General features: G+C 47.5%; 3 protein-coding genes and 1 long non-coding RNA gene across 4 annotated transcripts; 3 read left to right on the top strand and 1 right to left on the bottom strand.

Moving 5' to 3' along the window:
• Nucleotides 1-506: 506 nt before the first annotated feature.
• LOC120697477 (E3 ubiquitin-protein ligase RFI2-like) lies at nt 507-6,085 on the top strand. Its single transcript, XM_039980728.1, has 6 exons — nt 507-951; nt 1,835-2,004; nt 2,478-2,536; nt 4,517-4,545; nt 4,621-5,014; nt 5,404-6,085. The coding sequence occupies exons 1-6, from the start codon at nt 762-764 to the stop codon at nt 5,864-5,866; spliced, it is 1,305 nt and encodes a 434-aa protein (XP_039836662.1). The 5' UTR covers nt 507-761; the 3' UTR covers nt 5,867-6,085.
• Nucleotides 6,086-6,718: 633 nt separating this feature from the next.
• LOC120697476 (gamma-tubulin complex component 4-like) lies at nt 6,719-12,324 on the top strand. The gene is made up of 16 exons (XM_039980726.1): nt 6,719-7,024; nt 7,501-7,792; nt 7,945-8,081; nt 8,286-8,384; nt 8,820-8,940; nt 9,038-9,310; nt 9,475-9,555; nt 9,633-9,716; nt 9,828-9,914; nt 10,103-10,158; nt 10,257-10,442; nt 10,633-10,858; nt 11,068-11,156; nt 11,508-11,661; nt 11,751-11,873; nt 11,964-12,324. Exons 1-16 carry the CDS (start codon nt 6,843-6,845, stop codon nt 12,027-12,029), a joined length of 2,256 nt encoding a protein of 751 aa, XP_039836660.1. The 5' UTR covers nt 6,719-6,842; the 3' UTR covers nt 12,030-12,324.
• A 2,648-nt stretch (nt 12,325-14,972) lies between these two features.
• Nucleotides 14,973-16,148, top strand: LOC120701216. Its single transcript, XR_005686001.1, has 3 exons — nt 14,973-15,323; nt 15,613-15,659; nt 15,800-16,148. It is a non-coding gene; the product is annotated as an uncharacterized LOC120701216 (long non-coding RNA).
• A 34,563-nt stretch (nt 16,149-50,711) lies between these two features.
• LOC120700590 (transcription factor MTB1-like) lies at nt 50,712-53,601 on the bottom strand. Its single transcript, XM_039984840.1, has 3 exons — nt 53,045-53,601; nt 52,456-53,013; nt 50,712-51,028 (listed from the first exon to the last, which is right to left on the bottom strand). Exons 1-3 carry the CDS (start codon nt 53,580-53,582, stop codon nt 50,712-50,714), a joined length of 1,413 nt encoding a protein of 470 aa, XP_039840774.1. The 5' UTR covers nt 53,583-53,601.
• Between the last annotated feature and the right edge of the window lie 7,347 nt (nt 53,602-60,948).

The raw sequence follows: 60,948 nt of genomic DNA, 5'->3' as shown, positions 1-60,948 counted from the left end.
CTACCGGGTAATAGGGGTGCACTTATTGCTTACTTACTACTTTTTCACCCCATTGCTGGTGCCCTAAGATGTCTATTAGCAATAAGCTAGCTTAATTGACCATGTGGTTGCAAATATGCTTTTATAAATAGATAAAGTATGCTAGCAACTTCGTGATAATTTTAAAATAATTCTTAATCCATCGGTGGTAGCGATGAGAGTAATACTTTTTTCTTGTTAAAAGTCATTCTAATTGATCTAACGATACAAATTCTTATTTAATCAACTAAAAATGATATGCAATTCTTCAAGGTGCGTGCTATCTGATAAAATTCACTGCAAACAAAATCATGATAGCCAGCTCTTGTACACGAGATGTGAAGCTGTCCTTAGTCCCAACCCAAGGCGGAGTCAGGTAAATTCAGTTAAAACAGTTAAGGGGTTTTGGAATACCAAATTCTACGAGGCCTTTGCCGCAAAACGTCCGTCTTATTCCCCTCCCCCTGTTTTGTTATTCCCCTCTCTAATTTCTCGTGGAGGCGAGCAGATAGAGAGGAGAGAGAACGGGAGAGAGAGAGGTGCTCGGCGGAGGCTCTCCTCGCGATTGGACAAGGCGCGAGCACCCCGAGGGCGCGCGATCCCCGAGGCACGGGGCGCGGCCTCGCCGTCACCGGGGCGGCCGCTTCGAGCCCCGTTTCCCTCCGGCCCGGCTCGGATTTTGCGGGATCCGGCCAAGAAATCCCGCGGTTGGTGAGGGGGAGGATAGAGAGGGGGGAGGGGATATGGGCGTCGGTGCGGAGCCCAAGGAGGACGCGGCGGCTGCCGGGTCTGCGGCGGCGGCGGAGGAGGGGGCGGGCGGCAAGGAGGAGAAGGCGGCCGAGGTGTCCTGCTCGATCTGCCTCGACGCGGTGCTCGCCGCCGCCGGGGAGAGGTCCACCGCCAGGCTGCAGTGCGGCCACGAGTTCCACCTAGGTGAGTGCCCATGAACGCTGGATCTGCCGGTGGGTTCTTGGCTGCGAATTTTGTGGTCCAAATTGGCTGGAGGACCTGCAAATGTGACCAGGATCGTTAGAATTAGGTTCGATTTGGCGTAATTAGGGTCAATTTCACAATTTTATAGTTCCGGCGGTGCTGAATTTGGGTTTAAAGGCATGAAAGCCGTTTTTTTTTTGGGGGGGGGGGGGTTACCATATGCAATTTTCTTTGCGTGGTTAGTTTCGTGGCGTGGGTGAATTTCTGTTAATTGTGTTTGGCTCGGTAGTTATGTAGGTGCTGTTTGTGGGCAAGATTTGATGTCCGAAGAATTATTCGGGAGTGTGTACAGACAGTGCCTAATTATTTGTTAAAGTTCTTGAGCCATGTAGTAACAGAGAGAACTTTGTGCTCCAATTTCTGGGGAACAATTTGACGTCAGGGGATGATTTGGCGATTTTGGTTTATGTTTTTCCATCATCTTTCATAATTCGAGGTATAACTGCTTTGGATTTGTTTATTGTAGAAGTTGAGCCTGTCTGTAATTAGCATGAATTTGAGGTGAGACATGTGGGATTTTGTAAGAAACTTTAGTCTGTTGATCTAGTTTATTAAACTTAGCATAAAGTTGGATGTTTGAGTTTGCCAGTGCTTCTAAGGGATTGAAACATGTTCGTTCAAGTGCCAATATTGAAACTTGGCGTGTTACTAGCTTACTGTAGTTTTCCTAAATATTTTAGTGAGTTGTGCTAGTTTACTTTGTGCAGATTTTCTATTATGGCGTGTTAGCTTACTGTAGTGTACACTAAACAGTATCAAATCACTACTCTGATTTTTTTTTGCTTGGTAATCTTTGGTATGCTAAGTATCAGTTATTTTTTAGACTGCATTGGATCAGCATTTAATGCCAAAGGGGTTATGCAATGCCCCAATTGCCGCAAAATTGAGAAAGGGAATTGGCTTTATGCAAATGGTTCCCGAGCTGCACATGATGTCAACATGGATGAGTGGGCTCATGATGAAGACCTTTATGACGTTAGCTACACAGATGTGGTACATGACCTTGTCAACCTTACTCTTAAATTATTCGTGCTTGTTAAAAATCTTGATTCTTCCTTTTTTATGTTGGCAATATGCCTTTTCCCACTCAATTTTCCTGTGTTTCAGTATTGTTCTCTTTGAGTATGCCTGACTCTCAATGTGATTCCTTGTACTTCTACACAGTACTATGCACACGCAAATGATGGCACTTGACCATGCTCAGTTATTTGAACTTTTCTTTTGGATGTACTTTTTTGCTACATGAATAATCCTGGGACAAAATTTTCCCTTTTTAAATATTTAGAATTAATGCCTGTGGTTCCTTGTTGCCTGTCTCAAAACATTTATGCAGTTGTTACGAAAATCGTAGTTTGTTTTACTCTAATAAGCCATCCTAGTTTAGGTTACTCCTATTTGCTGTCATTTTTTTACCAGTTCCTCTGCATGACTATCCTGACAATTTTTTTTATTTCTGTGTTGTGCAGCCATTTCGCTTCCATTGGTGCCCATTCGGTCGCTTAGCACAACTCCCATCTTTATTTGAGTATGTTCTGCTTTAGATTATTACGTTTTGTTAGTTTTGTTTGACATTCTCTTCAAGGATTCAAAACATGCTGTTTCATGTAATAAATAATAAGCCAGTAGCTTTAACATAGAAGTAACATTATCTATCTACCTTGTTTTATAGATTCCAATGCACGATTAGTATCTCTTGTAGCCCAAAACACCCATTTGGACTTTGTGGGTGGCAAAAATAAGGGGGCTGTGCCCACGTGGGGTTAAGGTACATAAAAGAAAACAAGCGAGCAGATCCTGTTTTCTTTGCATGTAAGAAAAATTGATTTAAGGGATGCAACTATGCAAGAAAAATTAATTTAAGGTATGCAACTATGTATGGAAAATTGATGGAGGGCGACTCAGTTATTTGCATTTTTACTAGGAAACTTAATTATTTGCCTTGTGATGCAATCCTGAACAATTTGATATAAATTATTTGTCTTGTGATGCAATCCTGAACAATTTGATATAGTGCATGAATTTGTTGACATTTGACGACACCCGTAGTGGCATTCTTGCCATGATAGAGTATACATGGGTCGTTTTTCTGAGGAGCATGGTTGACAATTCATATGTAACTAGTTGAATACCCCGCGCGTTGCTGCGGGATTTCAGAGCAAAAATGTTGAAGTTGAGGGTGTTGAAAAGATGAAGTTATGAAGTTGCAGCCAATTTTAGCATTGGACATATATGGTATGATTGTATATAAGAAATGCTTAAATACTAAAGTCAACGTAGATATAAGAAGTTCTAGTTGCCGATAAAAAGATGAACTATAATAGTTATGATAAGGACATTTTAATTTTATTCTAGGACAGTAACACAGGTTGCATTCAACTGAAAAAACAAACAGCGTACGAAAGCCAGATGGTGCGAGGATGACCTGTGAATACGATGTGCAAGGAGGAAGGTCGGCAATTTCGGCAGGTCCAAAAGTGGGCAGGTCTTGCCATGGCGGAGGACCAGACAGAAGATGACCCGGCAACACGTGAAGCTGGCACCGACAAAGAAAAGGGAAGACGCGAAATTAGTACAAATGGTAACGAAACGGTCTGAGGAAACAAAGCAGACTTGTAAGGAAGACGAACCTGATGAAGGCCGGGGGTGAGGCCCAAGTAGCGACAGCCGCTCCCACGGAGAGAGTGGCAGGAATACCAGGAACTGTGGATGCGACAGGTGACCTCGAGCATTCAAGCAGTCTCTTGGGTGCGCGGAGACCACTACCCCGGCGCAATAATGAAAGCAAGTATTCGATGATAATATGTGAGTGGGCGGTGGAAGCGGTCGGCCGCGACGCCCGGTGACGGTGCCAGCTGCTGGGGCGTTGGCGGCGAGTGGGCGGTGAGAAAAAAATCAAAGAAATTAAAATAGAGGAAGAATAATAAGCTCTTAGCACAACACACTGTAGATGAATGAGAAATTGGGAGACTGCCGCTACCAGGGTAAAAAGCAGGGGAAGCGGAAGGATCAAGATGCACTGGGGAAGAGAAACAGAGTAACAAAATGAAACGGCCATATAAATGAATAATGATTTCGCATGAACAAACTCTTGGGCTTCTGGTAGTTTCTTGCGGCAATGGAGATTAGAAGATGAATGGTCTTGTGTGAGTGAGTGAGATGGTGGATGTTTGATCATCAGACGTATAGAAAAACGGAGAGGATGGAATCAACGGTTTAGATTTAAGTGATGATGTGGCTTCATGTGGTTGTAAGAAAATCACAATTAATGATGTTTAGTGGGTTGTGTCTATATAGGATATATAGATTTTCAATGAAGTACTGATCAAATCAACAGGCATGGAATGTGTACATAAATGATACATTTATTCCATTATCTCCTAAGATCATACCCAACTAATTAACAAACCAGTCTTTATCTATCTATTGCCGAGATTCCCACACTTTTCCTTTTACCTGTATTGGAAAAATGAGTGGTTTTCACTTACTCTTTCCCTTTTTCTATCAGGGAAGGAGAATCATCACCTCCAGTTACTTGTAAGTTCTAATTTGAATTGAACAATTTGTAAAATTGAGATCATATTGAATATGTTTAGTATTGGTCATGTGCAGTTCATGACTTCATGGGACAGCATGTGTTTACGGAGCAAGTAGCTGTATCTGCTGCACCAGGGACAACTCATCCTTGCCCATATGTGGCATACTTGCATCCTCTTCCACCACTGACATCATCGTCAAGCTCCCATGTCCCTGAGAGAACAATGGATCGTCCTGCATACCATGATCATTGGAACCCCCTGGCTGGGCCATCAGATGCTAGGCCCATGCAAACAGTGCAACCTGCTGATTTCCATCATAACCATTGGGCACATATGCCCCATTCCTATGCTCAGCCCAACAGCAATAATGAGCAGCCAGGAATCCCTTTTGGGACAAGGGCTGCACGGGCTGATGGTGATAGCCAGCGTCGAGCATCTGTTGTTTCTCCATCTTACTTCAGTAACGGGTAATTTCGAGTCCATCTCATCTCTTATAACTTCCCTATGAAAATACAAAAATTCCATATTCTTGCATCGTACTCGATTCATCGTTTCAGTAAAATGATCTGAAATAACAATGGAAATCTCTGCTAGCATATATGACACGTTTGCCATAAGTTTTCCGTCTAGATTTCTTGCGGTTACATTACTGCCTTTGCGGTGTCTGCTTTATTCAAATTTCCTCTGGGTGTTTGAACCTTTAGTTAGTCCTTTAATATCCTTTAATAATATAAGACTCTGGAGAATAAATTTAGAATAAATGCTATATTGATTGTTACAACATAAACTATCATACATTTAGCATCTGATTCATCTATGCCAATTGAGTTATTAATTATTCTTTTTGTGTATACAGGTCTGGTTCTAGATCTAGAGCCCCCAATGTTCCTCCACTGATGCCGCAATTCATGAGGGCTCATGGCAGCATCAGCGAACAGTACCAGCAGAATTCATCATCTAGCCTATTTGCTGGGGCTCATAGGTCAGGAGGCATGCGACCTGCCCCAGCACCTCTACCAGAGAACCCCACATTTTCCTTGTTCCCACCGGGTTCGTCTGGCCATAATTCAATGGAGACTGATGATGTGGGAGGAAGCCGGTTCTATGCCTGGGAGCGCGACCGATTCGCCCCCTACCCATTGATGCCGGTGGACTGCGAGACGAGCTGGTGGACCTCACAGCAGTCGCATAGCACATCAGAGCCTGCATCTGCACCAAGGAGGCTATTTGGGCAATGGCTTGGTGTCGGCAGGTCATCCCCTGAAAACATATCGCCCGAGGGCTCTTTATATCGGCAATTGCACTCACCTCGGATGTAGACCCTGCTGCAAGAATCCAAGTTAATTTGGAATCCGAGTTGCTTGTAAGAAACGATGGGAACACCCATTGTATTAAATTAAGCCGGGCTGCGCCATAAACTGTGACTATTTGAGGGGCCAGAAACAGGAAATGACCCGGCTGAGAGGATTTGATTTGGTTTATGTGAATTCCATCTCGTACATATTTGAAATCAATTTGGGATATTTGGAGCTTCAACATGTGGCATAATTTCTTGTTCTGCAGTTCTGTTGGTTGATGGATGCTAGTGCGGCAGTCCTATTGCCCTATTGGCCTATTGCATTTCCCTTGCACGTTAGTTGTTGAACTGAAGATGGTTGTTTCCATATGATCACCGTCACATGTCAAGCAACCTTTCATGCTGTTAGCAATAAAACAAAATCTAGTTGAATGCTCTTACAATTGACTTGGTTGTATAACCGTTTTAGTATAGTTAAATGTCGAAATGTTGCAAGATACAGATGTTCTTAATTACTACACAACCTCACCAAGATACAGATTGCTACGGTCATGCAGAAGCCTGTTGTTTTTACCGTCAAAGTTAGAAGAAAAAAAACCCAATTTTGCGAGGTCATGAAGTTCTACGACAAAATTGTTGAATTCAAATATTTTTAGTAAACTTTGAGCTAAATAATGTGTCATGTTTTTATGAGAAAAGACGTCGCTACTGAAAGGGCTGGAAATGTGCAGTTTTATTAACGTTGCAGTCGTGTCAAGTGAGGTAAAATTTTGCTATTTACAATTTCTTAATGTATGCCAATGTCCTTATGTTTGGATTTTTTTTGCCTATAGATTATAACAGCAAAAGTAGTGTACCACACGACCATATTTTTTCAAAATCCAAGGAAAGCCAACTAGTTCCGGCGTCCCCGCCCTTTTCCTTCTCCGACTCTTCTCCTCGCCATCTCGTGGAAACCCTAGTGAAACCCCCCGCCTTGGCGTGGCCAAGCCGCCGCGATGCTGCACGAGCTCCTCCTCGCGCTGCTCGGCTTCACCGGCGACTTCGTCCTCGACGCCTCCCCCGCGCACCGCCGCGCCGCGACCCAGGATGCCGCGGCCGGCGGCGGGGATGGAGACGGCGAGGTGGGCCCCGCCTTCAGCCTCGCGCCGGACCTCACCTTCCTCCAGCCCTCCGAGAGGTAAGGCTGCACCTGCACCTGCACCTGCACCCGCCGTCGGACGCGAATCTGTGGCCGTGATGTAGTGTTGTGGCGCCCGTGATCTGCGTGGGAAATGGGATCTGTGTGTGCGGGTGTGGTGGGTAACTGAGTTTGGTGTGGCTCCAGTGCCACCAAATTCCGGAGAAATGGGAGAATTTTGCGTTTGGTGGTGGTTCTTTGCTTTCCTAAGCACAGTTGCCTCGTTTGATATTTAATTAGTTATGGAACTTTCACAGTAGCCGTCCTAATTTTATTCAGTCTGCACCTCTGGGGACAGTGAAAATTGATACTTGTATTCCCCAGAATTCACCTTCTCAGACTAAAGTTCACTCTTCCCAGATGTCTTACTGACCATACTGGTGCATTTAGCATTGTAACGACTATAACAAGATGTGCAGAATCGGAATCCAACACATGTAGAATTTGGTATGCTAAATGGCTCGTATTGTTTGCAGGAGTGCTATTGAAAGGCTCATATCTTTGGGATTTTACTACAAAGAGCTGAACCGCTTTGCAACTGAGTCTCGTGATCTGAGCTGGATCCAGTCTTCTATAGATGTTTCATCACCTCATGCCAATAAAACTCAGAATGGAAAAGTGAGAAAAGGGAGTGTGTATAGGAGGGCAATTGCCAATGGTATTACGGAGATTCTGTCAGTCTACAGATCAGCTGTCCTACAGGTTGAGCAAAACCTGTTGTCAGATCCATTGCCTATCCTCGCGACGGTTACTCACGGTCTGAATAAGGTATGCCCATTAACATCTTGCATTAACATTTTCTGTTTGCAAATAACATCTTATAATTGACAAATCTATGTTGTCTTGTGTTCTTTAATGCGTTGATGTTTTGGTTATCACTTATTGGCATTTACCATATTTGTTGCTGCACTAAATTGTAGTTCGAGGTTCTTCTCCCTCCACTTTACGAGCTTATTATGGAAATAGAGCAGAAAGATATCAGGGGTGGACAACTACTTAACCTTTTGCATAAACGATGCCATTGTGGGGTTCCAGAACTGCAAAGCTGCATTCAGAGGTATTACCTCAACTACTTTTGTACATGTGACAATTTGAGAAAACAGAAATGCCATAAATTCTAATTCCATTTGTATTTCTCATGGAAACCTTTGTGCTTTCATCTTCGTCACAGTTACTTTGCAGTGTATTCTCTTCCATATGTCCCCTAACGGTGGAGTTTTGTCCATTTATTTTCTTTCTGTTGATTGAAAAAAAAGGATAGGCTACTTTGGCACGGGCACCAGGTCATGTTCAACCAGCTGACATCTTGGATGGTTTATGGGATTCTTCAAGATCAGTACAGTGAATTTTTCATTAGAAGGTCAGCATCTTTTACAGTGCTTTTGTTAAGTTATCTTGCTCACATTAACCCCTTCCAGCTTCTGATATCTCATTTCCATATTTTGATTGTCTGTTGTAACCTGGTAAATGGAATGGGAATGCTCCAACTGAACTGGAGGCGTCCAATTTCACATGGCTTTTGAACTTCTATTGCAACATGACAGATTCCCTTTTTGATTACATTTCTGTTATATTCTTTTTAATTTTCCCTACATACCATTTTGTTGGTATTTTAAATCCAGATCATATGCAGCCTAATGTGGTTGATCTGCGGGATACAATAAATTGGGTTGCTACGTATTGTTTTATGTTAAAGTTCACTAAGTATTCCTCTCACATGACAAGTAATCTTAACTGTTGACCTATGGTATCACTCCTGACATATAAAGCTTGAGCTTCTCATCTCAATTTTCAGACAAGATGACAGGGATGGGGATAATGATTCATCTCAGCGAGATTTTTCTGATAAGTTTATGCATAAATTAGCTAAAGACACATCCCTGGCTAGTTGGCATACAAGATTTCTTGTATCATTGGTATGCTTGTAGTCTTTAACTTGAAGTGCATGCATATTATGTAGTAAATGTTTGCATGCATAGTTATATCCTTTGTTTTTGCCCCTGCACTTTACAGGACATGCTGCCTGAGTATATCCACATGCGAGTTGCAGAGTCCATTCTCTTCGCTGGCAAAGCAATAAGGGTTCTTCGAAATCCAAGTCCTGGTGCTACATTGCAGGAACATGTCAGCCAAGGCCAGAACCCTAAAGGATCTCATAGAATGCAAAGCTTTACCGGAGGTTCTGGTGCTCCAAAAGACCTGCCAAACTTCTCTAACATCAGCGCAGAAGAACTGTTGCCACTAGCTGAAGCTGATAAAATTGATGCTATGCTTAAGGATCTAAAGGTTAGTTACCAGCCAGGAAACTACTGCCAGCAGTGTTTATTCCACCACCATATTTTATTGCACGCTTTTCATTGTTTTGCATTTACGCAAGCACATTTTTTTTATCCTGTTCTTTCTAAAAAGGCTATACTGATGTGGGCATATGGCTGCTTTTATTTCTGCAGCATTCTTCTGAGTTCCACAAACGGCTTTTTGAGTCTGCTGTCGGGTCAATACGTACAATTGCTGCTAATCATCTCTGGCAGGTACTAACGTTTTCAAGTCTGTATTCTATCAAATTTGATTGCAGAGGAACATCACCTACTGTTGTCTTTGTTAAAAGCTAGTGGTGGTACGTGCTGATCTGAATGGACATTTGAAGGCATTGAAAGATTATTTTCTTTTAGCAAAAGGTGACTTTTTCCAGGTGAGCATGCAATTCTTTACCCATGAAATATCTTTGCTATTCCTTCCTTTTACTTGTATATGATCTTTCTTTGGGATTGTTTTCTGACACGTGAGCATGCTTCTGAACTAGTGTTTTCTAGAGGAAAGCCGCCAATTAATGCGTCTACCACCGCGTCAATCTACAGCTGAAGCAGATCTCATGATCCCATTTCAGCTGGTAAGTAATATGTCTCCGTTTTTTTAGAAGTCTTGATATGCAATCTTATTTTCCTTTAAACTGGTGTTATTTTCAGAAACTTATCAGATAGCTGCTGTAGTTCTCTTATGTGCTGTGGTATCTCATTTCAGCAAAATAGATTTGATATTTTGTGGCAGAGGTAAATTTTCTGTTCATAATTCTCACAGGCTGCACTGAAGACTATAGGTGAGGAAGACAAGTATTTCACCAGAGTCTCATTAAGGTCAACATTTCTAATAGCCTCACAGTAATTAATTTCAGGCCCTGCCTAGTGGATGTCAGCTCTGCGATTGTCAACTGATTTTATTTCTATTTTTGTAGGATGTTATCATATGGTATGAAAAGTAGTACATCACAGAAAGATCTCCAAAAGCCTAATGCATCGGAGCTTCCTTCACAAGGAAAAGCTGCATCAGAATTGGCACTTGATGGGTGGGATAATATTGCTTTGGAATATTCTGTTGACTGGCCACTGCAGCTCTTCTTCACTCCTGATGTTCTGTCAAAGTATGAATCATACTACATAAACAATTCTAAGCTACACTCCTTTGTCCTTTTGAGTTCCACAGCTATTTTCCTTGAGTGTTCGCTTATGTCTTGAAAATGTATACAAAAAGACAGCTTGTTGGACTTGAAGTCTGGATAGTTCTTGCAGTATTTTCTTTACTTCTCTTTAATATACACAAATCTTATCCAGGTATCGCAAGGTTTTCCAGTATCTCATCCGATTGAAGAGGACACAAATGGAACTGGAGAAATCCTGGGCAGCAGTAATGCATAAAGATCATGCTGATTTTTCTGATTATTGCAAGGATCGAAAAAATGGATCTGCAACACAACTGCGTCGGCAACGCTCTAAGCCTTTGTGGCGAGTAAGGGAGCACATGGCTTTCTTGATCAGAAACCTGCAGTTTTACATCCAGGTAAAAATAAGTTACTACCTTCTATCACTTTTTTATATTCTTTTCCATGTATTTGGTTTCATGATTTTAGTGATTAAATGTATCACATTGAAATTGGATTATTTTCTACATGATATCAATTCTGGGGTTTTCTTTTGTTCTATGTTTCTTTCACTTTTGCTATTCAAATGAAAATAACCTTGTTGTTTTTCATTGAATTTGCTTTTCAGGTTGATGTAATAGAGTCCCAGTGGAATGTTTTGCAATCTCACGTGCAAGATTCACATGATTTCACAGAGCTAGTGAGCTTTCATCAAGAGTAAGGAACCTTTTTTTTTCTTTCTCGAACACGGAAAATTTTTCAATTTATTATGTACAGACATAAAGTGATAAAACTTGTCTTTTGCTAGTACGAGTATGCATGGCTTTTTTAAACTGAGTCAGTTTGATTGGAGTTTTTCCTTTGAGGAAGTTACTTGTGTTCACTGATCTATATAACACGCATTCATCTTATCTTTTCAATAAACCCTGGCATTTTATTTCTACTATTACAGAATTCTATATCACTGAGTTACATGGAGATATCCCACTGTTTTTTTTTAATTTTACTTGCATGGCTAAATTAATTTTTTTGTGGTGTCTTGGTTAACAGTTACCTCTTGCACTGCAGGTACTTGTCAGCACTGGTTTCACAATCATTCTTGGATATTGGATCAGTCTCTAGAATACTCGACAGCATAATGAAGCTATGCTTGCAGTTTTGCTGGAGTATTGAGCAATATGAAACCCGCCCAAACATATCTGAGATTGATCACATAACCGAGGTATAGCTTGCTAAAAAGTCTCTATGCGTTCACTTGATTTTTTAGTAAGCATACTTCATTCTTGCTGTTATTTGATTGATGATAACCAGGAATTCAACAAGAAATCAAATTCACTGTACACTATCTTGAGGAGCAGCCGCCTCGCGGGTAGCCAAAGAGCACCTTTCCTGAGGCAATTCCTGATGAGACTAAATTTCAACTCATTCTTCGAGGTACCTCCAGCAACTAGGGCACTTTGAATTTGACGGTGCAAATGCTTCTTTTTACTAGCTTAATCTGATGGCTCTTCTTTCCAATGTTAGACCACTGCAAGAGGCGTGATGAACTCTGGTAGGCTGCGCCCAAGCACTGCAGGCGCCCAGCTGTAACGATGACTATTGACGTGCGACTTCATCCCTTGAGGTTTACACGGGGATGCTGGCACGGTGCTACCGCTGGCTGACATGGCGCCTGTGTAAAGCATGAGCAGAGTTTGTAGTTTGTGTAGATCATGATAGCGTGAAGGTTATGTCCTGGAAAGTGGAGTATAGGCGAATTTATGCTTGTCGTGATGTTGTGTTGTGCGCATCTTACCTTGTGTATATTTTACATGTTGCCATTTGATGATGCTATCCGGTTCTTGGGGCCTTAATTGTCTGGCTGCAACCCTCAGGCTTGTTCACATTCTTGATATTCATCTAAGTGCCATCAAACTCAAACGCTTTGTCTCGAATGTCCTGCTATCTCGTGTGGTAGCACGTCCATCCAGAAGACTAGAACACTCTGGGGTCTTCTAGGAGATTCTGGATCATTGTGACAAGCAGTTGGAGCTGTTGCTGATGCGAACTCATAGCACCGCGGGAAGAAGACCATTGTCGAATGGCATCAGCTGATCTTGGAAGGCTTAACCGGCGCCGGTCTCTGTGTACTTCATGAACCAAAAAGAGCCGGACATAGGCTCGGTGGTCCGTCACCATCTGCACCATCGATGACCTAAGAGTGTCACCTAGCACCCTCGCCGCCTTCTTTTCTCCGCTTCTTGTTTGCTGATGCTTCTCATGCCTAGATGTCCCTCACATTGGCAAATTATGTGGACGCGGAGTTTTGAACGTAAAGCGGGGGGAAAATATGTGTGAATCATGACTCAGTTTGCGCAAGAAGCCCGGGTTTCTGAAAATACACAAGAGCAATGCCTCAATCTTTATAGGCAGCTCAGCAAATCAGTGCAACTCACCCGTTGTACCAACGGTGTGCCTACTGCTGTACTAACTCATCAGTCCATCAACCAAGACGTTAATGACCAAAAGAGCCAAAGTTCAGGGAGATGAATAATGTGGTCAGAAGCACCGACTGCATGCCATTGATAGAGAGACATCCTTTTAACATCCAATGGTATACCTGTGAACAAATTCTACTTCATTGCATAATGCATTATCTCTTTAAGAATACACGTTTAGTTTCATTCACAAATCCTGTGAACACCTGCATTAGCCACCAAGAGCAACACTCATAGGGCGCTAGGCTGACTTAAAAACCCTGATGCCTCTCACATAAGCTGCTGCAGTATCAAGTTGCACGGGAGGTTTAAGCCAATTTTCCTCTCCTCCATCTCTAGATAGTCTACTAGTCTAGGTGCTCTTTTGACTTTCAGTTTGTGTTGGGGCAAGAGACATTTGCAAATGATTTATTGCATCTAACAAGACCACGCAATGCAAGGGGATGAACTCAGGTTCGTTCAGAGTCTCGAGACTTTTCATCTAGATTGAGGACGGACTGAAGTACAAGTACATCTTCTCTCGCATGGCCTGCTGCCAACCCTGAGTTAGTGAGTTGCCATATGTACATGGAACAGTTTGGAAGTTGGAACCGTCTAGGAGACTCTCGATCCTTCCTGTTACAAATTGCATTAGCTGCCGACGAGCTGGCTTTGCTTGCTCGGCTGCAGGCTGCAGCTGCAGCTGTGGCTGTTGCTGCTGAAGCCACTGCAGCTGCTGCTCGGCTGCAGGGCCAAACACCTGCAGCCGCAGTCCAGCAGCTCTCGGCTGGCTGCAGCTGCTGCAGCTGTCGGAGTGGCCGCAGCAGCCGATCACGTCGTACAAGCCTAGCACGAGGGTTCGCCATCGCCATTGCGAGTGCTTGGCCCATCTCCAGCCGCCTTCTCTTCTGCTCATCTTGTTTCCTGATGCTTCCCATGCCCAGATGCCCCTATCGTGACGTATGACAGGCCGCTCACACTCACAAATTGTATGGATCCGATGCTCTGTCTGAACCTAAAACCAGGGGAAAATGTGTGTGACATGCCTCAGTTTTCGTAAGAAGCTGCAGTTTCTGAAACTACAAGGGAGAAGAGCAATGCGGTCTACCTCATCTCTTCATCTTTTTCAGATCAAGATAGCTTGCCATCCAGGGGCCATTTTATAGGCAGCTCAGCAAATCAATGCAGATGGCCGGTCTACCTATCGTGTCCTCTCTGTTGTACTGTTCCATTAATTCACCAATCAAGGCATTATTCCACAAAAAGAAAAAAAAAGAGGCGCCAAAGATCTGTTAGATTAACAATGGCTGATAAGGAGCACCCACATTACATCACATAGAGGCTGATAGTACCTGGACGGCAAACAAGAGTACCGAGAAATCAGTGGGAAAGGGGGTATTTTCTTTTACGAGCACTCTACCTATATCTATCATCATACACAGAGAAAACACCACGTCCGCGTGCAGCCCTTGATCCGTCCTCGTGCAGAGGGAAGTAACTTGATAGTGGTCATCACGCTATGGACGGCAAGGAACGTAACCTCCTCCTTTTCTCTTCATCTTGTTTCCTGATGCTTCACATGCTCAGATAGATGTCCTCACGATTTCAAAGGTTTCGATCTAAACGTGAGAGATGCGTGTCATAGCCTCATAGGCTTCAGTTTGTGTAAGGAGCTGCAGTTTCAGAAGCCACACAAGGGAGAAGGCAGTGCGGGTTACCTCGTCTCTCCGTTCTTTCCACGTCAATGTAGCTACAAGATGTTCTTGTCAATAGCTTGCCATTTTACTGTTTGTGTGTAAACTGCTGAGATCCAGAGGCCATTTTTTATTGGCAGCTCTGCTCATCAAGACCTGCTAACAAAGGTACCGATATACACCTATCATGTGCTTTCAGTAGTACCAATTTATCAGCTATTCAATCCATCAACCGAGACAGTAATATTCCGAAAAGAAATGCAAAAGACAAATGGGGTCAATAATGTATAATAAGCACTAATAGTTGAAAGGGATGTGGGGGTTACTTAGAGCATCTCCAGCCAGACTCCAAAAACAGGGCCCCTACTTTCCCATTTGCGAGCCGGTCTGCACAATATGAGGGCCAAAAATTGAGCCCAATTCCAGCGGGCCCCTCAATTCTCGGCCTGCAAATCAGCAGATCCCACCTGTCAGGCAAACAAACCATTCGATCTCGCCGCCGTTGCATCTCGCGAGTCCGCCGCCCCTGGTCGCCGCTGCCCACGCCCGGCTTCCGTGTGCCAGCCGCGCCATCGACGTGCCTCTCCCCTCCGCCGCCGCCCAGTTTTCTGCTTCGCCCTGCCCCCATCGCCGTGGCTGCCGCCGTCGCCCATCCTTGCTCGTCGTGGCCGCCCGGTTGCCGTCGAGCTCGCCGCCGCCTCGCCGGACCTCCGGTCGATTCCGGCCGCCTAGAGGTGCGCCGAGCCCCGCTCAACCTCCTCCTCCTTTTCCCTTCGCGAGCCGCCGCGTCCTGAGGTTGTAATTTTGCTTAATATGAATTCTAGTTGCATGAAACACACCAAAGAAAGTGCTTTTTTTACTTACATGTAGCTGGGTCAGATCCTAGTCCGTTCAGTACTAGAGTCCTGGACTTGTACTGGACCAACAGATGTGCACTGGACTTGAGTTAAATGGTTAGCTGTTTACTGTGACTTGCAGTACTACAAATCTGAAAATGATGGTTGTTTTCTTTGTTACATTCAGGACATACAGACGTGTTTTCTGAATGAGTTTGACCCTCTCCCGCTCAGGTTGTCTGAACATTGCATTGGCTTCTTTTTTTAAATAATAATTGCAAGATCAGCTAGAAAAAAACAAGTAATTCAGATTGCAGCACCTGTTTTGAGCTGGATACTAACATTGTTTCTGGTTGTCACTTGTTCCAACCCAGGGACCCATTTCGAGGTGAAGCTGAAGTGAAGTGCAATTGGGGCACCACCACATGGTCAGATCTGTATTATGCCAGCAGTTTGGATTCAAGCTGTGCAAGGAGGACATCTTTGCTTTCTATTCTACTTCTACTCTTGTAGCATGTTCACAGATGTTCACAGATTGTGGCCTGAATGTATATGATGGCTTTTTGGAGATTGCTCAAAAATGAATGCACTTGATAATTGTACCAAAAAATTGGCCTAAATGTATTTGGGTTTTATTTCAACGACTCTTGCGTTGTAATGAATAATAATGCTACTGTTTGGATTTGTCAAGGTTTATGGAATTATTACTGTGTTTCACTGCTAGAGAAGGGACTTCAGTCCCAAGTTCAGATTATCTGTCATGTCGATCATGTTGAGATTAAATCTGAATCTGCCATCTGCTCAGCTTCTACTATGTTTGCAAAATTTATATGAAGGGTTCCGGAAATCAGCTAAAATGCTGACTTATTTTTGTACAATATATGAATGCCATGGAGTGGGTTCTTTTGTTTAGTTCTTATCCAGGCAGGGTCAGTTTCTTTAATCTGGCAGGCCGTCCAAGAAAGATCAGTGCCTAGCAAATGTAATTCTCAGCAAAAGTAATGTATCACAAACCATTCAGTTACTAGTTGCATTGCCCTGAGAACTAGTCCAGCGGCTACCCCAACCATTTATGCAGCCATGTATGCTGTAAGCTTGATTACATGGATCATCTGAAATAATGTATTGTGGAAGGTGAAGGTTAGTGCATGGCAGCCATGTATGTTGTAAGCTTGATTACAAGGATCAGCCACCTTTCTAGAGAATGTATTCAGGTAACCTGACAGATAACATTTTTTTTCCCTCCAGTCAACATCAATTGTCTACAATACATCACTTTTCCAGGGCATATGGCACTAGCAGAAATAATAATTGTTTATGAAAGAAAGAAAGAAAACTGGGAACCATTCAGGGTTCCTGATAGCACCTGCACCTTGAACTAAATGAAAGATCAAGGGATGGTTAGTTATATGTACCAATAACAAAGAACTAAATGAAAGAACAAATGTATGAGTAACTACATGTTCTTGATAAGGCACGCCGCTTGGGTGACACCGCTCAACTTCCTCATAGTACGCTTGGAATCTCATGCACTCCTTTATTATGACCCCGCAGCGATGCTCGAGAGAATTAGCAGTCCGATCGGAGTGGAAGCCCCTGTAGTTGTGGAAATGTGCGGTGATCCTCTCCTAGTATGTTTTGCCTGACTGGTCAGTCCCAATGATAGCGTCATTGCTGATACTGATCAAGACTTGCAAAGCTGGATATCTTCTTCTTGACTGTAGTTGCTGCCCCGCTTGGATGCTCCTTTCCCACCACTACTTGGAGTGGTATCTGGCCGCATCGAAAGTTCCAAATCGCCATCCACATCCTGGGTCATCAGATCTGTGTAGTAATGTGAATTTGAGCCCCTTGGATTCTGCAAACCACAAGAGACATGTTATTCAGATATTACTTCATATATCTATTTGCAATAGTAAAAAACAGAAAATACAAAACACAAGAGAAAAGATTTATTTGCAACATTGAAACACAAGAGACAATGCTACCACTACTTGAGAGTGTGCAGGGTGGTTGCAGGCCATTTAATCTATGCAGAGAAAGGAATAAACTGACTTTCCATTTGCCTCTAGTTAAATACTGAATCCAGCATCACCATTTAATCTATGTTAGAAACTTTCACATGTAAAAAGAAAGTAGGGCTTCATTTAATTTCATTGGTAATAAAAAAATGATGTCAATATGCTCCGAGGTGCCGGCGGCACTGTATTCCATCACTGCTGGGGATGATGACGTGCTGCGGGTGTCCCAGCAGGTGGTGACACTGAGTGGTGGTGAAGCAGGTTCTGTGAAGTTCGTTGTGAGAGGGTTGTGTTGAGGAGCACCACCAGGATAGGGCAGTTCTTGGCGGCGAGGCAGGACGGAGTTGGGCACTTCTTGGCGACAAGGAAAGCCGGAGTTGGGCACTTCTTGGCGACGAGGAAGGCCGGAGTTGGAAGGATTGGCAGTAGGGACCGACGCGAAGAAGGTTCGACGACGGGTCTTCGCCGGGGTACCCGCCGTTGGCAGTGGAGGGCGCACGCCGCCAGAGGTGCCTCCATGAGATCCGAAAGGCCTTTGCTCCATGTCAGCAAGATGACGGGGTGGTGGAGGCGGCGCTGGCCGTACCTTCCGTGGACGAGGCGGCGGCTGCTCCATGCTGCGGCGGGGTGGAGGGGCTGCAGGCGGCGGCGCGGGGAGGCAACGGGGCGAGGGCGATGAGGTGGAGCCGTGCAGGGCCGAGGGCTGTGGGGTGGCGGCCGATGCGCCGGCGGGACGGGGCAGGGAGGTGCAGGGCCGAGGGCGGCGGGGTGGAGGCCGGTGCGCCGGCGGGGCGGGGCGAGGAGGTGTCGGGGTGGCGGGCGGCGCGCCGACGAGGCGTGGCGGAGAGGCGTCGGGGTGAGGGTTGCGAGCACTGGGCGGATCGGGTCCTCCTATTCCTAGGGGCCTGCTACTGTAGATTGAGAGCCCATCTAAGATGAGAACCTATTTGGGGGCTCTGCTGGAGTTAAAATTCCTCCTAAACTCCAAAAAAATAGAGTAGGGGCCCAAATAGGAGGTGGGCTGTAGATGCTCTTAGTTCCCTGTTTATGCATGCCATTGAATAGAACACCCTATTATAGAGAAGCAGAAGGTATTCCGACCACAAACAAGAATACTGGTAAATCAGGGGAAACTGATATCTTTTTTGTGTTTTCCTGTGGATTTCAGTGTCTATTGTGTGCTCTAGCTCCATCAGAAAAGATGGTAGTCTAGCAGAGAACCACTAAGCATGCAATCAGTTGCACTGAATACAAAATCCCTGAGAGTGTAAGAAAGATGCATCGATGAAAGTGTCATATTCTATTTTGCAATCAAGTTTTAATTAATTGGAAACATTATCAAGATTCTTTGTGAAGTTTTAGATTCGTACAACAATGGTCATCATATAATCACAGGCTGCAAGCGGACTCTAGCATGGTTGACCAGCTCATTGTAGAGTGGAGCTAGCAGCCACGGTTTGATTCCCCGTGTGCACAGATTTAAGCCATCTCACGTGGCTAGGGTTTAGAACCCTATTTATTAATATCATATAATCACGGGTTGTACAATGTGTCTCATGATCTGATGCTAATGGATACAATTTAGTAGGTTTGCTTGTAAGCTTATCATCCTAACGCCTTCCATTCCTAGCTAATAAACAACCTCTTAGCACCCGCAGGCCTGTAGTAGTATCAGCAGAGTCTCATCTTCGGCTTTCAATGCGTTGAGGACTTGAGGCGTAGGAGCCATCATTTTATACAAGGAGGCGTCTTAAACAATTAATGCATCCTATATGGTGAATATTATCAAGAAAAGTGATGCTTGTTGAGTACAAGAAGTTAAATAGAGTAGTTGTATCTATTTTTCGTCCTTCTACAAAGCATTTTTTCCACATCTCATCAGTTTCTGTATTTGGGAAAAGAGCTTTATTACAATGATTTTAAAGTATCAGAGAGTACTTTCAGATCCTCTTTCCTTGAAATTTTTTTGGCAGTTGATCTATAGAAATTAAATTAAATTAGTATTCGGTCATACTTTAATTGGTACTTGGTCCTATATTTTTGTACCACCAGATTCTTTAGCCTAGGTACTTCTATGTACTTTCTATGTTGACTACCGTACGATTCTATTAGATGGACGCATCTCATTTTTTCAATCATTGTATAAATTCTCCTGGGGAAAATGCAAGTGCCCTTTTTTTACTTGCAGTCTCGCGGCTTAAATTGATGCAACAAAAATATTGGCAGATTTATTTATTTTTCAATTTGCACCTTTTCAAAGAGTCCAAGCTACCTGAAACGAAGCAGCATACTCTACAATAATGATACGTCTGTTTATCTCTGTTCAGGTTCCTCCTCACAGAGTCCAGCATTTACCCTGCTTACTTCTTGCAAACATCCACAGGATCGCCAGGGCGCTAGGCTGATTATAGTCCTGACGCCTCTCATACCCACCAAGACAGCGCATTAGATGCTGCATGTTCTGCTGCAGTATCAACTTGCATGGGAGATTAATATCAATTCGCTTAATTTTGACATCAAATTTGCTGAGAGCTTGAAGACATTACTATACATCGCACCTCACCATTTAACCGAGTTCGACCTCCGTCTTGGGCTCGATCCGTTCTGACATTTCGGACCCAACAACCCCTGCCATGCCCATTAGCTGTCGAGTTAATGTGTCTTCCTACTGAGTGTAGATAGATCAACACTTTTAGGGACCTAGCCACTCACATGAGGCCAATCGGTACGAGAGCAAATATTATGGCAGACCTGTTCTCTTAATTCTGACTCCCTTTATCTACATGATCTTGTAATTATTTTAGAGACGATGAGAATAATTGTAATTGTGCTATCACCTATCGCCCCAAGCCTTTCGCTGAGATGCTGAGGTGGAGGAGAGAGGAAGAGAAAGATTCTCTGAGCGGGCGTTTCGCGAACCGCCGACCAAACGCGGGCGTATACGCAGTTGTGGGGCCGCCACCACTGGCTCCAGTAGAAAAAAACTTTTGACCTCTGATTTCATCTTTGAACTGACAAACGTACTTTGAGCTTAACTGAATTGGAACCTTCACCATAAAAGAAGAATAAGTTTTTGACTTCTTTGCCTCAATATTGACACGAAACTTTATTTCAACTCAAAAGTTTCTAATGTCAAATGAAAAATCTAACTATGTAGCAGCCCGATAATCACTCTATCAAATTGGAACTTAAACAGTAATTATCCTGCTGTTTTAGTCCGAATTATCTCTGTTCACCTTACGGCAACGCCAGCAACGGACCGGTTATCCTCACGGCAATCGCCAAGTCACACCTACCCTGGGCTGGCGACTCGATCGTTTACATTCCTGGCCGGCGAGCTCCTCCGAGGCCCAGCGTTATCTTCCTGTGAGGTGCCTTGCTAACACCGCGCTATCATTAGGGACGGCCGGCGGTAGCATGTCCATCTGACCATCTCGTCCACCAGCTAGCGACGCCGCCTTCTTTAATCTGTTTCCTGATGCTTCGCATGCACAGCGCCTCTAAGTAAGAAGTAGGGATAGACCTACCTCGCATTTGCATACTGATTCCACCCACCCAAACACGGTCAGCTTTTGGATCAGAAAAGTAATAAAGAAAGCTATAGGATTTTTGTTCTCAGTAATGGAAATGGAAATGGGGCAAGCCTCGTGTCGAAAAATAAAGAAAGCCATAGTCAGCCACGCATGGATTGTAACCCTCGGCAAAAATGCAGAGTCTAGTTGTTCTCCTTTTCCTTCCATCTTGTTTCCTGATGCTCCACATGCTCAAATGCTCTCACGATTCAAAGGTTTCGATCTAAACATGAGAGATGCGTGTCATAGCCTCATAGGCATCAGTTGCGATTTTAGAAGCTACACAGACACAGGGAGAAGCCAGGTGCTGGTTACCTCGTCCTTCCTTTCTGTCCACGTCAATTGAAAGACAGTACTATTCCGAAAAAGATGCAAAAGACAAATGGGGTCAATGATGACAGGTCGCTCCTCCTCGCTCACGACAGCGATCGTTGCCCTGCCAGTGCCGTGTACTCGAGCTATTTTGTAAAAATACCCTCCTATTTTTTCAAAATCAACATGTAGTTCTCTCTCGTAAGCACTAATAGTTGAAAGGAATGTAGGGGTTACTAAGGGGACGTTTGGTTGCTAGCCACCCTTTGCCACAACTAAGGTTAGGAATCCAAAGTGTGGCTAGCAATCCAAGTTCGCCTATTTTTGCATGCCACTGAATTTAACATCTTTTTTAACTAGGCAAAATTGGATTGGAAGTAAAGTTTGCAGCTTTTTTAATAGGCATATCGGCTATGTGTCGGGTGAGTTGTCTCTCTAGAAATGATGTTGTTTTTAATAAATGTCAACCAAAAATTTGTTTGCAGGTTTTATTCAGGGGAACACATTGGCTACGCCATTGGGCGCAGTTGCAGCACAGTGAGGAACAAAAGGAGAGATTGATTCAGACATGTCGTTTAATGGAGACGTTGGCTCTTCATTTCTTCGCATCCTATGGATGGCCTTTTAGTTTATGGATTGGCTTTCAATAATAATGTTGTATGCTTTAAACTTATTGTGACAACGTGGTGTGGTTGCTACTGCGTATAAGGTCTGACCCCCCTCGATAAGGAGGGTGAAGCCAGATATTCTTTTCCATTATTAAAAAAACCTGAATTTAACATTAGAAGCATAAGAATTCCGACCACAAATAAGAATACTGGTAAATCAGGGGAGATGGATATCTTTTTGTGTTTCCTGTGGATTTAAATGTGAATTGTGTGCTCTATCTCCGTCAGCAAAGATGGCAGCGAACCACTAGGCACACTCAGTTGCACTGAATACAAAAATCCCTGAAAGTGTAAGAATGATGCATCGATGCAAGTGTCATATTCTACTGGCAGATTTATTTATTTTCCAATTATACCTTTTCAAAGAGTCCAAGCTGCCTAAAACGAAGCATAGTTTACAATAATGGCACCCAGGCACTGACATGCTGAGTTACAGTGTCTTCCTGCTGAGTGTAGATCAACACCTTCAGTTGACATCAGGCTAATTTGTATGAGTTGGGGGTGATAATCGCGGACAGAATATTTGTTCCCATCAGTGACGCCCTCTTCTTTGCCCCCCTTCTTATTTCCTGATGCTTCACATGCCCGGAAGGCCCCCTAGGAGCAGGAAGCATGATCGATGTATCAACCAATAGTTTGATCAAAAGGCGAGTTCCTAAACAAGAGAAAGAGGTGTGTGGCAAGCATTGGTTTTTGTAAGAGGATGCAGATTCTCAAGCCATGCAGGGAGAAGGGCACCAGGTTACCTCATCTTATCTTTCTTTTCACATCAATATATCTACCGTGTACAGGGAGAATGGCACCATGTTACAACTTACCAGATGGTGAGTTAAGCTTTTCGACTATGCATAAACGTGCTAGGACAGCAGAAGCCATTATACAGGAAGCAACACATGGATGCACCTAACACACACTTAATGATACCTATACTGCGGTACACTTGTATGCTACTAGTTCATCAATTCTGCAATTTATCAACCGAGATTATCTGTTGTCCAGAAAAATGTTGCAAGACCAGTGGGGCCAGACGCCAAAGGTGTGACAATATAATACGGCACACATATGTATTGTCTAGCTACGAGGCTAGATTTGTTCCTTTGTGGTCGTAGACATTCGCTTATGAATGTTCAAGACCGGATATTTTCCTTAATCTAAAAAAACATAAGTTTGCCTTTGTTTTTCCTTTTGTTAGCGTATACTTTTGCCTATAATTTGTGATCAGACACTATCAAAATCTATAAATGACTTGCCTAGTTGCCTTTATGGGAACCTCTCTAGTTTTCCGGTAATTTTTTTGGACCTCTTATTTCATCTTTGAACAACCCACTTTAAGCTTAACTAAATTGGAACCTTCATCATAAAAGAAGAATAAGTTTTTGACTTCGAGCCTCAATAGTGACATGAAACTTTCAAAGCAAAAGTTTATGATCTCAACTGAAAAATCTAACAACGTAGTCCAAAATCTGTCCAATAATCACTCTACCAAATATTCAAATTGGAACTTGAACAATAATTTTCCTGCTGTCTTAGTCCGAATTCTCTCTGTTGACCTCACAGCAACGCCAGCAGCGGACCGGTGATCCTCACGGCCATCGCCAAGGTGTCCTCTGCCTCCAGCTGCGTGTTACCAGCAGGGTAGTGGGGGGAGAGGAATTGGAAGAGTAGTGTGGGAACAGTCAGTTGATGAGTTCACACACGAGTTCCTCTCCTGCCCATCGCTCTCTCTTAATACAAGTCCACGCCACACGCACAGCAACTCAATCTCACGCGCGTAACACCCACTCTGAGCCGGCAACTCGATCGTTTACCTTGCCGGCCCGCGAGCTCCTCCGAGACTCCGAGGCTGGCATTGTCTTCGTCAGGACTGCGAGGTGCTGTGCTAACACCGCGCTAGCACCAGGGACGGCCGGCGGTAGCCTGTCCATCTCGTCGCCCACCAGCTAGTGACGCCTTCTTCTTTAATTTGTTTCCTGATGCTTCACACGCACAGCGCCTTTAAGTCAGAAGCAGGGATAGACCTACCTCGCATTCGCATATTGACTCCCCACTCACCCTTTGGTTTCTGCAACCGGCTGCAATTTCTGATCGAAACAGCACAGGGAGAAGAGCACAACTGCAGTTTCTGTAACTACTAGCTACTAGCTAGTAGCTGACTAGTTGTTCTGAGATCAAGAAAAAAAGAAAAGCTATTTTTTATTTATAGGCAGCAGCTCATGGGAGCAGCTAACCTCAATATGGTAAACCCCTAACCGTGTGGTTTGTATATATGACCATCTCATCAATATATCATTCACTGTTGTTTTTTTTTACAGGAGCTGCACATCACATACTAGCTGAGCTGAGATCCAAAGAAGCCACTTAATTTATAGGCCGGAGCGCATGGATGCAGCTATCAGTGACATACCATGTGCTTTCTATTTGACCACTTCACAGTCATAGTTTTCAGGAAAAAGAACACTTGAAAAAAATGTCAATATGACAATAAGGACTTAATTACTGTATGTTTATGGGAGCCATCTAATTTATTATCCAGTGATCTGGAACACGAAGATGATGCGACCAAAAGTACTAATTAAGGACTTAGCAGCTTTCGGCACTCCATTGCACTTCATACAAGCCTCATAGTTTGCTTTGCAAACAAACCGTACTTCACCCACATTTTCCTACAAATATTCTTTGCAAAGTTTAGGTTCATCCATCCACATTGCATATGTCCAGGATAACTAGTCGACCCCTGTTCCCGGTTGTCATTTTCCATCTCTAGCATCTCCTGATGTTCGACTTTCTACTTTTCATTAATGTGTACAGATGAACAGTTTTGGCAAGCTTCTCATCCTGATGACTCTCATTCCTAGCTAGACCGCCTCTTAGCATCCAAATGACTACAAGCTGTTGAGACATCAATCTGCACGAGATTGGACTGCCTGCTCGTCTCAGTGATTTGCCTGACTTTGGATTGCAATGCGTCGAGGCGTACAGGAGCCATTTTATACTAAGGGGGGGGGGGGGGGGGGGGGGGCATTGCACGTTTACTGCACCTGGTACAATGAAATGTTATAGTAAGCAATGTGATCCTCGGAGAGTACAGAAAGTTACAAAGAGTAGCTCGCTATATATTCCAGCCAGGAAGCAATTTTCCATATCTGATCAATTATTTCAATAATCGAGCAAATTTAGGTAATGATCCAATCCCTTGAGAAACAGCCGAGCATCCATACAGAAGATGCTACTTATTCAGCTATATATATATATATATATATATATATATATATATATATATATATATATATAGAAGGAAAAAAAATGCACCTCACATTGTACTCACACTCGATGGAAAGGCATCATACACGCTGTTGTCAATGGCCATGCCATTTTGACTTGTTGCCATGTCTTGTTGTTGGCCCTTAGCAACAATCATCTGGGAGCTTACCGACTCCTTTGGGGGGCAATGGGTAGAACTATGGCGCCCCCTTGTGGTTAGGGCATGATAGAATCTTGAGGGACAGTCAATCGCGATACCCTGATCTTAGAAGGCTTATTTGTCTAGTTTGTACGATCAGGGCCAGGGGTACATCCCCAGCCGCGCCATCAGTGCCTGCAGTTCCTCGCGCAGCAGAGCCACTGCCTTGGTTGCTCCCCATTTTGATTCATGATGCTTCACATGCTCAGATGCTCCTCTCAAGTAGGAACTTGTGATTGACCGGTTCATCAAGCTCACAAGTCACAATCACTGCAGTCTAATTCCTACATCTCTTTTCACATCAATATATATAGCCAGTAGAGGCTACCTACCGTGTTCTTTCTCTTGCACTATTTCATTAGCCTCTGGACCACCTCTTTTAAAACTTTAATTAGAAGGAAAAACTGCTGTGACATCATGCCACTACTTAATTTTCTCAATTTCAGAAATAGCACTCCCATCGCCAACTAAACAGGGCCTCACTTCGTAGGGATCGGATGAACCAGAAGTAAGCATCAAACCACATGGACACCACGATAACATGTTTCCCTAGATGTGACCGTAGGGAAAACAAATGCCATCTCGCCTATTCAGCCACGCGCGCGCCCGTGAAAATTTTGAATTGGAGCCCGCTTGCATCTACGTATATTGTCTTCCCCAAAACGGACGCACTCTTTTTTCCTACTCCAAATCCATCTTCCTTCCTCAAACTTTGCCTCGCTCCCTGCTCAGGTCGCCCTTCCCTTGAATGCGCTGACCCTGCCCACGCATGTAGCAGTTGGCCGGGTGTGATGGCTGCCGGTGAGTTCGTCTGCATCGGCGATGGATGAAGCCACAAGCAGAGCAGAGTCGTCGGACTGGGTGCTACAGCAGCGAGGACGCCGGAAGGATGCGTTGATAATAAGAATAAGAGTACTCTAAGAATAAGTGAAGGTGAGGACGCCAAGCTTTTTGTTTCTTGTCTCTCTTCTAGTCTTCTGCGTGGTGGTTGCTAAAACAACTCCCTTGTTTACTTTTGCTCAGATCTAAGCCTGAAGGCAAATAGCCTTGTACTAGTGGTACTAGTACCCAGATCTGCTAACGTTTAGTAGACTCGCGAGATGTGAAAATGATTCATTGTTACATCTTGCTATTTTCTTCGTACCATGATGTGTCGTTTAGTTGGCACTAACATCAGAATTTCATTTTATCTCGCAGCTAGAAAATATATATAATGGTGCTGTTATAACTCTGCTGCTACCACAACTGCCATTCGGACCTGCATACACTTCGGTAGCGATTGCTGGCGATGCGAACTCTCATGCTGCAACGACATGACTTTGTTGGCGCCAATCTAGGCCAACACACGATTGCGCACGGTCGCGCGGCGCGAGGAGGAGCTCGATGCAGCGCCTCCTGCGTAGGGCGGTTAGACCGGTCAGAGGGACCGGTCAGACCGGTCGCCGGGGTGAAGCGGTGAGATCCAACGAATGCTAGTGCGGGAGGGACCCCGTCAGGGCAGGCGCACGTAGGGCTGTTCTAGTATCGGCAGGCCACCTAGAATGCCTTCAGATGTCGCGGAGACGAAGGAAGAACAAAGGATAATGGGGTTGGAAAAGCTAGGGTTGAGAGATAAAAGTAAATGCAATGAAATAGTAGATTTGTTTTGTATTTTGATCGATTGGATGCCTCAATCGGCCATGGACCTTTATATTTATATAGTGGGTGGACTTGCCCCACAAAAAATCCTATTACAAGATCTAAATCTATGAAAAATTCTAGTTGTACTCGGACTCTGCTTGGATCGGTCAGACCGGTCAGACCGGTTGGTCATGCCAGACCAGCTACATACGCGTCGACCGGTCAGACCGCCTGAACATACCGATCAGACTGGTCCCTACCAATTTTGGTCGTCAACATATACCCCCCTGTTCTTTGGCAAAGCTTGCGTGCCAAAGAACACTCTTTTGGACCAAAATTGTCTAAAGGCGATGATTACTAATGCATCGGCCATTTTTTGTGCTAAGGGTGTCTTGCTTTTCTTCAAGTTGATGAAACAATTTGCTTTGGCCTCCAAACCTTCTTCATGGCTATTGGCTTTGTTGGCTGTGCCTCCACTTGTTGCTCCATCTTCTCTTGATTACGCAAACGTTGCAATCTTCGCTTTTGAGTGTGAGATAAACCGGAGGGACACCACCACGGCTGTAAGTACTTTGAATCTTTCTTCACGTTCTCCTCACCCTCCTTGCTGCAATTAGGGTCTTTTTCGACCAGATTATTGCTAATTGGTCTTGGTGGAATATAATTTAGATTTATAAAAGGATATTGAATATAATATGGTTGCATATACATCCTACTATAATCTAAAGGTGTATAATAACAAGGATATGACCAGAACCATGAAGCAATCGGCTCAGAATGTGACGTAACAACACAACTACCTTGACATAGGCGAGAATCCGATTGTTCATTAGATGTTGATGTTGATTTGGCACCTTTTGGCTCCATCTGATCGTTCCTTCTGCTTCCGAACAGCTCCCTCCTTATCATATTTGGCCAGGAGCTCTTTGAAGCTCGGTCTTGTTCTAGTTCCAACCATGGAGGAATTTTCAGAATTACTGGACGCACCGGTCAGTCCGGTCTGGAAACCGGTCAGACCGCCCTGGGGGCCGGTCAGACCGCTCGAAGTACCGGTCTGACCGGTCAGATTGCTGCCGGTCTTCTTTTCTTTGCGTTGCCCCCCCGAGTGTTGATGTCTTTGTTGCAGCTCGAGGAGTCTTGTTCTGCAGCACTTTTCTCTCTTCTCCAATGATCACATTTTTTCCTTTAGTTGATTCGGCTTGACTCGGCCGAGTTAAAACTTTGGGATTTTTCAATTCAAGCACATGCGTATGCATTGGAAAAAGATTCTGATAAACTTGCATTGCAGATATGACTAATCGTCCTTCATTTACGGCTGATTGTATTTGTCTACGAAAAACATTGCAATCATTGGTAGCATAAGAAAAAATATTATGTAGTTTACAATAAGCACGCCTTTTCAACTCATCTACCGGCGGAATTGTGTGAGAGAACTTAATCTTTCCAAGTCTTGCTAACTCATCAAAAATTCTATCACACTTTGACACATCAAAAGTATACTTAACCTCATCATGCGGATTTTTAGAAATCGGCTTTAAAGAAGCACAAGTACTTGGTTTATCATTGGGCGACCATACAAATTTAGCAGCGTAAACGTCTTTAGACTCATCGTCCGAAGAATCTGAATGATACTCAAGAGCATGAGTATTTGGACGATGATGTCTATGACTTTCTTGCAACTCTTTGCTTCGGCTTTCAGCAGCCAAAGCCTTTTGATGCACTTGATTAACTGCAAAAAAGTCATTGCCCTCTAGTTTTTCTTTAATGTGAGATCTCAAGCCATTAAAAACTAAATCCGCTAGATCTTTTTCAGCAAGATTCACATTAAAGCATCGGTTTTTTTATCGCGGAATCGTCTAATATAATCATTAACGGATTCATCACACATTTGCTTAACTGATGTTAAATGGGACAATTTAAGCTCGTAACTTCCAAAAAAGAAGTGATCGTGAAACTTTTGCTCTAATTTTTCCCATGAAGTAATGGAGTTAGGAGCCAATGAACTAAACCAAGAGAAAGCTGTTCCGGTTAAAGACAAAGAAAATAAATGAACTTTCAATTCATTTATAGAACAAGCTTCTCCTAATTGTGCAAGATATTGGCTAACATGCTCAAAAGTGCTTTTACTATCATCTCCATTAAACTTCACAAATTCAGGCAATCTAAAACCAGCAGGATATGTAACCGTATCGAAAGACATAGGATACAACTTTTGGTAAAATAAAGTTTTGTCTTTAACCTCTACCCCAAGACTTTCTTTGATCATCTTAGCCAAATCATTCTTACATTCAGTAAGAAATTTCTCAAGATTGATAGATGAATTTGGCTGTGAGGAGGTAGACACGATCTGCTGGTTTGATGTCGCATGACCGGGGGAACAGGTCTGACCGGTCAATACGACCGGTCTGACCGGTGGAGGTGAACCAGTCTGACCAGTTTGTTAGATCGGTCCGACCGGTTGCTGCCTATTTTGCCATCACTGCACGTATCGGTCAAACATCTCGTCTGTGATAGGACTGAATTGTGGCATAATACCTCTGGGGGTACTGGTGGCATGTTATAAGTATGAGTAGAATATGGTGGCGTAGAATTTTCTAACTCATACGTTCGGCGGAAGCCAGCTGACCATGAATGCTTGTAAATGGATCAGAATATGTTTGCTGAGCCACCAACGCATTTGTTGGCGTTACTGTTTGACCATTGAAATAATTCATCGGCATTCCATACGACGGTTGACTCGCCGGTAAAGTTATCGATGGTTGAGAGACAGGGATGTCAGTAGATTTAACAGTAGAAACAGGCAATGTGTCATCAATTACTGGCTGTTTACCGGCTAATATCATCATCATCTTTTCAGTAATTAAATCAACTAATCGCACATCTCGCTCAGCGAACAAATTTTTGACTTGCTCCATGGTAACACCAGTAGATGTTTCGCTTACAGGGGGTGTTACCTCAGATGCATCCGCAGAAGTGAAGGTGAAGTCGATCTCCTTGATTTTAGTGACCTTGCCATATCGATCAACCTTGATACTTGCAAGCGCCGCTTTCAGATCTTCTTCATTGCGCTTCTTCTTGCGCTCCTCCAGCAATTGGCAAATATCTTCTGGAAGATGCTCCTCAGTTGTCAGGATGATGTACTCCGTGTGGACGTTGCCAGTTGATCCCGTCTTCTTGAGGTAGATTAGATCAGTTTTTGTTAACCAAGATCTTTCATCCCAGCGGAGTCGCCAAAATATGTTGGTGCCAATCTAGGGCCAACACACGATTGCGCACGGTCGCATGGTGCGAGGTGGAGCTCGATGCAGCGCCTCCTGCGTAGGGTAGTTAGATCAGTCAGAGGGACCGGTCAGACCGGTCGCCGTGGTGAAGCGGCGAGATCCAACGAACACTAGCCCGGGAGGGACCCCGTTAGGGCAGGCGCACGTAGGGGTGTTCTAGGATCGGCATGCCACCTAGAACACCTTCAGACGTCGTGGAGACGAAGAAAGAACATAGGATAATGGGGTTGGAAAAGCTAGGGTTGAGAGATAAAAGTAAAGGCAATAAAATAGTAGATTTGTTTTGTATTTTGATCGATTGGATGCCTCAATCGGCCGTGACCCTTTATATTTATAGGGTGGGTGGTCTTGCCCTGCAAGAAATCCTATTATAAGATCTAAATTTATGAAAAATTTTAGTTGTACTCGGACTCTACTTGGACCGGTCAGACCCACCGGTCAGACCGGTTGGTCGTGCTAGACCAACCACATACGCGTCGACCGGTAAGACCGCCTGAATATACCGGTCAGACCGGTCCCTACCAATTTTGGTTGTCAACAGACTTGACTTGTCTTGTCATACTCCTTTGAAATCTGAATCCTTATAACGGACTTTGCAATGGAACTCGGCTGGTAGTAAAAGCGTTTGAGGACAATACAATTGTTATCAAATTGTAAATGGACAGCCTGCTGGAATGCATGTTTTTATACCAAGGATATCCTTATCTCCATCGGAGGATATTTCACTACCTTTCAAGTTCAAGAGGAAACAATTTCCAGTAAGTCTTAGTTTTGCAATGACTATAAACAAAGCTCAGGGTCAAACTATCCCGAATGTTGAGATTTATCTTCCAGAATGAGTTTTCTCCCACGGACATCTATATGTTGCCTTATCCAGAGGTGTTTCGCGTTCTACTATATGGATGTTGTCCAAACCTAACAAAGACGCCCACTGGCAGAAGAACCAAAAAATATTAATTTTAGGGATATTTTACAGACTTAAATATATTTCCATTCATACTTTAATGCAGGTATCTCACTTGATTTATACTATTTAATTTGAGTGTCAATGTTGTTGGTTTTCCCTGAGGTGCTATAATTTCAAAGGAACAATCTCTTTTTTTCTTCATGCTGCAGTGATAGTTTTTGTCACACCCGATTTTAAGGACAAAACCGAATGTATAACTATATGTATGCCAGTGTCAAAGTTTCATACATATAGTGACTTTATAGGTGAATAATTAGTAATAGTATCACGAAAAAGAGAAATACAACAATTAAAAGTCTATCAGAGTTATACAGCTTATCCTGGAACCAAAGACTCCAAACTTCACAGGCAATCGACCGGAGGTTGCGTACCCCTAGAACTCATCTACATCTTCAATAAACTTCATCATATACCTTCTTCGTCTAAGCAGCAGTAAGCAAGGGTGAGTACACTTATAGTTGGTACTCAGCAACGCCACAAGAAATAATCAGAATATGATTTAAATCCATCTTTAAATTTATTAATCATGTGAGGGTCCAAGCTGCTCTTAACCGTAAGCACGGCTAATATATTAGTTTTACACTTTGCAGATATTGTACACTTTACTCACAATTCGCGTAGAAGTTCAAAGAACTTTAAACCCAACCATGCAAGTGCGGGCCAGGCACCATATCACACTTCCTTAGGTATGACTGCATAGGGACGCTACAAGGCCTTTACAAAGATTCCCTAACCTATGACAATCCGCTAAGGTTTCATGCCAAAGTGGTCATAACACTTTCTAATGAGGTGGTACCTTAGCAAAGGACCATAAACAAAATCATTGCACCAAGAGGACCGAGCTATACCCCATCGATGCATCCCCTCTTGCCCTTTCGGTAAGATTGTCACAAGCTAGAGTCTCTAATTAATCAACCAAGACCAGAGCCATGTAGTATTGTGGTTGTACTGTTTTCTTGGGTGGTTCTCCATGTTCTAATTAATTTATAATATTATCATAAATAAGCATAGATAGAAGAATGGTTAGGGTCACTTGCCTTTCTCCAATGAAAAGCTACTCTTACTACTCTTCAGCTCTTGCTCACTTGGGAAACTTGATCTTTAAGCTTTGAACAGCGGTCCTTCTACTCGAAGTGATCATTGGGCAACATACAAAGCAAACAAGAAAATACAACTAAGAACAATACACCAAAAAAAGAAAAGCTTTAAAAGAGCGTACTAACGGATAAGGCTCGCTGCTATGGTTAACAGAGTGCAAAAAAAACACGAAAAACAGAGCTAGGACGTGGAAACTATGGGATAAACGGTGAGTTAGGGATTTAGTCGCGATTAACAAAAGGGTTAAGGACTAACATAACAGATTTGTAAGACACAACAATATGTGCTCACAGAGTATAACAAAGTGATAAGGCTATTGTACACATTGCAAGGATCATGTGAGCGCAAGAATTGATGAAAACGGAGCTAAAACGAAAAAGTTATGGCTAAAACATGGTTCCAGGGGCTTATTTGTAAAAGTTTTGAAAGAACAGGGGCTCTGGGTGAAGAAAACGAGGACTAAAACATAATTAAACCCTAAATTCGGGGGCTAGTGTGCAAAACTCCAGCTCCTGGACGGCGGGTTCTATTTTAGAATAGTCCAGGGGTCAAAACATAAAATAAAGGGCTCTTTTGTAATTATTTTTGAACTGGAGTGGATCGCGGGTTGATTACGATAAAACTTAGTTGCTCTTCTGCAAAACTACCTAGGGTTGACCGGTAAGAGGCTGAGTTGACACGGGTCAGACCCGATCTAGATCGTCGAATCCAGATCCGACGGCTTTGAGCGGATCGGTGGTGCGGCGGCGACGCTGGCGACAGCAGGCGGCGGCGCACGGTGGCGAGAGGCGGTGGGGTCGCCGGCGTTAGCCGAAATCGACCGTCAGGGCACGGATTCGAGCATGGGTTGGCCTGGGAGCACGAGGGGATCGCGGCAAAAGCGATTGTGGGCTCGGTCCGGGGTCATGGCGAGAGGAACATGGCATTTCTTACCCTGCGGCAGAGCTCCGGGGACGGCTGGTCTATGCGAGGGAGCGACGGAGCGGCGGGTTGGCGGCGGCACTAAGCTCCAATGGCGGCGCGGGCTAGGGTTTGGGGCAAAAGGCGGCGGCACGGGTTGGTGAGGGGTTCCAGGGGGCGGTGTGAAGCGTCCCCTCATAAGAGAAGACTTAAATGTGATACAAAACACCAGTCCCAGGAGGCTGATGCCACATTTATTGCATCAGATGGTTCAAAACCGTACAAACCTTGGAGGACACTCGATACAGATGATGATAATAATTAACCATGCTACTACATAACACCAGACCGCAAACCACATAGGGTCTACCACAGGTTCAGAGTATTGCGACAGCGGAGGCATCTCAACAGGGCTGGTTCCATAGGCAAGGTTGGGTGTAGAGCGATAACCCTACTCGGTGTCGTCTGGTACGAAGTCTGGGTCTTCTTCTGTAAAAAGTAAGAGAGGGGTGAGTACAAACGTACTCAGCAAGTCCAACCACACCCACGGAGGGGGGGGGGGTGTTATAACAGAATAATATGCATAGGTAAATCAAGGATAAGGTTACGGTTCAATTTGCAGAAAAACGATATTATATGCAGGGGTCTATTTGACAGAAAACCTTTTTGAAAATAGTTTTTGCAGTAACACGGAGTTCAAGTTTTAAACTGCTACCGGACTCCCCGTCCGTCGTAGCACACGGCATAACTGCCGGACATAATTCCAAAACAACTCACACCAGCCCATCCCAATAAAACACTAGTTATGTGACCACACCGTAACTCGCCCAATACCGTGGGCACGGACTATTCGAATAGATTCTTAACTCTGCAGAGGTGTGCAACTTTACCCACAAGTAGGATACCACAACTCGAACACCGTCGTGTCGGTGTAGATCCAACATAGCCATTACCCACCTTAGCTAAGCCTGACTAGCCATCACGGGATTCACCAAGGGGTCATCGACCGTTCATTTAGGTATAACCGGGCATAAGTCACTCGGGGCTTATCCCTTTTCCTTAGTCACCCGTTGCTCTCAGCTCTCCTGATGGCTATCACACCAACTAGTGGGATTCATGCTACGCCGTTGCCCATTCAACGGTCGAGTGGTTTGCACGATAATGGAGTTAGGTGAGATGACACACCAACTCGGTCCTTAGATACGACAAGATGAATATCTCCCTCCTTTGCCCTGCCATAATGGCACGAGCGCACCAAAAGGCAAATCCGTAGAAATGCCCTCCATCCTGTCTACACTTTCTTTACAAAGACACCACATTTGTCCCAACCCATACGCACACATTTTCTTTATAAAACAAATCATATCTTGAGTAAAGTCCTAAGCGTTTTAATATCGATTAACGTCCAAGAGAAAACAGACATTAATCTAGGTAGTCAAGGAATGGTTATAACAAATCAAGGGGTGGCTATCCAACCGTGTTTTCATGCAAGTAAAACATATGCAATTTTATAAAACAGGCCATTGGGTCGTGTTTATAAAAACTAGGGCAGAAACATGCATCAAAGGATGGGATTGAACTTACCGTCTTCGTAGCCTTCGGGGAAGTCTTGTCCTTCGGGCTCGGGGTCGTGGAACTGATCCTCGTTCACCTGCTCACAGTACTGCTCGTTGATGGGCTCTCCTTCGTTCACTCCGTGGTCTACAGCACACACAAACCAACGTCCAATCAAAACAAAGATTTATCGTTGAGCTCGAATCGGAAACACATAAAATATGGAGATAGAAGTGACATCTTTGAGTGATTTGGTAACAGCGTGGCCCGAAATTATAATAGAAGTGACATGGTAAAGTTTGGGGTCAATCGGAGTTGTTTCGGCGCATGAAATAATAGGTTTTGTAAGGGTTCAGGGGCTAGATCAGGAAGCGGGGACCTACTTGTAATTATTCCTTGAGAAGGGAGGGGTCTGTTTGTAATTTCTAGAAATATTTGGACTAAACTGGAAGGGTCAAGGGTATACTTTAGAATTATGTTTTTTAAGTGGAAAGGTTTACTTGAAATTAGAACAAAGGGCAGGGTTGTTTTTGGATAAAAGCCATAAGTGGGCGGGGGGGGGGGGGGGGTTCTTTATGGAATAGAGGGAAGGGGAAGGACCTTATGCCAAAACTGCCATCTCCTTCCTCCCACTCACGCTGGGAAACAGGGGAGGCGTCCCCGTGCGTCGGCGGCGGCCGATTTGGCCGCCCTGGACCACGGCGGCGGCCGGGGGTGAGGGGAAAAGGGGCTAGGGGCACGTGGGGTTCGATTCCCCGGCTCACCTCGGCCTGGGGCGCGGCGAGGGAGCGGGGCGATGCGAGCCGGCGGCGGCGGCGTTGATGGAGTGTGGCAGCGGCGCTGCGGGACCGGGGGAGAAGCTGGGAGCGGCGGTGGGGTTGGCTGCAGAGCCCGAGGCCCTTTTATAGCCGATGTAGGTCGGTTGGGGGGGGGGGGGGGCGTGGTCGGTGGCCGCGGCGTGGTCACCCGGCGAGCTCCGCGGACTCCATTAATGGCGGTTGGTGGCTTGATTCGCGGCGCACAGTGGCGACAAGACCGCTCGGCAGCGGCGGGAGGCGCGCCGGCCACTGTGGCACGTGGGGTGGGCTGGGCACCTGTGCGCGTCGCCAAGCGGCCTGGCGGTGGCGCAAGCGGCGAGCGGCGCGGCGGTTGGCCCGGCCGCGTGGAGCACGTGTGGTACGGGCGTGCGCGTGAACGGAGGGCAGCCGAGTGGGGCACGTCACGGTGCGTGCACGGCCGGCGAGCGTCGCGGCGTGGCTCAGCACGCGGAGCGTCGGGCGGCGCGGCGGTGATGGCGGGGCGCAGCGAGCGCGCGGGGCGAGCACGTGGGCCGCAGGCCCGTGGAGTCGGCCGGGCGCGGGCAAGCGGCTTGGTGCGGCGCGGCTGTCGCGGCTCGGCACGCCGAGCGCCGCGTGCGCGTGCACGGGCGCACGGGCAAGCCCGGGGCGACGCGCGGGAGAGCGTGAGCCGCAGGCCGGGAGCGGGGCGCTGCGTGCACGGGTGGGGAACGTGGCCGAGCGGAGCAGGAGGCGGCCGGAGCTGGGAGGCGGCCGGGCGCGGGGGAGGGAGCCGGCCTGGCGGGGCTCGGGGCGAGCGGAGGAGCGAGGCAGAGGAGGGAGAAAGAAAGAAGGGAGGGAGAGAAAAGAAAAAGGAAAAAAAGAAAAGGGGAAAAAGAAATGGGAAAAAGGAAAAAGAAATAGAGAAAAAGAAAATGGGAGGGGGGGGGGGGGGAAAGAAAAGAAGGAGGGGGGAGAGGTGGTGCGCGCCAGCGGCGACCGTGGCTACGGTCGGCCACGCGGTCGGGGGAAAAGAAAAGGGGGCGGGATTCGCGGCGGCCGGTCACGACGCGTCGCGTTGGATGGGAAAGAGATGGGACGCGAATTGAATTCGGCGTCGGGTTGTTCGGGAGAAAATTCTGGGACTTGGGGTTCAGGGTTTGAGGGGAGTCGAGCTCAACGACGAAAAACATCTTTAGCGCACGATTTATTTTAGTAGATTTTCGGGATGTTACAAACCTACCCCACTTAAAATGAATCTCGTCCCCGAGATTCGGCTAGTTCCTGAAGAGATGGGGAAATTCCTTCTTCAGAGCGTCTTCGCGTTCCCACGTCGCTTCTTCTACTCTGTGTCTGCTCCACTGGACTCTGCATATTCGTACTTCAGAGTTTCTAGTCCTCCTGGTGACGGTGTCGAGAATCTTGACCGGTACTTCTTGATATCGTAGGTCTGGCTGTAGATCTATCATTTCCACTAGCACATGCTCTGCCTCGGGTACCCTCAAACATTTTCTTAGCTGTGAGACATGGAATACTGGGTGTATATCTGACATTTCTTCTGGTAATTCCAATCGGTATGCTACCGCTCCAACTTTCTTCAGAACTCGGTATGGTCCAATATACTGAGGGGCCAATTTTCCTTGCTCCTGAAATCTTCGGGTCCCTCGAATAGGTGACACCTTGAGATACGCGAAATCCCCCGGGTTGAAGCAAATTTCCCGTCTTTTCTTGTCCGCGTAGCTCTTCTGTCGGGACTGGGCTGCTTTCAGTTTCTCTCTAATCTCGGCTACTCTTTCTTCTGCTTCTTTTATGAGTGCGGGCCCGACTAGGGCACGTTCTCCAACTTCTGACCACATCAGAGGGGTTCTGCATTTCCTTCCGTAGAGGGCTTCGAACGGTGACATGCCCAAGCTTGCTTGATACCCATTATTGTATGAGAACTCAGCATAGGGTAAACTCTGTTCCCAATCTTTGCCGTAGGTGAGAACACATGACCTCAACATATCTTCCATAATCTGATTCACCCTTTCTGTCTGACCATCTATCTGTGGGTGATAAGCGGAGCTAAAGTCTAGCTTGGTGCCCATGGCTTTATGCAAACTCTTCCAAAATCTAGAGGTGAACTGGGTCCCTCTGTCTGAAACAATTCGACTGGGCACACCATGCAACTTCACTATATTTTCCACATAGAGCTTGGCTAGCTTCTCTCCGCCGTAGTTAGTCCGTACGGGTATGAAGTGAGCCGCTTTAGTGAGTCGGTCCACTATTACCCATATGGAATCATGTCCCTTCTGGGTTCTGGGCAACCCTACCACAAAATCCATCCCTATTTCATCCCATTTCCAAACCGGGATGGGTAGAGGTTGTAGTAATCCTGCCGGCTTCTGGTGCTCAGCTTTGATTCTTTGGCAAGTATCACAACGGGCGACGAACCGTGCAATATCTGCCTTCATCCCATTCCACCAATATTTCTGTCTTAAATCCATATACATCTTGGTGGATCCTGGGTGAATGGAGTAGGCCGAGTTGTGGGCCTCATCCATGATTATTTGCCTGAAATCTCCTTTCTGGGGCACACAAATTCTATCTTTATACCACAGCGTTCCCCTATTATCCACTCTAAAGTCCAGTGCCTTATTTTCTCCGGTTTGCTTTCGGATTTCCATCAGTCCCTTGTCCAATCTTTGGGCTTTCCTGATTCTTTCTTCCAGAGTGGATTGGATGTTCAGCACTTGACTGGAGCCTCGAGGGACAATGTGCACATTTAATCGTGCCATTTCCTCTCGTAAATGGTCGTTCTTGGGCCCGTAGGATTTCCGACTAAGGGCGTCGGCCACTACGTTTGCCTTTCCCGGGTGGTAATGAATTTCCAAATTATAATCCTTGACTAATTCTAGCCATCTTCTCTGCCTCAGGTTCAGGTCTGGTTGGGTGAAGATATACTTCAGACTTTTATGATCGGTAAAGATTTCGCACTTATTTCCAATCAAATAATGCCTCCAAATCTTAAGTGCGTGCACTACGGCTGCAAGTTCCAAGTCATGGGTCGGGTAGTTTTGCTCATGAGTCCTGAGCTGACGGGAAGCATATGCAACGACTTTACCATCTTGCATCAGTACACAACCCAATCCTTGTCGGGACGCATCACAATAGATGACAAAATCCCGATGAATATCCGGCAGGGTTAGCACTGGGGCTGTCGTCAATCTTCGCTTCAACTCCTGGAAGCTCCTTTCACACGACTCCGTCCAGGTGAACTTCTTCTCTTTCTTGAGCAGCTCTGTCATGGGCCGGGCTATCTTGGAAAATCCCTCAATGAATCTCCGATAATACCCAGCTAATCCGAGAAAACTCCTGATCTCACTGACATTGGTTGGTTGCTGCCAGTTGGATACTGCTTCGACCTTTTCGGGGTCCACGGCTACTCCTTCGGCGGTCAGAATATGACCAAGGAAAGCTACTTTCTCCAGCCAGAACTCACACTTGCTGAATTTGGCGTATAGCCTATGCACTCTCAGCTTTTCCAAAACTACCCTCAAGTGTTGCTCGTGCTCCTGAATACTCTTCGAGTAAATAAGTATGTCGTCAATGAAGACTACGACAAACTTATCTAACTCGTCCATAAACACTTTGTTCATGAGGTTCATGAAATAGGCAGGTGCATTTGTCAGCCCAAAAGACATCACCGTGAACTCAAACTGTCCATATCGGGTGACAAAAGCTGTCTTCGGGATGCCGCTCTCCCTAATTTTGAGCTGAAAGTATCCGGACCTCAAGTCGATCTTGGAGAAGTACTTAGCTCCTTTTAACTGATCAAAAAAATCATCGATCCTGGGAAGGGGGTACTTGTTCTTGATAGTAACTTCGTTCAGTGCCCGGTAATCAACGCACAACCTCATACTTCCATCCTTCTTTTTGACAAATAGGACCGGGGCTCCCCAAGGAGACGAACTTGGCCTGATGAAGCCAATCCGTTGTAACTCCTCTAGTTGTTTCTTTAACTCCGCCAACTCGGAGGCTGCCATCCTATAAGGTCTCTTGGCTATGGGGGCGGTTCCAGGAACAAGATCAATGACAAATTCTACGTCCCTATCTGGTGGCATACCGGGAAGTTCTTCGGGAAAGACATCTGGGTACTCGCTCACTACTGGGACTTCTTCCAAGGACTTGGCTTCCATGCTGAATACCATCGGGTTTGCTCCACTTTCCCGGGTATGACAGGTCACTCGGACTCCCTCTGGGTTTGTTAGATGGAGTACCTTGTCCGTACAACCTATGAGGCCATTGTGTTTGCTCAGCCAATCCATTCCAAGGATCACATCTATCCCTTCTGATTTAAGTACTACTAGATCTGCTAGAAACTCTACCCCACTTAAATTAATTCTCACCCGTAGACAACCCAGTTGACACCTGATGTCTCCTCCGGGCGTCCGGGTTAGTAGGGGTGTCTTTAGTAGTACTGTAGGTATTTTATGTTTCTCCACAAAACTCGAGGATATAAATGAGTGTGATGCTCCAGAATCAAATAGTACTGTTGCAAGAGTTGAGCTGACTAGGTACTCACCGAGTACTACGCCCTGAGCTCCTTGAGCTTCCTGCGCGTCGTGTGGTTGACGCGGGCTCGTCCAAAAGACTGCTGGGATTGCCTCTGCTGGTTGTTGTTGTTGTTGTTGTTGCTGTTGCCGCGGAGGGGCACTCAGTTGGCACCGGTCAGCACTGGCTTGGGTCCGTTCACTGTGTTGGAGAAAGCTGAAGTAGCCGGCTTGTTCTTGGCATAAGGGCAGTCGGCGATGAAATGCCCTGTCTCCCGACAGTTGAAGCAGGCCCTCACATTGCTGTTGTTGGTGATGACCTGGCTTGCATTACTCAGCGGGGCCCTCATGGTGTTCTGGCTTCTGAGCTGGGTGTTAGGGGCCCGTGGTCCCGTCACTTGAGACTGAGTTCTGTACTTTATTGGGGCTTGGGTCCTTGGTGTGTTGTAGCTGAAGCTTCTGGGCTTCTGGAAACGATCCTGCTGGCGTGACTTGCTCTCCAGAAACTAGCGCTTGTTATCTTTCCTTTCATCAATCTTGGCCCTCTCTGTAAGGATTGCCTTGTTCATCAAGGTGTTGAATTCAGGATAGATCTGAGGGGTGAGCAGGGTCCTGAGTTCTGGGTTTAGTCCCTTTTTGAACATATCCTACTTTTTCTCATCGTTGTTCACTTCTTCTGGTGCATAGCGAGCCAACTCCATAAACTGGTGGGTGTACTCCTCCACCGACATACTCCCCTGCTGAAGTGCGCGGAATTCATCTGCCTTGCGCTTCATGGTGGCCGAGGGGATGTGATATCGGCGGAACTCCCTCACGAATTCATTCCAGGTAATGGTGGTGGCATCCCTGGCAGCAGCGCAGTAATTTTCCCACCAGGCTAAGGCAGTCCCGGTGAGTTGATGTGCTGCCAGGAGGACTTTATCTCGATCCTGGCACCCAAACGGCTCGAGCTTCCTCTGGATCACGCGGAGCCAATCATCTGCATCCAAGGGGTTGCTGGATCCGGCAAAAGTAGGTGGCTTGGCCCTCAGAAAAGCCGTCAGCTTGTCATTGAAGGTCTGCTCTCGTGGCTGCCTGTTCACTAGAACATTGGCCAGTGTCTCCAGTATGAGAGTCTGGTTATGGATTATTTGTGCCAGGTCCACGAAGGGTGGGGGTGGTGGTGGTGGCAGCTATGCATCATGATTTTCTCCTCTGCCCTGACTCACTTCTTGTTCTTCCTGAGGATGGTTTTGCCCGTTAGGACGCACTCCTGCATCAGCAGCTGCAGGGTCCCTGACACGGGAGGCCCTCGTGACGCTTCGAGAAACCATCTGCAGATTGGGTAGGGTTTTTGTGAGTTTGGGATTAGGTGATGTTTAAGTTGTTTAATTTGTATTTTTGAAAAAGGCAGAATTAACCTTCTGCCGAGAGGCGCACACACAACAAGCACACAACAAGGCAAACAAGCAACCTTCACTAAAGCGAGGCAGGGTACAACACGGGAACACGACTAGAACGCGTACTACACGTCCGGGTACAGGTTCAAACTAGGGATACAACTTAAGCTGAACGGGCTAGAAGGGTACAACAACAGGGTAGGGTCGGACAATCTACTCGCGGGGCGAGCCTTCTTCTGGGGCAGAACGTGCGAGTAGTCCCTGCTCGCCGTCCTCTAAGTCCCCATTCTCTTGGGGTTGCGCAGTAGCTTCTCCTTCTCCGGCAGCAGTAGACCCTTCGGGGTTCTCGGGTGGTGCTTGTGAGGTTATCACGAGTGGTCCCCATCCTATGATGGGTGTCCCGAGTAGAACATGGTCTTCTCCGATGGCCGGAACTGGGGTCCCACTTCTGGTCCATTCTTGCATGCGCCGGTCTCGGGCTTGTCTGAGACTCTCCTGTGCAACTGCTTCACTGCTGATCGCGGCTGCAGCTCTTGCCTCGGCTTGGGCTGCTCGGACCTGTTGGAGCCTCACCGCGAGTTCAGCTTGCTCAGCACGATGGGTCTGCTCCCTCAGCAGGTGGGCCTGCTCATCGAAGAGTTGATCCAAAGCGGTTAGGTAGTTAGCCACTTGGTACAGAGGGTCCTCTTCATGGCGGCGCCGTTCCAGACTCCTCATGCGAGCTTCCCAAACAGGGGTCCTGATGGCCGGCGGGAAGAACCTCATTGGTGTGGGTGCTAGGTGTTCTTCGAAAATCCGGCACAGGTAGCGGAGTGTCTTTCTGATGGCCAAGGGATAGGTGTCTTGGTGCCTAAACCCTCTATCGGTCACTCGCCAGGGCTGGATGTCGGAGTAGCGTTCACTTCTGGCGATGACAAGGATCACCCTGCAGCGGAGAGTGCCATGATGCTCGTACTCTCTGCTGTAGTACCTTGGGCGTTCCGCGACGCCAAGGCTTTCCAGGGCATTGATCAATAGGCTGGGGAAGCCAGGTGCAGCTTGGCAGTCGCCCTGGGTCCATCCTTCCTCAGCCATCTGAAAATAAAGATAGGGTGAAAACTTTGCACAAATATTTGAGGTACACAAAAAGGGGGTAGATGACATTTATTGCAACATGGTGGGGTACAGACTCCATGGATACATGATTATTAGAGCAAAGGTTCTAGTTTAGAGACTACTCCTATCATGGGGATTCTTCCTCAATCCTAAGGGAGCGCTTCTTCAGGGGAAGGTACTGATCCGCCATGTCCTCCTCGGTCTGGGTTCCTTTATCCCAATGGGTTTCCTCGGGTTCTTCTTCTTCGGTCTGAGTACCAACATCCCAATGGGTCTCCATGGGTTCTTCTTCTTCGTCTTCATCTATCCATCCACCTATTCCCCAGCGAGCCTCGTACCTCCGCATCCGAGCTTGGAGAGCGGCTAGCGAATTCTCGGCACGTGTGGCCCTTGCCTTTTGCTCTTCCAGTTCTGCCTCTTTTTCATCCATTTGGACTTGGAGGGCAGCCAGGGAATATTCGGCGTGTACGGTTCTCGTCCGTTGTTCTTCCAGCTCCTGGGTTGCCTTTTCTGTTCTGCGGACTTGTTGCTTTAGTTGTGCTGCTTGCTCGCGGTAGAGCTCATCCAGGCCGGTGAGATAGATGGATAGGTGGGATACTGTGTCTTCCAGATCTTCTTCTTCCCTTCCGAGTCCTCTCATCCGGGCGATCCAGGTGCGTCCTCTTCCTTCAGTTGGCGGGAAGAACCCCATGGGAGTCCGCTGAAGGTGATGTTTGTAGATCACTCGGAGCCGCCGCAGGGCCTTACGGGCGGCTTTCCGATAAGTATCCGGGAAACAGAATCCAGTGGTGGAGATGAACCAAGGGTCCACATCAGGGTAGCGGGTGCTCCTTGCTACGAAGATCATCAGGTCACACCGAAGAGTGCCCTTGGAGTCGTACTCCCGGTAAAGAAACTCTGGCGGATCCACAACTCCAATGCGTTCCAGGCTGAGTATCAACAACTTAGGAAGGCCGGGCTCTGCGAAACAGATTCCGCCGATCCATCCATCGTCAGCCATCTGGAACAGGGCAAGAACCAAAGGTGAGCGTTTGTGTGAGGAAAGGATTAAAGATAGAAAAGTCCTAAGGTGAAAGGTCCTGAAAACGGGTTTCGCTCCTAGGGTCACGTCCTACGGCCAACCTACGGCTCTGATACCACCTGAAGCGTCCCCTCATAAGAGAAGACTTAAATGTGATACAAAACACCAGTCCCAGGAGGCTGATGCCACATTTATTACATCAGATGGTTCAAAACCGTACAAACCTTGGAGGACACTCGATACAGATGATGATAATAATTAACCATGCTACTACATAACACCAGACCGCAAACCACATAGGGTCTACCACAGGCTCAGAGTATTGCGACAGCGGAGGCATCTCAACAGGGCTGGTTCCACAGGCAAGGTTGGGTGTAGAGCGATAACCTTACTCGGTGTCGTCTGGTACGAAGTCTGGGTCTTCTTCTGTAAAAAGTAAGAGAGGGGTGAGTACAAACGTACTCAGCAAGTCCAACCACACCCACGGAGGGGGGGGGGGGGGTTATAACAGAATAATATGCATAGGTAAATCAAGGATAAGGTTACGGTTCAAATTGCAGAAAAACGATATTATATGCAGGGGTCTATTTGACAGAAAACCTTTTTGAAAACAGTTTTTACAGTAACACGGAGTTCAAGTTTTAAACTGCTACCGGACTCCCCGTCCGTCGTAGCACACGGCATAACTGCCGGACATAATTCCAAAACAACTCACACCAGCCCATCCCAATAAAACACTAGTTATGTGACCACACCGTAACTCGCCCAATACCGTGGGCACAGACTATTCGAATAGATTCTTAACTCTGCAGAGGTGTGCAACTTTACCCACAAGTAGGATACCACAACTCGAACACCGTCGTGTCGGTGTAGATCCAACATAGCCATTACCCACCTTAGCTAAGCCTGACTAGCCATCACGGGATTCACCAAGGGGTCATCGACCGTTCATTTAGGTATAACCGGGCATAAGTCACTCGGGGCTTATCCCTTTTCCTTAGTCACCCGTTGCTCTCAGCTCTCCTGATGGCTATCACACCAACTAGTGGGATTCATGCTACGCCGTTGCCCATTCAACGGTCGAGTGGTTTGCACGATAATGGAGTTAGGTGAGATAACACACCAACTCGGTCCTTAGATACGACAAGATGGATATCTCCCTCCTTTGCCCTGCCATAATGGCACGAGCGCACCAAAAGGCAAATCCGTAGAAATGCCCTCCATCCTGTCTACACTTTCTTTACAAAGACACCACATTTGTCCCAACCCATACGCACACATTTTCTTTATAAAACAAATCATATCTTGAGTAAAGTCCTAAGCGTTTTAATATCGATTAACGTCCAAGCGAAAACAGACATTAATCTAAGTAGTCAAGGAATGGTTATAACAAATCAAGGGGTGGCTATCCAACCGTGTTTTCATGCAAGTAAAACATATGCAATTTTATAAAACAGGCCATTGGGTCGTGTTTATAAAAACTAGGGCAGAAACATGCATCAAAGGATGGGATTGAACTTGCCGTCTTCGTAGCCTTCGGGGAAGTCTTGTCCTTCGGGCTCGGGGTCGTGGAACTGATCCTCGTTCACCTGCTCACAGTACTGCTCGTTGATGGGCTCTCCTTCGTTCACTCCGTGGTCTACAGCACACACAAACCAACGTCCAATCAAAACAAAGATTTATCGTTGAGCTCGAATCGGAAACACATAAAATATGGAGATAGAAGTGACATCTTTGAGTGATTTGGTAACAGCGTGGCCCGAAACTATAATAGAAGTGACATGGTAAAGTTTGGGGTCAATCGGAGTTGTTTCGGCGCATGAAATAATAGGTTTTGTAAGGGTTCAGGGGCTAGATCAGGAAGCGGGGACCTACTTGTAATTATTCCTTGAGAAGGGAGGGGTCTGTTTGTAATTTCTAGAAATATTTGGACTAAACTGGAAGGGTCAAGGGTATACTTTAGAATTATGTTTTTTAAGTGGAAAGGTTTACTTGAAATTAGAACAAAGGGCAGGGTTGTTTTTGGATAAAAGCCATAAGTGGGCGGGGGGGGGGGGGGGGTTCTTTATGGAATAGAGGGAAGGGGGAGGACCTTATGGCAAAACTACTATCTCCTTCCTCCCCCTCACGCTGGGAAACAGGGGAGGCGTCCCCGTGCGTCGGCGGCGGCCGATTTGGCCGCCCTGGACCACGGCGGCGGCCGGGGGTGAGGGGAAAAGGGGCTAGGGGCACGTGGGGTTCGATTCCCCGGCTCACCTCGGCCTGGGGCGCGGCGAGGGAGCGGGGCGACGCGAGCCGGCGGCGGCGGCGTTGATGGAGTGTGGCAGCGGCGCTGCGGGACCGGGGGAGAAGCTGGGAGCGGCGGTGGGGTTGGCTGCGGAGCCCGAGGCCCTTTTATAGCCGATGTAGGTCGGTTGGGGGGGGCCGTGGTCGGTGGCCGCGGCGTGGTCACCCGGCGAGCTCCGCGGACTCCATTAATGGCGGTTGGCGGCTTGATTCGCGGCGCACAGTGGCGACAAGACCGCTCGGCAGCGGCGGGAGGCGCGCCGGCCACTGTGGCACGTGGGGTGGGCTGGGCACCTGTGCGCGTCGCCAAGCGGCCTGGCGGTGGCGCAAGCGGCGAGCGGCGCGGCGGCTGGCCCGGCCGCGTGGAGCACGCGTGGTACGGGCGTGTGCGTGAACGGAGGGCAGCCGAGTGGGGCACGTCACGGCGCGTGCGCGGCCGGCGAGCGTCGCAGCGTGGCTCAGCACGCGGAGCGTCGGGCGGCGCGGCGGTGATGGCGGGGCGCAGCGAGCGCGCGGGGCGAGCACGTGGGCCGCAGGCCCGTGGAGTCGGCCGGGCGCGGGCAAGCGGCTTGGTGCGGCGCGGCTGTTGCGGCTCGGCACGCCGAGCGCCGTGTGCGCGTGCACGGGCGCACGGGCAAGCCCGGGGCGACGCGCGGGAGAGCGTGAGCCGCAGGCCGGGAGCGGGGCGCTGCGTGCACGGGTGGGGAACGTGGCCGAGCGGAGCAGGAGGCGGCCGGAGCTGGGAGGCGGGCGGCGCGGCCGGGCGCGGGGGAGGGAGCCGGCCTGGCGGGGCTCGGGGCGAGCGGAGGAGCGAGGCAGAGGAGGGAGAAAGGAAGAAGGGAGGGAGAGAAAAGAAAAAGGAAAAAGAGAAAAGGGGAAAAAGAAATGGGAAAAAGGAAAAAGAAATAGAGAAAAAGAAAATGGGAGGGGGGGGGGAAGAAAAGAAGGAGGGGGGAGAGGTGGTGCGCGCCAGCGGCGACCGCGGCTACGGTCGGCCACGCGGTCGGGGGAAAAGAAAAGGGGGCGGGATTCGCGGCGGCCGGTCACGACGCGTCGCGTTGGATGGGAAAGAGATGGGACGCGAATTGAATTCAGCGTCGGGTTGTTCGGGAGAAAATTCTGGGACTTGGGGTTCAGGGTTTGAGGGGAGTCGAGCTCAACGACGAAAAACATCTTTAGCGCACGATTTATTTTAGTAGATTTTCGGGATGTTACACGGTGCGGCACTTATATAGGGTCGAGCGTGTGGCCTTGGCGTGCGTGCCCATGGGGCGCGGGCGCCGGCACGGCCACGGTCAAGCTCGGGTTCGAACCAGAGCCTGGCACCGCGAGAAAGACAGAGCTGAAGGGCGGGCCCCGCCTGTCGGCGAGAGAGGGAGAGGGGAGAGGCGGAGCGGGCTGGCGCGCGAGCTGGGCCGGCCTGTCGGGCCGAGCGGCTGGGCTGCAAGGGGAAAAGAAGAAAGAAGGGAGAGAAGAGAGGTTTTGGGCTGGGCTAGATTGAGGGATATAGAGAGAGAGAAAAAAAGTTTTGCATTTTTTTTTGAAATAGATCCAAATAAATTCAATTTAAATTTAAATTCAAGAGAATTTAAACTCGAGTTGAACAACAAGCAATAAAATAATGCAATGTGGCATGAATGCAAAACAAACCGAACATCCTTATTTAATTTAGAAAACAACCTATTTATTTTCTTTTATGCTAATTTGCCTGTGAAGAAAATAAATGTTGGGAATTTTTTTTAAATTATGAGGAAATTGTTGATTTATTTTTAATTTTAATTACATGCTGAAATTCTAAAATTTCAAGGTGTGACAGTCTTTAGTCACATCGGGGTTCATTATCATTGGGATAATATGAGTTGGAAGTCAAATCCTGGCAATGGCGGACGAAGCTCCTGCATCATTTAATTCACATGTTATGTGCCATGTATAGGTGCATTTAGTAAAAGGTAGTATGCCTGCGAAGTGTTATAGGTATAATATTATTTTGGTTTGATGAAGCTTTCTAACTTAATTGCGCCCAAAATTGGTGTTTATTGCAATGAATGCTATTTTTTGAATGGAATTGTGGAGCGCATTAATGGATGCCTATATTTGCAACACTGATAACAAGTTGTTGGTTAATTAAAAAAAATTAAAAGGATAGTATGTCTGCGAAGTGCTACAGACATAATATTATTATGGTATGATGAAGCTTTCTAACTTAATTATGCCCAAATATTGGTATCGGTTGCAATGAATGCTATTTTTTTTGTAATTGGTATATATTGTAATGAATGTTATTTTTCTTCTAACTTAATTATGCCCAAATGTTTTGTACTTAATAATGAGATTTGAAATTGTTCTTCAAACATGTGCGTGCCGCACGTGCACCCTACTAGTAGATGCAAAGGATGGAGAAGAATCCTTTTCTGGTCTTGAATGGTTTGTAAATAAGGATGTAGAAGAATCATTTGTAATGAACATTGTGTACAGTTTTAGTTCAATGAAATTAATTTGATTCTTCATCGGATTGCAATGTATTTGCATATAGTGGTTAAAGTAACAAATAAATAAAATTTAATATTTTGTTGAAAGTAATTCTCAATAATGCTTAGAGAAAAACGATGAGAAAATGTTCCCTAGGCTGCTAAAATAGTAGGGAAAGGAGCTTTCCATGTAGGATACGCTTGCCACGTGAACAACTTTCACTACCATTCAAAAGCCTAGGCAATGAATCATTCTCTACTGTTTCTTACAAAAACGGTAGGGCAATTTGTCTTTCCCATCAAAACTTTCTCTACAAATTTTTCTAGGGAAACATGTTCCCTCCCGCCGGATTTTGAGCAGTAGGGAAACTTGTGAATTCTAGTAGAAAGTTCCTTGCGCAGCAGCGCCGCTGCCTTGTGAAAGCAATCGGGTGCTCTAGCCTAAGAGGGGGAGGGAGTAAATTAGGCACTCTTAAAATCTAACCTATGGCTCCAACTAGTTTGCACAAAACTTAAACTAAATCAAGCTATCTAGATGTGCAACTACGGTTCACTTTAGTGTGAAACCCTCATCCCAAAAGAGTTTTGCAACCTATAGCTAATCCTAACAAGATACTACACTTCGAAAGTAAAGGCACACAAATTGCAATATGAAATGCGGAAGCTTAAGGAGAGGGATGAGAGGAAGCGAACTCTCGACACGAGGATTTATCTCGTGGTTCGGATTGCAACAAAGGCACCCCTACATCCATATTGTTGAAGCACTTACGAAGAGTATCGCTTTCCGGCAATCAAGTCTCTTCCGTGAACACAATCACGGTCACCTTGATCCCGATCTTCATTAAGGGAGATTGCCCACGAAGGAGGGGTCTCCGTCCCCCGCACAAAGTTGTCGACGCCGCTCCACACCAAGCCGGAGGGTTGTAGACTTGCCGGCGAGCCACCAATGCTCCAAGAAGGCCGGCGCACCGAGATACAAGTTTGGTTCACTCTAGAACCACATCACAAGGATCTAAACCTTACTTGATCACTCACTCAAGAACTAACCTAACACTTACACTCACAAAGCTTGTGCTAAGGATTAAGGATTTGATCTATATGCTCTTGGATGGCTTGGAGGTATTCTTGGATGTGTGTGTGATGTCTTGGAACTCCAGCAAGCTTCAAATGGCCGGGGTGAGGCGTATATATAGGCCCCCAAGTCTTGTAGCCGTTGCCCCAACGGTTAGCAGAAAACAGCATACCATCGGATGAACCGATGCCTCTGCATGGGGTGGCATCGGTTCATCCGGTCACTCTCAGACCTGAAGTAGCCGTTGAGCTTCCGACGCACTGTCTGCAGCACCATCGGTTTAACCGATGTCTGGGTGTCGGTTTAACCGGTCACTCACAACACTCAACTAGTCATTGGACCTCTTTCTCTCCTGCTGATGTCATTACACCGGTGCTATGCTCCGATGCACCACCGGTTCATCCGGTGCTGAAAGGCGTGACTCCTGTGCGCTTGACATCGTCTCTGGAACATAGTATATTGTATGCACCGATGCCTCTCTTGACACTGTCGGTTCATCCGGTGCTTTACTTCTTTCTTTACTTGATCTCCAGAGGCGCACAGACTTGTGCCAAAGCCAGGGCGTCGGATCTTCCGACAACCATCGAATGCACCGATGCTAAGACATCAGTTCTTCCGGTGCTACTGATTTCTGCAGAACTTGTCCAATTCAGCGTTTCTTTGAGTTCTTTCTTCGTGTTTTGTTTTGTATAGCCTTTTTACATCATCCATGAGATCTAGAAATGTTCACTCAACAAAACATTAGTCCCATTGATTACGTTGTCATTCGATTACTAAAATCACTCGAAATGACATAAATAGTGTCATATTCGTAACACCTTGCTTGCTCCCCATTTTGATTCATGATTCACGATGCCGTTGGGTAAGGTTTGGAGATGCCCGCTCGTTCCCCTACCCACATCCATTAGTCCATTGCCCAATCGTTATCCTCCCCGTATCCTACCCATTTTGAATTATCCATACCCAATGGGTAACGGATAGATATAATAGATATGGATAATAGCTATATAAATGCACATGATAGTCCTGGGCTTCACTGCCATCTCCGGAACTTGCGCTCGAGGACCTCGGAGCAGAGCATGGCGGCATTGCCGGTGTGAAGAACTGGGAGCCGAAAGTTCTTCAAAAAAAAGAAGAACTGGGAGCCGATGCGGAACCGGTGGTAGGGGACCTCGGGGAGCATGGCGCTCTCGCCGCGCGCAGCCTAGAGCGCCGGCATCTGCGGCTCGCCCGTGAGCATCTTGATGTAGCTCGGGAGCTGCCGCTGCTGAAGGCCGCGGCGCGTGCCGGGGATGGGGGGCGGACGGCATAGAGGCGCTGGAAGGAGTGGAGCGGGACGCTCGCAGTGTGGAGTAGGCGTTGGCGGGGTCGTCCAGCAGTGCCGCCGCGAGCAGGCGGCGATGAGGCTGGCGTCAGCGCGGCACGTGGGCTTGGCGGCGACGAAGCAGCACCGGAACGAGCGCGACTGTGCGAGCAGGGAGGCGGTGGAAGCAAACAAAAACACGAGGAAGAAGATGAAGCCTGATGGAGTTTGGATAACGGGGAAGAACGGGTAACTGCACTAATATCCTTCCCATATCCTCTTCACAAATGGATATATCCATCCCCTACCCATTTCTGATGGGTATATCCATCCCCTACCCATTTGACATGGATGTGAATATGGGTAACAGATTTGGATACCCATCGGCAACTTGATTCATGATGCATGCTCAGGTGCTCCTCTCAAGTAGGAAGTTGTTATTGACGGATTCATCAAGCTCACATTCACTGTAGTCTAATATACATCTCTTCATTTTTTTCACATCAACTAGCATAGACGCACGTGCATGTCGCACGTGATTTCAAAAACCTAATTAGATTTTAATTCAAAAATTTGTTGAAATATATGTTAATTAAATTAAATTCTAAAATCATTTACTGTATTGACGTCATTGCTATCTCATAGGTTAGGTTGATACAAATCTATACGAACGGAGATAAAATAATTAAGCAGTAAGTTCATAAAGATATACAGGGGTAGGAGACGCAGAGGGCGCGTGAGACGGCGCGCCGACACTCTGACACGCTGTGCTCGAGGCTCTACGGCAATGGATGACACGGTACGGTTGCGCAGGGTGGACGCAAATGGATTTGCTGAGCGCAGCGAGACACCTGCCCACCCTCACCCGCCACCAGGCCTGCGCCGCCGGCGCTGCCCACCGGCTGTCCCACCCATGCCACCGGACGAGCAGCCGCCACCGCCGGGCCTACCTAGCTACTGAGGCCTGTACACGTTTAAGCAAGCAAGCAGGCAGGAGCAGGCTCGGGGAGGGTGGTAATAATTTGTAAGTACTCCCCGTGAGCCAATTCATCTGGAGTAAATTCCTTCTATGCCACCGAGAAATATAACTCATCCCTTATGTGCTATTGAAAAATAGATCATTCCTTCTATGCCACTAGTTTTAATTTTTCATCCCTTGTGTGCCATTCCGTTACTAACGGTGTTAGTTAGGTCGCGCCGGCGCCGGACGAAGGGAGCAGGGAGGGGGTCGCGCGGGCGAGCTGCGCCCCGGCCGCGGCGACACCGCGCAGGAGAACAGGGCCTCGCCGCGGCCGGCCTCCGCGCGCCAGGAGAGATGGGGCGGTGCGGCTCACCGGCACCCAGGCCACCGGACGCCGCCGTGCCAAGCCCCGACCGCCGCGCGCAGGGGAGGGAGGGAGGGAGCAGGGGGCCCGGCGCGGAGAGGGAGTCCCCGCTCGACTCCCGCCGCCTGCAGCCGCGCTCCGCCTGTCGCTGCCATGGCCGCCGCCGTCCGCGGGCCTCCCCGTCATCGTCGCGCAGGTGCACGAGGGCCCGGACGTGAGCCTCCGCGCCACCGCCCGCTCGCCGTGCCGCTGCGCCCTCCGCGCCACCGCCTGCTCGCCGCGCCGTCGGCTCGCTAGCTCGCCGTGCCCGCCCCGCGCACGCGCTGCCTCCCTCCGCGGCCCGGCTCGTCGCAGCTCCTCGTCCATCTTGGAGATCTTGGGGACCACCGCGCGCAGGGCGTAGAAGCGCTGGTTCAGCGGCTCCTCCCGCCCGTTCGCCGGCTTCCGCCCGCGCTTCCGCGGCCTCCGCTCCTCGCCGCCGGCCTGCCCCGCCTTGCCCAGCTTGGTGAAGTCGATGCTCCTGGGCGGCTCCTGAGGTTTGGGTTTCACCGCTTCCTTGTTGGCGGCTGGGGCGGACGCCGCAGCGTGGCCTCTGAGCTGCGGAGCCCAATTGTCGCCGGTGACGACGAGCCCCATGGGCTGCGGCCGCGGCGCTCGGCCGCTGGGAGAGAGGTCCTTGCCGAAGATTCTCATGCATTCCTCACGAGCCGCGGGCGGCGCGACAGCGAGGGCGGACTGGATGACGCGCAGGGCCTCGGGAGTCTCGCGGACGGCCACGTCGGAGCCGAGCTCGAGGACGCCGCCCTTGCACGGGAGGAAGACGACGGTGCGGAGCCCCGCGGTCTGGGCGAGGGACGCGCGGACGTACCACCCGGGCGGGCGCGGCCTCGCCGGCGACGGCGCCGGCGCCGGCGCCGGTTCCGCGCGGGCGCGGGTCCACGGCGACCCAGGCGTGGCGGCCGGAGGCCAGCGCGTGCCCCGGCCCGCCCGCGCCCTCCGGGAACAAGAAGTACATGGACGCCAGGAAGTACATCTCGGCGCCGATGACCCGGTCGAGGCGGAGCACGTAGTCGGCGCCCTCGTCGTCGTCCCCGCCGCCGTAGAGCGCGTGGAGCCGCAGCAGCGCGCGCTTCCGCGCCACGCTCCTCTCCGCCGCCGCGCCGGCCTCCCCGGCGGCGGCGTCGAGCGGGGCGCCGCCGTCGCGGCAGTGCCCGTCGCCCCAGCCGAGGACGGCGCGGCCGGCGCCGGCGCCGCGGGACTCCTGCCAGAAGATGCCGTACGTCCACACACCGCCCCGCTCGACGAGGTCCTGCAGGCGCGCCTGGAGCTCGGCGGGCGCCGACGCCGCGGGCCCGTCCAGGTGCGGTGGCGTGGTGGCCAGGTGGTGCGCCGCGTCCCGCCCCAGCACCGCTGCGAACAGCGCGGCGTCCGTCTCCGACCACGCCATGCCTTGCTTCGAGCCCACTGCTACGCGTCAGGCACAACTAACGGCTGAAGCTGACGGAATGGCACAGAGGGGATGAAAAATTAGAAACAATGGCATTGGAGGGATGACTATATTTTCAATGGCACGTAAGGGATTGGTCTAATTTTGCGATGACACACAGGGAATTAACTCATTCATCTGCTATTCTGCCAGTGCTTCCCTTTGACCGAGCTCCCTTTCCATGCCAAATTCGCCACCATTGCTACCCCAGCACAAAATTCCTCTCGCACATGATCTCCTCGACACCCCAGAGACCCATTTGATCCGTTCTAGAGTTGAATCCATCACCGGAGCTCCGAGTTCGTGGTCCTCTTCTTTCTCAGCCCGCCACTGCACAAAAATAGGCATGCTGCCAGTGAGCCAGGTCTTTTGGGCGTTTATGGCTTGAGTTTGGTTGCAGAGGTAGAGCCGCATAGGGTGCTGAATGGTGTAGCCGACTGTGGTCAAGGCCAGTTTGCACTCCTTTGGCCCTGACAGGTGGGTCCGGCATGAGGGGTATGGTGGATTCGATGTGGGTGAAAAAAAATTCAATTATTTTGGATATTTATAGTATAAATATATATATAGCCGATGTCTTGTTTATACCTTGGTATCTTTACATAAACATGCTGAGAGATCGAGAGACCATTTTATATGCAGTAGGTGGGTCCGGCATGAGGGGTATGGTGGATTCGATGTGGGTGAAAAAAAATTCAATTATTTTGGATATTTATAGTATAAATATATATATAGCCGATGTCTTGTTTATACCTTGGTATCTTTACATAAACATGCTGAGAGATCGAGAGACCATTTTATATGCAGTCGAGCACACGGACGGAGTACCTGACTTTGTACCTACCGTGTTCTTTCTCTTGTACTATTTCATCAGCCTCTTGAGCATATTTTTTTTTTATAAAACTTTAATAAGATTAAAAATTGCTATGATATCTTACAACTAAAACCGAAAGGGTTTGATCTTCCAGACTCCCATCACTACTTAATTTTCTCAATTTCAGAAATAGCACTGCCGCCACGCTCCGTGCCTCCCAGCATGCTACTCCTATGCTGCACGCAGTGCCATTCTTCACTAATGTGACAATGCAAGCAAGGAAGAGGACAAGCTAGAGAGAAAACTAAAGTCCAATCAAACATCCCAAGTCATTAAAACGAGGTGGAAAGATCTTGTGAATCATAGTCAAAGCTGCTTTCATCTCCTTGATCTCCACGGGAGTAGGCATGTCCTTGTGGGGACACCGGTGAAAGTGAAGCTCTGTGGGAGTGTGGGTACGACCTCAAAGTTCTTCCTGACCGTGGGCTGGAGTCAAGTGGCAACTCGCTGCACGTCTACAAGATCTCCTCCACAAGCATGGCATTTGTCTCCAGCCAAGTTTTCAATACTCCGTCTGCATTATCTTCAACATACACTGCAGTGCGGGTGGGGTGAAATTGCAATTGAGGAATGTAGAGTACTCTATTCTGTTTGTGATGAGTGAATTGTCAACCGTGCGGTGTGATCGTGCGTTTGGTCTTTGGTTGCAGGTACACGGGCGTCGAGTGTCGATGGAGAGTTGCCGTGGAGGAGCTCAGGCCGGGCGGCAGCTGTGGCGTCCGCCTCCTTGGTTTTTCTGCTCTAACGCTAACTCTGCTCTTGACTTTTCTCTTGCCTCTTTGCCTTCTGTTACAGATGAGCAGCTAGAGACGCTGGGCAACGATGACTTGTGCCTTCTCATCAGTAAGTTTAGGGCTGAGCTGGCTTGTGCTAGGGAGAAATCTAGTGAGGATGAGTGCGCTGGCTGCATATCTCACATGAATGATCTTGTTGCTCTTCGTGCCAAGCATGATGAGAACGTCGCGAACTTGGATGTTGCCAAGACTTCGCTTGCTGACGTATCTCACGAGCTAGTTAAGGCCAAGCATGAACTTGAACTGGTTAAGGACGCTCCCACTGTTAGTGATGTGCTTGAATGCGATGAGTGTCCTATCTTTAAGTCTGATCTAGCTTCTTTGCAGTCCAAGTTTCCTACTGCTGTGTGTGAACTAGAGGAGCTTAGGTCAAGACCTGTTCTGTTTGGTGCTTGTAAGCTTTGTCGCACGCTTAGGTCGGAGCTAGATGAGAAGAACGCCTTGATTAAGTCTTTAGGGAAGACTAAGGTCGGGGAGTCTAGCCCACCTATTGATTGTCATGTTTGCCCTGGTTTGATTTCTGATTTGGATAATCTTGCGGTAGAGAAATCCAACTTGGAGAATGAGAATACCTATCTTAGGGCAATTCTGAGTTGAGTTTCTAGCAGTGAGCCGTAGTTGGGCATGTTGATCAAGCAGTTTAAGCGTGGTGATGGTTTTGGGGTCGGTTACACATACACGAAGTCAGACTTTGACAAGCTGTATTGAAACGAACATGGCACCATTTATGCTCTTCAGATCAGAAGCACCGGAAGAACCGATGCCTAAGCATCGGTGCATCCGACGCTTGTTGGAAGAACCGACGCTATGATGTTTGGTGCAGGAGGCAATCGAAGCCAAGTAAGCCAATAGGCACCGGTTGAACCGACGGTCCAAGAAAGGGCATCGGTGCATTGGGCGTACTGTGTACCAGAGATGATGTCAAGTGCCCAGGAGAAGTTTCTTCAGCACCGGTTCAACCGACGGTGCATCGGAGTATTGCGTCGGTGCATTGACGTCAAGAAGGCTGTGAGTGACCGGTTTAACCGACGGGCAAGCATCGGTTCAACCGGTGGTCACTGTGTCAGCAGTCAGGAGTTCAAACGGCTACTTCGTGTCTTGGAGTGACCGGATGAACCGACACTACCCCTGCCAGAGGCATCGGTTCATCCGATGATACGCAGATTTTCTGCTGACCGTTGGAGCAACGGCTACAAGACTTGGTGACCTATATATATATGCCTCACCCCGGCCATTTGAAGCTTGCTGGAGTTGCTGGACATCCCACACACACCCAAGAACATCTCCAAGCCATACAAAAGCATCAAGATCATATCCTTAGCCCTTAGCACACTTTCAGAGTGTTGTGTAAAAGATTAGCTCTTAGTGAGTGAGATTGCAAGGTTTTGAGCCTTTGTGCTGTGGTTCATTAGCGAACCAAATCAAGAGCTTGGTGCGCCGGCACCTTGGAGCGTGAAGCTCGCCGGCAACGTCATCGACCCTCCGACTTGGTGTGGAGCGGCGACGACATCTTTGTGCGGGGGACGTGGAGACCCCCATCCTTTGTGGAGAAGCTCCTTAGTGGAACCCGGGGCCAAGGTGACCGTGATTGTGTTCACGGAAGAGACTTGGTGGCCGAGTAGCAATACTCTTAGTGAGTGCTACAACAATGTGGATGTAGGTGTGCCTTTGTGGCTAACCGAACCACGGGATAAACACCCGCGTCAAGAGTTTGCTATCTCCTATCCTGCTCATTAAGCTTCCGCATTTCTTACTAGCAATTTGTGTGCCTTTACTTTCATAGAATAGTTCTTGATAGGAAAGGCTATAGGTTGCTAAACTCTTTTGGGATAGGGGTTTCACACTAGAACTACCTAGTTGCACATCTAGATATCATGTTTTAGTTTATGTTTTGTGCAAAATAGTTGGAGCCATAGGTCTAAGTTTTATTAGTGCCTAATTCACCCCCTCCCCCTCTTAGGCTAGAGCACCCGATCCTTTCATGTATGATAAGATCGGCAAGGCTGCTGAAGCTCCAAGTGCTCTAAACACTGCTAGCACGAGCACGCAGCCTTCGCTTGTTGACCCCGTGGATGGTGTGCTTAAAGAACCATCGAAAGCACCTCCACAGAAGCAGGTTTGGGTTCCAAAGCCCAATGAACTGAGGAATCTCCTCAATATGCTCCCTGCTGCCACAGCCCAAGTTGCCCAGAAGAAGGGGGCTGTTCCTCCCCGTCCGCAGGCGAGGCCTCCACCTCCCAAGAGAGAGGTGAGGTACCACTACAAGTACTGTGACAGAGAGGGTCACCTGTAGGAGTTTTGCTTCAGGAGGAAGCGGGCTGTGAGGCGTGAGCAGGAGAGACGCAACCCGGACATGTACTCTGCTCGGGTGCATGGTCCTCCTCGGCGTGGTAGTAGGCAAGATGCTGGGGCGCGCGGTGTAGGTGGAGGACAGGGAGACGGTGGTGGTTACCGTGCTCCAGCGGGTGGTTGCTTTGCCGGTCGTGCTCCTAGTCGTCCTTAGTACGGCTATAGACCACAGGACCGAGACTTTGGAGGAGGTTACGATGCACCACACTTTCCTCGCGGTGGTGGTCGTCAGCCTCGCAGTAGACGGGACAGGGGATACGTTTTGCCTGAGTTTGCTAACCCTTCTGTAGAGCAAATGGCTCGAGACTGGTTTGCTTCACACTTTGCTAACCCCAGTGTTGAGACATTTTCTCACCCTTTGTCTCACTACTGATGTGCAGGTTGGAGGCTTGGAGAACAGGTGGATCATGGACTCCGGTTGTTCGCGCCATATGACCGGGAATGATAAATGGTTCTCCAGCCTCAACCCAACGCGCCACAAAGAATACATCATATTTGGGGATAATGGTAATTGCAAGGTACGTGGTGTTGGAGCTGTTAGAGTTTCTGATCGCTTCACCCTGAGAGAGGTTGCTTTGGTTTTGAATCTTGGCTTTAATTCGCTCTCTGTTTTGCAACTTCTTGATGAGGGGTTTAAAGTTCGCTTCAAGAAGGGTTGTTCTCGAGTTTTGGATTCCAGAGGAGACCTGGTTTGCCGGATCATTCCTCATGACCGAGTTTTCTTGGTCGATTTCTCTGGAACTCATTTTGGCCCTTCTTGTTGCTTGTTGGTTGGTCCTTCTTCTGATATGTGGAAGTGGCATAGGAGACTTGGACATTTGAGCTTCGACTTGTTGTCTAGACTTAGCTCACTTGGCCTAATCCAAGGATTGCCCAAATTGAAGTTTGAAAAGGACCTTGTTTGCCATCCGTGTCGCCACGGGAAGATGATTGCTACTTCTCATCCGCCTGTTAATTAGGTGATGACCACTCACCCTGGAGAGTTGCTACACATGGACACAGTTGGTCCCTCTAGGGTGATGTCAGTTGGTGGGAAGTGGTACGTTCTTGTGATCGTGGACGATTTTCTCGCTATTCTTGGGTCTTTTTCATGAAAACCAAGGATGAGGCTTTCGAGTTTGTTCGAGACTTGATCTTGAGGTTGAAAAACGAGCTACCCCAGGCCATGAGAGCGATTCACAGTTACAATGGCACAGAATAAAAAATGCTCATTTTGACACCTTTTGCAGTGATCAAGGGCTTGAACACCAGTATTCTTCTCCCTACACTCCACTGCAGAATGGAGTTGTAGAACGGAAGAATCGGACGCTGGTGGAGATGGCTAGGACGATGCTCGATGAGCATAGGACTCCTAGAAAATACTGGGCTGAGGCGGTTAACACCGCTTGTTATGTGTCCAATCGTATTTTCTTACGTGCTTTCATGCACAAGACTTCTTATGAGTTTTGATTTGGACGCCAGCCCCGTGTTGACCATCTCAGAGTTTTCGGTTGCCGGTGTTTTGTGCTGAAAGAAGGAAATCTTGATAAGTTTGAGTCTCGCTCGTCTGACAGCATTTTTCTCGGTTATGCATCTCATTCCAGAGCATACCGTGTGTTGCTTATTGATTCTAACATCGTCAGAGAAACTTGTGAAGTCACTTTCGACGAGACTGCACCGTGCAATGCTTCTGTCTTTGAAGTGGCAGGAGAAGATGAACTCGGCACCTCCATCTTTGAAGGTGAGGAGGAAGAAGCTGCGGAGCGTGATGCTGAGGCTACCACGCATGCTGTGAACCCAGTCGCCTCCGCCACGAGCTCGGACGATGATGACGGCCCCGATCCTACTACGTCTACTTCCCGGGGGCCAGTCGAGCAGGTGACTCAGCCTTCACCAGCTGCACCTGAGGAGGCACCAGCTTTGGTTGAGGAGGAGGCGACTTCGACAAGGGAAGCACCGCGACACATTCATCGTCGTCATCCACCTCAACAGATGCTAGGTGACCTCAATGAGCGAGTCACACGGTCCAAGGTAACAAGTATCGCTGGCTTTGCTCATTCAGCGTTTGTTGCCTCTTTTGAGCCCAAAAATATTGGACACGCTCTTTCTGAATCTAATAGGGTCAATGCCATGCATGAGGAACTCAAAATTTTTGAAAGAAACCAAGTTTGGGTTTTAGTCGAGCCTCCACCTGCTTGTAATCCCATCGGAATGAAGTGGGTTTTCAAAAACAAGCAGGGTGAGGATGGGTTGGTTGTTCGAAACAAGGCTCAGTCTTGTTGCCCAGGGGTTTTGCCAAAATGAAGGGATTGATTTTGAGGAAACTTTTGCCCCTGTTGCTCGTTTGGAAGTGATTCGGATTTTTCTTGCATTTGCTGCTTCTAAGGGTTTTAAAGTCTTCCAAATGGACGTTAAATCTGCCTTCTTAAATGGTTTTATCGAAGAAGAGATTTATGTGAAACAATCCCCTGGTTTCGAAAATCCCAAGTTTCCAAACCATGTTTATAAACTTTAGAAAGTACTTTATGGTTTGAAACAGACACTTAGAGCTTGGTATGATAGACTGAAAATATTTTTGCTGGCTTAGGGTTTTAAAATGGGATGTGTGGATAAAATTTTGTTCCTCATGCGGTCTGGCACTGATTTTCTATTAGTTCAGATATACGTGGATGATATTATCTTTGGTGGCTCTTCTCACGCTCTTGTCTCCAAGTTTTCTGAGCAGATGTCCAGGGAGTTCGAGATGAGCATGATGGGTGAGCTGCAGTTCTTCCTCGGGCTGCAGATCAAGCAAACTCCTCAGAGCACGTTCGTTCATCAAGCGAAGTACACCAAGGAGCATGATGGTGCTGCGGAAGTTCGACATGAGTGACTTGTCTCCTCAGCCGACTCCGATCAGCACAGCGACGACGCTTGATGAGGACTTGGACGGTGAGGCTGTGGACCAGAAGGAGTACAGGAGCATAATCGGCTCTCTCCTGTACCTGACGGCGACGCGGCCGGACATTCAGTTCGGTGTCGGCCTCTGTGCGCAGTATCAGGCTTCGCCGCGCACCTCCCACAGGCAGGTGGTGAAACACATCTTCAGGTATCTGAAATTCACCCCTGAGTTTGGTCTCTGGTACTATGCGGATTCTTCTCTGGTTTTGGTGGGCTTTTCTGATGCCGATTTTGGTGGGTGTCGGTTGGATCGCAAGTCGATATCCGACACTTGTCAATTTCTCGGTACATCTTTGGTGTCTTGGTCCTCTCGCAAGCAGGCTAGCGTAGCGCTTTCTTCCACAGAAGCTAAGTATGTTGCCGCTGCTAGCTGTTGCTCCCAGATCCTATGGAT

Source organism: Panicum virgatum, chromosome 3K, assembly GCF_016808335.1.
Source record: "Panicum virgatum strain AP13 chromosome 3K, P.virgatum_v5, whole genome shotgun sequence".
Lineage (NCBI taxonomy): Eukaryota > Viridiplantae > Streptophyta > Magnoliopsida > Poales > Poaceae > Panicum > Panicum virgatum.
Note: the sequence above shows the minus strand (reverse complement) of the source record. Positions and strands in the feature narration are given on the sequence as shown.

Coding starts and splice junctions, on each gene's coding strand:
- LOC120697476 (XM_039980726.1), top strand. CDS start 6,843: ATGCTGCACGAGCTCCTCCTCGCGCTGCTCGGCTTCACCGGCGACTTC. Junction 8,941..9,037: donor CAAGATTTCTTGTATCATTG/GTATGCTTGTAG, acceptor TGCACTTTACAG/GACATGCTGCCTGAGTATAT. Junction 10,859..11,067: donor ACCTGCAGTTTTACATCCAG/GTAAAAATAAGT, acceptor TTTGCTTTTCAG/GTTGATGTAATAGAGTCCCA.
- LOC120697477 (XM_039980728.1), top strand. CDS start 762: ATGGGCGTCGGTGCGGAGCCCAAGGAGGACGCGGCGGCTGCCGGGTCT. Junction 952..1,834: donor CGGCCACGAGTTCCACCTAG/GTGAGTGCCCAT, acceptor GTTATTTTTTAG/ACTGCATTGGATCAGCATTT. Junction 2,537..4,516: donor CAACTCCCATCTTTATTTGA/GTATGTTCTGCT, acceptor TTTTTCTATCAG/GGAAGGAGAATCATCACCTC.
- LOC120700590 (XM_039984840.1), bottom strand. CDS start 53,582: ATGGCGTGGTCGGAGACGGACGCCGCGCTGTTCGCAGCGGTGCTGGGG. Junction 53,014..53,044: donor CCCGCGCGGAACCGGCGCCG/GCGCCGGCGCCG, acceptor CGAGGCCGCGCC/CGCCCGGGTGGTACGTCCGC. Junction 51,029..52,455: donor GCCGCGGAGGGAGGCAGCGC/GTGCGCGGGGCG, acceptor AAACTCCATCAG/GCTTCATCTTCTTCCTCGTG.